The sequence below is a fragment of the Marmota monax genome, unplaced genomic scaffold (assembly GCF_021218885.2).
Source record: "Marmota monax isolate L192 unplaced genomic scaffold, Marmota_monax_Labrador192_F-V1.1 WCK01_AAM20220418_F8-fsc00397, whole genome shotgun sequence".
NCBI classification, from domain to species: domain Eukaryota; kingdom Metazoa; phylum Chordata; class Mammalia; order Rodentia; family Sciuridae; genus Marmota; species Marmota monax.
In genome coordinates, this window is record NW_026692162.1 from 98,075 (window position 1) to 159,022 (window position 60,948).

The 60,948-nt window shown below is 40.5% G+C and overlaps 1 protein-coding gene and 1 long non-coding RNA gene across 10 annotated transcripts; both read left to right on the forward strand.

Annotated features, from left to right (window-relative positions):
* The first annotated feature begins 10,321 nt into the window (after positions 1-10,321).
* Positions 10,322-52,144, forward strand: Prpsap2 (phosphoribosyl pyrophosphate synthetase associated protein 2). 9 transcript variants are annotated; one of them, XM_046420529.2, is made up of 13 exons: positions 10,464-10,609; positions 12,382-12,422; positions 15,328-15,423; positions 15,673-15,821; positions 16,723-16,775; positions 19,487-19,553; positions 28,363-28,535; positions 30,130-30,245; positions 37,804-37,859; positions 45,569-45,717; positions 47,785-47,855; positions 50,243-50,389; positions 51,456-52,144. In XM_046420529.2, the coding sequence occupies exons 4-13, from the start codon at positions 15,703-15,705 to the stop codon at positions 51,612-51,614; spliced, it is 1,110 nt and encodes a 369-aa protein (XP_046276485.1). In that variant the 5' UTR covers positions 10,464-10,609; positions 12,382-12,422; positions 15,328-15,423; positions 15,673-15,702; the 3' UTR covers positions 51,615-52,144. The 9 variants fall into 9 exon arrangements, with proteins under 9 accessions (XP_046276552.1, XP_046276485.1, XP_046276510.1 ...); XM_046420538.2 differs by having other exon boundaries at positions 10,498-10,642; XM_046420554.2 differs by lacking the exon at positions 15,328-15,423.
* On the forward strand, positions 37,866-39,226 carry LOC124076582 (uncharacterized). The gene is made up of 2 exons (XR_006846388.2): positions 37,866-38,465; positions 39,027-39,226. It is a non-coding gene; the product is annotated as an uncharacterized LOC124076582 (long non-coding RNA).
* Positions 52,145-60,948: the final 8,804 nt, after the last annotated feature.

A 60,948-nucleotide genomic window follows, 5' to 3' on the forward strand; every position in this document is an offset into this window, starting at 1 on the left:
GAGGAGTTGGTGCTCAGATTCCTTACAGTTCAGGACTTTGCCCCTCCACCTTCCAGCCCCACAAGGAAGGTGGTCAGGGTGGTATCTGGGCTAAGTGTCCCCCTCTGTTCTTCTCTAAGCCCTGGATGTGGAGTCCCCTCTGCTCCCACACTCACCCTGAGGCCAAGCTTGTTACCTCTGGTGCTCAGCCCTGGCTCTTCCACCACTGATTTGGCACAGAAGCCCCTGCTCCAGTTCTCCTCAATGAGAACCTGTGAAGAGCAAGTAAACAGAGCCTGGTGCTGGTAAGGAGCCCCAGGTCCTGTCTGGTCTCTATTCAGGCTGTTCCTGACCTGTGTCCTTCTTCTCCCCAAACCTCATAGAGGCCCTATGTCCCAGAGTTCTACCCTAGGAGGACAGGAGATGGCACTGGGAGCCCAGAATGAAGCCTGGACACTCTCAATCCCCACCTCCAGCCTTGTGCTGGGGATGACCATGACAGGACACCTGGCTCACAATCTCCCAATAGCTGCTCCTGCCTCAGCTCCCTGTTCCCCCAAACTCAGGAGGAAGGCATTGCAGAGGTACTCGGGGTGGTGGATGGTTTCTGGCTCAGTGGTCCTAGACTGTTGGGTGTAGGCCTGCGTTGTCTCTTGACACATGGGCAGAGGTTCTGGGATCGGTATCACAACCAGCACCCCCCATCTTACTAGTAGGTTCTGCCTGTGGGCATCCTGGGGCTGGGACCTAGGGAAGGGGCCTTACAGCCATGGTTGGCGGGGGTAGGGGGCAGGGGGTCTGCCCTGAGGCCTCCTAAAGCCTTGGCCTTCATAGGGAATGCAGAAAAATGTGCTTTTCCTTCAAATGTATCTCACCAAATGAGCTGGGGAGGAGGCTGTTGCTAGAATGTGGGTGCCTGGTTACTGGATTCCAAGTTCTCTTTGGATCTATCACCAAGGAAGGGAGGCCATGTCTTGGGGTTCCCTGACCTGACCCCTCCTCCAGATAAGCCCACAATGTCCCTTGGATTACTGTTGGCTCTCCTTCAGCCCTATGACATTTCCATATGCGTTCACAGCCATCCCCAACACTGTCCCCCACATCCCTTGACAGGCCTGGGTGCAGCCAGGGTCCCAGGTCTGTCTCCTCAGGAGACCTGGGACTAGACCTCACTCCTCCTTCTGTCCTCTCATGAGACCTTGGACAAGTCATCATGTCCCTCAAGTCTTTCCCAGTCTCCCACTGCACAGTGGGGTCATCCTAGCATCTGCTTCCTAGTGATGTCACCAGGCGAATGTGAGATAGCACTTAGAAAACCTGCTGCCTTGTGTGTGTAATGCACAGAAGTAGAGATCAAATATAGGAACAGGTGGGATGTCACATAGAATAGAGCTAACAACAGGCCTAGCCTCCTGCCCTGTGACTTTGTAAATGTCATTTTCCTTCCCGACCTTCTTTTCTCTCTGCATGGCGAGAGGATTGAAATGCAATTAGTGAGGATATCCTCATCTCCCTAGGCCTTCCAGTTGCTTCCCATGGTCTTTAGATTCAGACCCATGTGCTCCAGCCAGGCCTGTGTGCTGGGCCTCCTGCTGAGCAGCGCCCAGCTCCCCTCACCCTGGTATTCACATCTGAGCAGTCCTCTCCCCTGCAGTGTGACCTGGGTTTAGTGTATCCCTTGTGACCTCTGGAATATGACTGGTGTCACCTCTAAGATTGACTTATGAAGTGACTGTGGCTAACACCTCTCTCTCCTTTCTTGTTTCTTTCTTCTTTTTGTACTGTTTCCTTGTCCCTCTGTCTCTGGGATCTCTGGCTCTGGGGAAGCTGCTGCTCTCTTCTGTGGCTCCCTAAGGAGAGGCTCCCGAGTCTCAGGACAGAGAGGGCAACCAATGAGGAGAATGAGGCCTTGTCCTAGCTGAGTCCTGCCAGTAACCCTGTGACTCAGCTTGGAAGCAGACCTTGCCATAACTGAGCCTCAGCTGAGAATGTGGCCCAGGCCTCATGAGAAACATGGCAGAAGCCCTGGCTGAGGCCTCCTGCATTTCTGATCAAAAAAAAAAACCTGTGAGAACACAATGAGATGTTGTTTCATCTGCTCTATTTCTGTTAATTCTTCAAATAGTTTTGCTTCACTGTAGAGCCTGTCAGTCCCCAAATGTACCCCCAACAGGGTCCATCCTCCCCTTCTCTCCTCCTGGGCTCCCTCCAGCCACACTGGCTGCCCTCCTACCTCTTCTCTGGACAACTCGTTTCCACCTTTGAATCTATCAGTAGTTGATTCTCCTCCTTGTGCAGGGTTGGATCCCAATAGGTCCAAGCTCTAAGGATTGAGTCATCTCAGTGAGGCCCCTCAGAAGGCCTCATGCAGTGACTTCATCTCCTGTAGAGCCCAGGGTTTATTTACATGTAACACTTGGTCTTTTCTTTCAGTTGTATTACTTAGTCTCTCTATTCCTCCAGATTGTAGTTCTCCGAGGGCTGCAATCATATTGGTCTCTTCCTTTGCAAGTTCCCAGTCCTAACTCAGCACATGGAACAAGGTGGCTCTTCCTGGCTGCAGATGCTCCAGCAGAGCACGGTGGGCTGTCTCCCCCTGGTGGCCGTGGCTTATCCTGCACCTATGGAGGAAAAACCACTGCAGGAAACAGGGGCATTAGAGGGACCTGTCCTTTCCCATGCTGGCCACAATGGCAATGGCCCTGGAGTCCCTTGACCTCCCAAAGCCTTTTCACCACAGCCAGGGCAAGCACTCTGGTACCAGTTCCACATGAGACCCTGAGGCTCCAAAAAGGTGGTCATTCTCCCTTCTGAGCATGAGTGGTTCATAATCCTTTACCCTTCTGTCTTCCTGTATCCTTCATCTGTCTTCCTAACTTCTGTTTTCTCCGAGTCCTTCCAGTGGGCAGAAAATCCAAAATCCATAGCGCAGTGTCACACCAGGGACAACTGAGATTGCTGAGCCTGTAGGACCCTTGTGATGACCTACTCCAAGCTCCAAAATATGTAGGAAAGGAAAGTGAAGCCTTCTCTCTTGTAGCCCCTGCTTCCAGGGGGCTTATCCTTGACAAAGCTACCCAGGCTGGTGGATATAGGGCCCCAGCCCTGGTCTCTCCTTGCTGTCTTAGATGGTTTTCTGTTTGTGTTTTGGCTGTGCTGGGATCAAACCCAGGGCCTCACCCATGACAAGAAGCACTGTACCACTACATCTAGAGCCACCTCCTGTCTTTGGGATAGCCCAGAGTAAGCAGATCCCTGGACACCTTAGGGAAACCCCAAAACTGAAATCCTGGCATCTCTCCCCCTTCCACAGTTTACAGGCTGGGTGGGGTTTGGCAGGGTATACCCCTTTTATTATTTATTGATTGAGTTGATTCAGCAGTACTCAGGATTGAATCTAGGTGCCCTGAACCACTGAACTACATCAGCTCTTTTTTTTCCAGTTTTAAAAATTTGTTCTATTTAGTTATACATGACAGCAGAATGCATTTCAATGCATTGTACACAAATAGAGCACAACATTTCAATTTTCTAGTTGTATATGATGTAGAATCACATCATTCATGCACTCATATGAGTACCCAGGGTAATGATGTCCATCTCATTCCACCATCTTTTCTGCCCCATACCCCCTCCCCTTACCACCCTCCCCTTTGACCATTCCAAAGTTCCTCCATTCTTCCCATGCTTTCCCCCATTATGGATCAGCATCCACTAAACTAATCAGAGAAAACATTCAGGCTTTGGTTTTGGGGGATTGGCTTACTTCACTTAGCATGATATTCTCCACCTCCATCCATTTACATATATAGAGTATATCATCCGTCATCAAGTAAATATACCTTCTTCTCAACAGCACATGGTCCCTTCTCTAAAATAGACCATATGCAGCTCACAGCAACTGCAAAAAAAAAATGGAGATAATACCCTGTGTTCTACCAGATCATAATGGAATGTAATGAGAAATCAATGATAAAATTTAAAAAAAAATAGAAGCTACACCTGGAGACTAAAGAATATGATATTGTATGAACAATAGATAGCGGAATACATCAGGGAGGAGATAAAAAATTCCTAGAGGTAAATGAGAACACTGATAAAACATCAAAATCTCTGGGACTCTATGAAGGCAGTGCTAAGAGGAAAGTTCATTGCATTAAGCTCATTAAAACAAAAAATCAACTACCTAGCATTACATCTCAAAACCCTAGAAAAAGAACAAATCAACAACAAAAGTAATAGAAGAAACAATTAAAATCAGACCTGAAATCAATGAAATTGAAACAAAAGAAATAACTTAAAAACTGATAAAATGATAAGTTGGTTCTTTGAAAAAATAAAAATGAAATCGATAAACCTGATACCCATTAGCATTTACTACCTCTTCTCTCCTCCACCAGCTCCTGGCAACACAGGTCGGCTCTCTAAATGTATTTTCCTATTCTGGTCATTTCATATGTGAGCTGTCATGAATGATTTCTTTCATTTAGCATCATGTTGCTGAGGTTCTTTTATGTTGTAAAATAAATAAGTGTTTTATCCTTTTCATGGATGGATAATTTTCCATTGTACGGACAGACCACATTTTGTGTATTCATTCATTGGTTAATGGACACTAGGGTTATTTCAACCTTTAGGCCATTAGTGAATAATTCTGCTGGACATTAGGGTTATTTCAACCTTTGGGCCATTGGTGAATAATTCTGCTATCAATATTCATCTTGTTTTCAGTGCTTTGAGGCATGTAACTAGGAGTGGCATTGAAGAGTTATGTGCTAACTCTGTCTTAATTTTTCAAGGAACTGCCCAACTGTTATGCTTTTAATATTTGTCTATTGGAAGCTCATGTGTGAGATAATTCAAGAAAGTTTAGCAGTGAAATGATTGGGTTATGAGAGCCTTAAATCAATGCATTAATTCTCTGATACAGATTAACTGGGTGGTAACTGTAGACAGGCAGGGTGTGGCTGGAGGTGGTGAGTCCCTGGGGGCATGCTTTTGGGGTATATATTTTGTCCTTATTGAGTTCCATGATGTTCTGCCTCACCTCAAGCACTGAGGAATGGAGCTGGCTGTCTATGGCCTGAGACCTTTGCAACTGTGAGAAACCAAATAAGCTTTTCCTCCTCTATATTGTTCTTGTCAGGTCTTTTGGTTACAGCAATGAAAAAGATGACTAAAACACACTGTCTTTCACAGTGAATGCACTATATTTTCACCAGAAATGTTAAGTGTTCCAATTTCTCCACATCCTAAAAACACTTGTTATTTTCTTTTATTTTTATTAACATGAACAACTTAGTGTGAAGTAAACCCTACTGTTGATTCTTAAAAAGTTTTTCATATATTCTGGGTAGAGCTTGCTGAGAATAAAACCACTGAAGAAGAAAAATGCAGAGAAATCTTAAAGAGAAACACAAAACTCTGGGGATAGTTGAGTGCTGGATCTTTCATTTACTATGAAAATGAAACAAACTCCACCTGTCAACTCTTCATTTCCAGCCAGTTTGAATTGTGCTTCATTGCAAGATTCCTGATTAATACAAACACTTATGATAGAATGTGAACAGGGGAAAACATCTTCCTTTGCTATTATCTTAAGCAAATACAAAATATAAAGTGAGTAGTGAAAGCCCCTGAAGGAGGTATACCAGCCTTACTCCCTGGAGGCCCTAGGAAGCAAAGTCAAAGGCCCCATTGCTAGGCTTCTCTGGGAGTAACTTCCAATAAATGAGGAAGGAGAAATGGCCTGAAGGGTGGTAACAAAGGGCTCTCCAGAGAGGACAGTGGTAGACCAGATGGAGGAGGGGATCAGTAGGTCCAAGACTCCAGCTCAGGATGATGGATTTAGAGTAACCAAGCCAGAGAAATATGGTTTGGGAGGGAGGAGCGTTTGCTGTGATGCTGGACTCTGGCAGGGAGAGACCCCACAGAGTTGAATTGGGGTGCCGCTTGGGGAATCCTCACCCTTTGACTAGTTACTTTCCAGTTATGGAAACAAAGTCCTAGCAGGTGGGCTGCTGCTGTGGTTCTGCACAGTGTGGCCAACAGTGCAAGGAGAATAGCTGCAGTGAGAACAATTCCTGCAAAAGGCTCGAAGCCCAGATGTTCACTGAGTCTGTCAGTAGAAGGCTGCCACAGGGACCTGTGTGTGGCCCATCTCAACTTCACTGTGGTTTGGTTTGTTGCCAGGTACCATGGATACATGGCTCCACTCCATCCTCTCAATAGTGCCTGGAGGTACTATTCCTCATAGATGAGGAAACTGAGGGTCAGAGAGGAAAAGTAACTTCTAAGGTCTATTGCTTAAAAAAGGTAATGACAGTATGTAATATATATTATTATATGTGTAATGATGATGAATGCCACATGTGATGATAATAATACTATGTAATATATTTAGAAAATAAATAAAACTTACTTGAAAATACTGTAGTCATAGATTACTGGGTATTAAAGTAGAACCTTGCTGAACACTTGACATGAAATGGCCCTTCTACTGTGGCCACCTTATGAAGGAGATGTTTTGTCTGTTTCCTGCTGTAGCCCCAGGTCTTGGCATTGGGCCTGACATGTGTAGAGTGAATGAATAGAGATGGAGTTGAAGCAGCAGGATGGCCAGCACAGCTACAGGCAGCTTGATTTGGACAAGTGATTTTTAAAGTCCAGGAAACATTGACATCCACTCTACCAAGTTAAAACATGGATACTGCCTGGTGTTGGTGAGGGTGAGGGACACACATGCTTTTCTACCTTCCTGGTGAGAATGTAAATCAGTATATACTTTCTGGGAAACAAAATGTAGAAAGGGTGTCACCTTTCAAGTAAGCACACAGCTAGCCATTTGACATGAGGCAATAATTGGGCAATGGTACAGATACAGATTGTATACAATAGTAAAAAGTGCCCATAATTAGGGGTTGGTTTAACAGAACCATGATCCATTCATACCACAATAGCATCCATGTATAGCTAATAGAGAATGGTTGTCATCTGTGTGCTGGTTAATAACTCACCTGGTCACCACAACCCCCCATGAGGTAGAAGCTATTAGCATTCCCATTTTGTAGATGAGGAAATGGGTGCAGAGAGCTAAAGGGACTTGAGATCACACATCTGGGGAGACAGGAGAAAGAATCTGGACCCTGGCTGCTGGTTCCCAGCCTGGGCTATTCTGTTCATGGTTCACTTGATGATGAATGACATCCACCTAAATTCATCAACCTGGGATCTGGTGCACAATAAACTGTCAAATGAAAAATGGAGTCAAAAAAGTATCAAAGGTAATTACCTACATAGGGTAAATGCAGATTAATTAATTAATTAATTAATTAATTCTCCTTGTTTGATTTTTTGGTAACATGTAAATATTTTAATAAAAGAAAATGAAGGTCTTTTCATTTAGGGGCAAAAAGAAAAAGAAAAGTTGGAGGATAGAGGAAGGGATCCAATGACAGAAACTTCCAAGGATCCCTTGACTGGGGACCTGGTCTTGGCCTCTGCTGTCTCCCACAGCCAGACTAGCTGCAGTCCCACTCCACCTTAGAGGCCGCATGACCAGGGACTCAAGCGTGAAGAGGCAGCTGCAAAACAGCTTTCTCTGGTGACTCCTTGGACTCCATGTATATGTCATTGCTCACCCAACCCCTAAACAGCTGCTGACGTAATGGGGCCACTCCATGCCTTGAACACAACCCTTGCTGCTTTGCCATTGGTAGCTTATTTTAAAGCTGTTTTTTCCTTCCTCTTCTCCCTCTCCCCCTCTTTAATCATGAGGGAAGGAAGCAAGATTAACCTTCTTCCTGTCCTAGGCAGAGTTATTTGTTCTTCAGCCCAATGACCACAGGAATGAAGGCTCCAGACTTCGGGGCTGGTACAAGTGGGTCAGAGAAGTAGCTCTCTCTCGAAGCTACAAATAAGTAGTCCTGATAGGGCACGGCTGCATTTTAGCTTTTGTATCCCCTTTTTAAAAGCCAGTTGCTCCCCCTGGCAGTTAGAATCACAGCCTCTGGGATAGGAGTCTACTGTACTCTCCTTTGCTAACAAAGCAAAAAAACTTTTTTCTCAAAACCTCATTATTGGCTTTACTTCAGGCACTGGGACCAAACTTTCCATGTCACCAACATGAGTTACCATTTTTCAGGTGAGGAAACTGAAAGCTCGGAGAAACAATGGTATCTCTGGGAGGTCATTTCTGCAATGGGGAGGAGAGAGGATGTGGAACCTGGTCCTAGTGTTTGACATCCACGTCTGTTTCCTTCATTTCAATAATCATTTGAAAGAGAAGAATCATTCTGTCCCTCTACACCATGAACAACTTCTATTAAACTATAGCAAAGATTTTTTCCTTCCATTCCCCATCATCCCTGCCCAATACTTGAAATTGAACCCAGGGCTTCATGCTTACTAGGTAAATGCTGTACAACTGATCCATATTTTTAATTTTTGAGACAGGGTCTATCCCAAGAATAAAGAGGTGGGGAGATTTGACATCAGTATACAAAAGGTTTCCAGAGTGTTTGGAAAATGGAAAGCAAATAGAGAAGTTGTATCTGCTATAAGAGATCAAAGGAAACACAATCTTAGTGCCTGCAGGGAGGGGAACCAATGAGAGAAAAGCCACTTCACCATGGACCCTTGCGAGCAGTGATAAGCTGCAGCCAGCTCAGCATCATTCTTTGCTGCTGCTCGTCTTCTTTCCACCAAGCAAAGAGCACTCACTTAACAGACATTTCCTGAGTACCATAATTGTGCCAGGCACACTGCTGGATACCATCAAACAGCAAGAGAAACAAAAAGCCTGCCATTGTGGTGATTACAGTCTTTAAGGGTTGGGTTAGGGATATTTACCAAATCATCGCCCAAATATAGGTTAAACATTCCTAATTCAAAAATCTGAAACGCAAATTGCTCCAAAACCCAAAATGTTTTGCCAGTGACATAATGCCATGAGTGGAAAATTCCACACCTGTGTCTCATCCCCAGCCCAGTTGTGCAAGGGCAGTGGAGTAGGTTGCAGGAAAGACAAAGTGCCCAGAAATGGCATGGGAGACATGGTTTTCGGACAAAAGCCTGCAAGAGATCAATAACTGCTCCAAGGAGAGTTCAGGGATGACAGACCAACAGCACCTCCATCCCTCAAAGTGTTTTACCAAGTAGCGCCTCTTCTCCCTCACAGCATTTTGTCCAGTGGAAACTGGCTGGACGAGCGACACACTTTCCACAGTGACTTCAGTTCTGTACCAGTCCCCACTGAGAGGTTTTAAATGTTAGGCTGCAGAAGCAGTGACATCAGCATTAGCTTGCTTTGTTTACTTTTATGAGCAGCAGTCCAAGAAGCAACTGTGCTGGCATATACAAGAAATAGCTTTTGACAGATAACACCATTTTGCCCAGTTTTGAGTGTTCACAAGAGAAAGCCAATTTCCTTCAAGATAATGTGTATACTGCCCAGCTTGCTTTCATTGTGTCCTTAACTTGGCTAGGGTTTGGGGAACAGAAAAAGTACACTCAGGAACATGGTGTTTTACTGCCCTCCTTTGCTTTAGGAATGATACAAAGTGAAACTTGTTTTATGCACGAGGCCCTAAGCAACTTAGGAAGATCCTGTCTCAAAATAAAACACAAAAAGGGCTAGAAATGTAGCTCAATGGTTAAGAATCCCTAGCTTCAATCCCTGGTACAGAAAAAAAAAATTATTTAAAATGTTTTGTAAAATGATCTTCAGGCTATGTGTATAAGGTATATATGAAACAAATTTCATGTTTATAGTTGGTCCCATCGCCATATTTCATTGTGTATATGCAAATACTCCAAAATCCAGGGAAAAATCAGAAATCCAAAACACTTCTGGTCCCAATCATACATATGATAAAGAGTAAACATATTGAAGTTATAAAGAATTCAAGCAATGGATACCCAAAGCACCAATTCGTAAGAAAAGAGCAGCAAAACAAATAGAAACGATAACAACTAAGCACTTATGATATGCTAGGAATCTTGCTGAGAGCTCTGCAAGTATCTCATTTATTCCACTCAACAATCCCATAAAATGGGTTCTATGATCATCTGTTTTCCACACAAGGAAATTGAGAGATGAAGTGGCTTGCTCGAGGTCGCAGGCCAATAAAGACTTGAACCCAGACACCTACAATTCCAAGCCCCACTCTGACTTCACACGTAATCCTTGTGACCTACATGCTCCCAGGGACACTAAAAGGCATAGCCCCGTCTTCCGTCACGCCCCTCGTGTCGGCCGGACTCCGCCCTAGCCACGCCCACTGTATACTTCTACGTGAGGAGGGCCACGCCCACAAAACCAAACCAGGCATCTCTTTGGTCCCAGCTCCGGGTCCCAGCTCCTGGCCCCACCTTCTTCCGCACCCCCCCAGCATTCGCTCCATGTGGCCCCACCCCTGTCGCCTGGACCGGAAGATCCCGCTCCTCCCCTTCAGGTAGGCCACGCCCAAAGCCCAAGTCACTTGACTCGTCGAGCCCCACTCTGGCCCCTCCCCCACGTCGTCCCCAGGCCTCTCAGTAGCTGCGGATGCGGTTCTTTCGCATGGGGCCGCCATTTTTCTCCTAGGGACACCGCCTGGAGAACCGTGATTTCTTCCTTCGACTGCGGAGGGTGCGGCAGGGCCGGGGCTGGGGTCGGGGCCAGGTAGGCGGGCGGGAGCCTGCGGCGAGTAGCGGTGCGAATTGGCGGGCGTTACCGGCAGGTGAAAGGGGCGGGGAGCCCCGCGGCTCTGTGGGCTGGGTCCCGCGGGGGAGGCTGCGGGTACTGAGGGAGACTCCAGCCTCGCGCCCCTAGGGATCCCCTCACTCTCTCCCTCCTTCCTTCTCGAGTGGGCTGGCGGGGACAGGACCTACCGCATGGCCCCGGGGTCCCCCGCCCCCTCTAGGCGCCTTGGGGGAGACAATTCCTGATTGTGGGACCTGCGGCAGAGCCCTTCAGAAAGCAGGTCCCGAGCCAGCAGGGGATCTCATCTCCCATCCCTAATGTACGTGCAGACCTGAGTTTTAATTTGCTTGGTCTTGCTAGTCGTGGACGTTTACCTACAAAAGAGTGGTTTTATTCCACTCCATACTCAACCCCGCAGAGGTTGAGGGAGCGCCGAGATGTGTTTTGTAAGCTACTGTTCTGCTTTAAAATGTTTTACCCCAATATAGTATATTGATGACAAGGATTTTTTAGAAATTTATTTTAATGTTGGCTCAATTTGAGTGATTAGGTTGTATAAAGGATGAACATGTGGGATAGGGTTTGGGGGCAATAGGAAGTATGATTTCTAATGTTCTGGTTTCAAGAATTTAAATATACAAATAAAAATAATTTACCCATATTATTGAACTCCACTAAAGAATATCTTTCTTGTCCATATTTTTCCTTGTCCTGGTCTGTACCTTTGTTACCCAGTTCTGCTCCATTCATAAGCAACTTTGCTTAAATAGTGTTGAATAATTATTATATTGAGTGCATGGTATCAGTTGTACTTGATTACCCCACTGTGGAACCTTTGCATATATCCAGAATTTCTGCTCTTTAAAGAAAAAAAAAAAAATCTTGCAGTTACCATCTTGAGCGTAGAGTTTTGTCCTTCTTTCCTTGGGGTAAATTTAAAAAGTTGGAAATACTTAAACTTTTGTATTCTTTCTTTGGCACTTGATATAAACCGTTTTCTAAAGAAGGCACGTTTGCAATAGACATTTTTCAAAATCTGGATATTCGTCCTTTTCTGCTCACTGTATGTGGAATTCAGCAGGGTGGCAAGTCATATTCTGTGTACGTTGAGACAGTTTGTGCAGCTAGTGTTGTATACTACCAACTCCTAGAAATCAGGCCAAGATCAGGTTCTGTCTGCTGCTGAGAGGCCGTGCAGCCTTGAGTAAGGTTTTTCACCTCTAAACTTCCCCCATTTCTTTTTTTTCTTTTCTTCTTTTTTCTTTCTTTTTGTGCTGGGGATTGAACTCAAGGCCTTGGGCTTTCAAGACAAGCACTCTACCAACTGAGCTATACCCTCAGCACCATAAACTTCCTCATTTCCAAAATGGGTTTAATTCTCATACCTGTTTCATTGGGCTGTCATAAAAGTTCAGATCACTCAGAAAATGTTAAGCATTAGGGATAATAAAACTTTATGATGACAGATGAACAAAGTGCCTGGGGTCACAGAAGAATGGAAGAGTAATTAGATTTAAATTTTACCAGTAAATTCTCAATATTGATTTTTTTTCTTTTGGTCCTGGGGATTGAACCCCAGGCCTCTGCATGAAGCACCCACTCTCCCACTGAGCTGCACCCCCAGCCCTTGATTTTTAAAAAAGTAAATTTTCTTAGAATGAGGTGTATTACTAATAAAAGTAATAATCCTTTGTTTTTTGATGCCTTTTTGTTAACAGACTGCTTCAGTTCCATTTGTTAATCGCCGCAACTCAACAAGGTGAGGGTTTATTCAACATACTTTTGTTGAGCCTCTGTCAAATGCTAGGTGATCTTCTAGACATTGGATATTGGCAGAAAATAGTTTTTTTAAAAAAAAAAAGCTCTGCTGCCTGGACTTTAAATTCTGGTGGGGAAGGTTTTATACCAGGTTTCTATCCCTGTTTTCTGGAAGGTAAAGATTAAGGTCTAGGGATGTGCCCCAGAACTGGCAGCTAGTAACTGTGGAAGGCAATCCCAAGCCTTCACCCGCCTCCACTATCTGCAGATAGAGGAGTATTACACAGTGGGAAAATGATATACTTCTGTGCCATCCTTGCTCATTTCCAATATGAATCATCACGCAGGGTCACGAATTTAAAAAAAAAAGAATGGTTGATGTTGAAATGACTACTAGTCTGTCCACAGTAGGTGAACTCTTGCAGTGTGGTTTAATTCATGAAACAGCAGACTCAAAGCTCATTCAGAGAGGAGCGTGATTTCCATTTTAAAAGATGCAAAGATTCATTGGAAAGGATGGGTTTTCACATATGCTGTCTTACACATTCTAGAATAGATTTAGGATAAACATAAAAGCAGTTGTAGCTTATAGGGGGAAAGTGGGAATGCTCTTTTTATTCTCCATTTCACGATAAAACCTTGTGCTACTGAGCCTCCTACCAGCCTGTCCTATCATTGTGTTTTTGAGGCTAGCCTTTAAAACTAGCCTATAAAACTAGTTTTATATTTGAAGATTGGAACTTCAGATACCATAGTCAGGGTGATATAGGGCATTTGAGCCATGTGAGATAAGGAAATGCTTCAGGAAATATCAAGAGAAACTATCTTAAGATAAGGTGGGGGCTGTCCTGTGAACAAGGAATCTGATGTTTCCTATAAATCTTCAAAGGACAAGAAGCAGTGGATAGAGGGTGCAGGGAAAGGAGTCTCAGCATGTTCTGAGGAAGAATTTGAAATGATGAGCCCTTGGTGTGGTTCCTTGGCAAGAAACTACAGATGGGCTACTAACAGCAGATTGAATAGAAATGGTCTAAATTATTTATATAATATTTTTTGTATCTCTAAAATATTTTCATTCTGTTCCAAGTACTCTCAAGAACACTTTTGTACTTCTAGGAGCTTATTTGAAGGTTAGAAAGAAATATGGCCACCCCATACCTATTATTATATTTAATAGATATCCAAAGTGTTGAAAGTTATTTGCTGCGTATACATGTGTCCAATGTCCATGTGTTAAATCCTTGGCAGAAAATTTACAGTAACCCTGTGGGACCAGTTTTCTAATTTGCATGGATAAGGGAACTGAAGCTAAGAGGTCTTAAGTAACTTAGCAAGGCCTCGCTGTCAATTAAGGGGAAGTGGAAGCTAAGATGCAAACATGAATTTTGACTCAGAAGCCTAAATTTGTGACTTCTGAAGAAACAGTTTTGTTTGTTTCCTTCTAAACTTCTACCCTTTTTGTAAACAGACGTCTCTGTTAGAGGACATCTAAGATCCCTTCCCACCCAGTGTTGGTGATGATGCAGTATTTCTTTCATTTATATTAACCTTTCTGATGGATTCTCATCCTTTGCAGATGCTGTGCTCTCTTGTAAAGCAGTGGTCAGCCACCCCACCCTTTTCTGTAAAAGACCAGATAATATTTAGGCTTTGTAGTTATGCCCAGCCTGCAGTTGCATCCCGGAGCAACTTTCAAACAAAGGAGCATGGCTTTGGAGGGACTTGATTTGGCTCCTGGCTGTATTTGCTGATCCCTGCTTGAAAGCCTTGGTGTAGACATCAGTGTTCCTCCTTGATCTCTTCAGGACTTTGATCATCCTGCATACATTTTTCTTTATAATTCATAGGCTTAAGATGAATTGCAATGTAGTCCCATATATATTCTGATTTAGAATCCTAGGCTGTCCTGATTGAAATGCCCCCTGAGGGCTCTTGGCTGGAGGTGTACTTTCCTAGCCCTCTAGTGGGACTATGCACTGAGCTACCTGTGACCGGATGGTTCCATGGCATATGTGCACTATGAGAACTCTTCAGGATGGTGACCTGGCTAAAAGTGGCGTGTTCACACCATGCAAGACTAGGCAGAGTTAGGAAGAACAGAATAGGTCTGTGTTTTCTAACCCAGCTTGTCAAAATATACTGTTTGGTAAAAAAGTATAGATTTGTGCAATGATATACCTTTTTGTGCTGGAACCATTGAATGTATGTTTTATCTATATATTTTATAAGGGTCAGGCCTGTGAGTGCATGGAAAAGGCCTGAGGTATCCAGGAGCCCTCACTTCTGGGGGACAAGCCTAGTGTTGGGGCTGGTGATTTTTGCCTTAACTATGGTGTTGAAGATCTTGACAAGGAGGATGTGTTTGCATGTTACTTGCTTAATTAAAATTTAAGAATAACAAAAAGGATCAGCTGAGTTTCAGCCTGTTTATAATCACCAGCTGCCCCAAGTAAACATTCAATGGAAGAAGTGCACTATGCTTTCTGGGAAAAGGGTCCTCTCATGGCCTGCTGATTATTGATACTCCATGCAGTGCAGCATCTTCATTACATAATAGGGACATGCAGCCCAGAATAAATGAGATGAGAAGCTCAGCTATAATGACCTCTAGGCCAGGGGCCTTTTTACTTTTGTCCTGCTGCCTGTCAATTGGGAGGTCACTTAACTTTCCTTAGGGTTATTTTCTAGTCAGCCTCATGTTCCAGTTGAGGAAAAGAAAGATGACAAGATCAGTTTTATGCATGACTCGGGCATCTGGGAGGCATCTAAAAGATCACAGGGAGATTTATGGGAAACAGGTTTTACAAGAAAAGCTGGGTGTAGATAGGTCATATATTTTTTGTTTAAGGATCGATCAGTGCACATCCTTGCTAATGGCTCTGCCATTTTTCTGTGTGTTAATCCAGGAGGAATTTTGTTGTCAGAGAATAAAAGGAGGTTGTCCATAATTGACTTTAAGCAGCAAACAGTAAAACACTGAGCTCTTCAGCTCCACCTTTCTTGTAAGTTCATCATTTATTCCCAGTGGTTGTGAAAATGAGTTTAAGTCTTTTGACTTATTTCCATCAATTTGGAACCCTAAAATTCAAATGAACTTTCTGTTTATCCATATATGTATATATCTCCCCTATAAAAGGCACCATTATGGTGAAAAATATTTTTTTTCAGCAGAAGTTATTTGCTATTTTTAAGAAATCTTTTCAGGTATATTTTATATCATATGGCAATTTTGACATTTTATATCCTTCTAGGCTCAGAATTGGAAAACCAAGAAGGTTTTGATGTTTTGTGTGACGCCACCTGAATTAGAAACCAAGATGAACATAACCAAAGGAGGTCTGGTGCTGTTTTCAGCAAATTCTAATTCATCATGTATGGAGCTTTCAAAGAAGATTGCCGAGTGAGTTATAATTTTACCATTAAAATCTGTATTGATTGTGTGATATAAATTTGATAATCAGATTAGCAGTGATTGTCAAGCTTGAAAGCAGTTAGGTTGCAGTTAATCTATATATTATCCATATAAACTAAAGCTAACCTTTATTTAAATTATCCCAATTCCCTACATATTTACTCCATTAAGTGCCTCATAAGTGCCAGGGATTGCATTGGGTGCTGTGTGCTCATAGGATTATTTTCATATAATGAAAAGTGAAATGTATAGTGAATAAGAATAGTTCACAGCTTATACTTCAGTGTAATTTTAGATATTTATTAAATGAACATTAAACCCCTGCTCTGTACAAGACTTTGACCTAGCCATTGGGGGTTAGCAGGGAGCAGACCCGTCAACTTTCTTCTTTCTTACAAAGTTTACATTTAAGTGTGAGAGCCAAAGAAGGCAGCAAGAAAGTTGGAATGCGGCAGGTTGTACAACTTTAGCTTGGATGTACAAGTGTCTTAAACTGAGGGGATGATAAGTAAATTGAGAAACCTGTAGGAGCCAACACATGGAGGTCTAAGGTTAGAGGCCTCCACGCAGAGGGAACAGCAGGTTCCAAGGCCCTTTGGTGTGCAGGAGCAGGCATTGGTGTGTGTCAGGAACCTGGGCTGGAGGTCAGAGGGCAGCAGGAGTATAGGAGGCAAGACAGGCAGAGTGGACTGTATAGGCCTTGGCTAGACCTGGGAGGGGGTAAGAGGGCAGGAGGTGAACTCATAACAATTTAATATTGACTTCAAATTTTGTAATAAGAATAACTATTTTATTTTACTTTTATCAATTTATGATCATCCTTAAATAATAGAGATATTGAGTCTGTTCTATGACCTTCTCAGCTTTTCCCCCACTTTCTCTTCTCTAGGCGGCTGGGGGTGGAAATGGGCAAAGTGCAGGTTTACCAGGAACCTAACCGAGGTGAGCTATCTTGGTCGTGTGTACCATTGATCTTTTGGGGGAATATGGCATGTTGGCTTAGTCCTTCATCCTCTACTGTTGAGACAATTTGACTCAGTTGTCCGATTCTGTTAGCAAAAAGTCACTCAAGGTGAAAGAGAGTGATGTTTTAGTTCTCATTCGTACCAACTAGAGTCACATGTGGGTCTCAAATGCCAGTTTTAGAGTTTATTTAATAATAATTGCATAAATATATGAACCAGACAGTCAGATGAATGAAAACATTAGCTTTGCTGTTGGTTGAATTGACATCACTTTAGGCAGGATAAGCAAATCCTGTGTGGCTGCAATTTCAGTTGGGTTTTTTGGTTTTTGTTCTTGTTCTTTTCCCCCAAAGACAGGGTCTTACTGGGCACAATGGCACATGCCATGTAATCCCAACTGCTTGGAAGACTGAGCAAGAGTATCACAAGTTTGATGCCAGCCTGGACAACTTAGTGAGGCCCTGTCTCAAAAAATAAAAGGGCATGGGATGTAGCTCAGTGGTAGGTGCCCAGTATGGGGGTGATGGGGGCAGGGGGAGGGGAGGTGGGGAGTTGGAGTGTTTTTGCTGGCCTCAGACTCCTGGGCCCAAGCAGTCTCCTGCTTCAGCCTCCTGAGTAGCAGGGACTATAGACATATATCACCATGCCATTTTTTCCCCCTGGTGCTGGGGATGTAACCCAGAGCTTCCCATGTGCTAAGCATGCATCCTACCTCTGATACCCTTAGTTCCAAGTTAGTTATTCTTTATTTCCACTTAAGCTGCCATAGTTTAAACATCATAGGAAATACTTCTGCTAATTGATTTCTGCCACCAATAACCATCCCAATTTACAAAGAATGTGTTATTAGATGTTGGTAGTATATTTTTAAATGTTGGATATTTAAAATTATTCTAGCAAGAGTGATGTACAGCTTGCATGGGCTTGAGAGTCAGCACCTTATTCTTGGAAAGTTATTTAACCTTTCTAAATTGTAAACAATTATGGCTGTTTCAAGGATTAAATGGATAATCTGTGTATAACACAGATCTTGGCACATAGTAAGTACTCTGTAAATACTCATTCCGTTTCCTTTTCTACTACAGGATTTTGTCAAATATTTAAGTATTACAAAGCTTTCAAGAGGCTTTGATAGAAAGGTACCCTTCTCCTCTTCCCTTATTGATCTCTCCAGTACTGCCTCCTTTTTCCTGTCTCCTGAGATACCCCAAATGGCTTCAGTAGAGAAAAGTGCAGTTGAAGAAACAGTTTGAAGAGACATTCTAGGGGAGATTCTCCTTTAATGGGGACTGGATGAGGGAGGGCCAGAGGAAAGCCTCGCCGCAGTGAAGACTCAAGGAGGCTGGTTCACTCTTCAAGCTTATGAGTGAAGGGAGGAAAGGTACTTAGTGTCTGTTGGGAAGGAAGGAAGGAAGTAACAATTATGCTTTTGTATTGTCATCAGAACTTGAAAACAGTTTAGGTGAGATATTCTGTACGAGGTCCCCAAAGTAGGAGAGTCAGGATTCAAACCCAGATTTCCGCGATTCTAATGTTCATTTTCTCAGCATCACACCACATTCTCTTGTAAATCTGCATTCTGTTTTTTCCAACTTTTTTATTTCTTTGATGCAGTGCTGGGGATGGACCCCAGGACCTCACACGTGCTAGGCAAGTACTGTACCACTGAGCTACCCTCCAGCCCTTTCCAATATTTTTAATAAAAATTTTCAAACATATGTGAAAGTTAAAATCTGACCCCATAAGCGCCCACCCACCCATATGTATATCTACAACATAGAGTCAATAGTTAACATTTTGCCATCTGAATATGTATGTGTGGAATCATTTGAAAGTAAATTATAGACGTTGAGACACTTGGTGCTAGATACCTGACCACATATCTCCTGAGAATAAATTCTTTCTCCTGTGTAAAAAATATTACCACGGTCATATTTAAGAAATTAATAGTTCTTTATTCATGTAATATCACTCTATATTCAGATTTCCATAGTTTTCCTAAAGAACCTAGTGCTGAGGATGGAGCTCAGGGTCTCATATCTGCTAGCATGTGCTCTACCACTTGAGCTATACCACCATCCCAACAGCTGTCATACCCCCACAGACCAGGACTCTTAATTCAAGTGATGTGTGTTTTACATATCTTCAGTCTCTTCTAATCTCAAATGGTTTCCTTGTGTTTTTTTTTTTCCTTCCTGTGACATTGACTGATGAAGAATTTGTCTTGTAGAGATTTATCCAATTGTTCCCTTGTAGTTAATTACAAATGTTTTGAAAGTAGGAATATCAGATCTCATTTCTCTTTGCTGTCATAGCATACAATATCTTGTGCTTGCGTTCTCAGCTGATCCAGGTCAAAAGACTGAATGTGTCAATTCCTGTACACGTCCTAAGCTCAGCCTAGCCCAGCTCCTACTGCTCACGTGTAAAGGCTGAGAAGCCTAGATGTACTTGTTTCAGGTCAGAAAGGTAATTCCCATTTAATGCTGTCATGTAGCCGAGCCTGTTAAAAAGCACAATTGATAGCATTCTGTTTATTATCTCTAGGAGCATCTAATACCTAGTGAGTCTTTGTAAATAGTTCCAATTTTGATAGATAACAACACTGGGGTATGCAGCAGACACTTTGTATATTTTTGAAAATATAAACTCTATGCCTTCTCTTCCTCTTTTTCCTCTTCCTGCCAGAAACCAGAGTACAGATTCAAGAGTCTGTGAGGGGGAAAGACGTTTTCATCATCCAGACTGTCTCAAAGTAAGTAGTTCTCCAGCAGTGGTGCTGGTGCCTTCTAGTTTCTGTTTGGGCACGAGTGTTTAAAACAGTAAGAGTTGACAGGAAAGGATGAGTTCAGATAGTCTTAAAATTGGTGTGTGTTACTTTGCTAATTTTTCTATCATAATTGCTGACTTTTATGTGTTTGTGTGTGTGTGTGTGTGTATGCATGTATGCACATGTGTGCTTTTTAAGAGACAGGGCTTTGCCATGTGGATAAAAGTGACCTCAAACTCCTGTGCTCAAGTGGTCCTTCTGCCTTAGCCTCCTGAATAGCTGAGACTGTAGGAGCATACCATTGTATGCCGCCTTTTCTCCGTTTTTGATGGGAGGAAATAAGCAAGTATTAGAGTGGAGGTTCGTAATGATAACAGAATGCATGAGGTTATTCTAGTCAATAGTTGAGATTATGTAAGGCTTGCAGGGAAGCATTTCTACTCCCACTTCTCCAAAAACGCAAAACAGGTTAGGGAAGGGGGATTTTCTTATGTGGGATTCGTAAAGATTTTATTGTAGATAATTTAAATGTGGCCTCTTGGCCCACATTGGACGCCAATACATGTGTTCTAGAAATTGTGGAGTTACAGATGTATAAGCTGAGTGTAGAGAATTCAGTGAGGTTTTCTGTGCCACTTTGAATGAAGAGCCACAGGGTGATCACATGGAGCCCTGTGCTTGTGCTTGCATTCTCAGCTGATCCAGGTCAAATGTGCATTTGTCTACTGTGCATTTGTCCCCAGAGGTTCCCAGACACCTCCATGAATGGAAATTTTCCACTCAGAATGATTGCTTTTTGCTTTTTAAAAAAATGGCCTGGCCATTCCTCTAATCCCCAGGTTATTCGTTCCAAACTCTGATAAGGAGCAGGGGCCCCAAGTGTCCCAGCTTTGGCCAGGCAGAGGGGCTACAGGTGGCCAGAAAGTGGCAGGTTCATCCACCCAGATCATGCCATCTTCATCCTACCCTGTCCTCTTTCTATAAGGGACACAAGGTATCCCACAATGACATAGGGATTATTTTGATCTGAGGACATCTGAGAAACAATAGATGAAGGATGAGGGCCTTCTCTGAACTCTCTTTATCTGCATAACAGCAAAACTTCACAAAAGATTTCAGGTGTGATAATTCTTCCTAGAGTTGAATTTTCCCACCAGGGAGATTGACTTCTGTCCTAAGACTAGACAAGAAATCTTACCAATGTAAGAAGCCACCTAATTATCACAAAACTGTACCCTTTCTCCTATCTGTTCTCCAGAGGGCCTGTTTGGTCTTTTCCTTTAAGAGCCTTTGTCTTCTTCCCTTTCCCTGCTCATATGGTATGGAAGCCCTAACTTCTAACCACTTCTTTTCTATGAATTCCTGCTTTTTTAATGCAAGAACCAAGGCCTCAGAACATTCTTAACATCTAGAAATCAGTTTGGAGACTGCATCATTTTTTAGCTCAGAGTCTGAAAATTGCTGCCTACCAAATTTAGTAATAGATATAGATATATACATACATACATACACACACACACACATAAAATATGATAAACAGCAAAGAAAAGGAAGAAAAGCCAAATTTCCCAGGAATTTAGTTTTGGAACACACATAACTTTCACCTAAACTTTTACTGTCTTTGTCTTGATTTTGCTTCCTCAGGATGGTGTCACAAAACTCTTATCTGTCCCAGAAAGAGGAATGGCAAGGAAATGTCATTGCATCCCAACCCAGGGAGAGTGTATGTGCTATAAGAAAGTGAGAGAGTGGCTGTGGCTGGCCTTAATCAGGTGCCCTTGCTTCCTCTTCTGCTTAGACCTTCATGGTCCCCAGCAGAGCTGGGCTTGAAGGCACGGTATCCTATGCCACTCTCCTCTTTCCAGGCCTGTCCTGTGCCAGAGTGCTAGTGGAGGACCCGCCTGTCCTGTACCCCGCTGCAGCATCAGGGAGGGAAGGTGCAGGCATAGACGGCTCAGGCTGCTCTGGCTCCTGAGTGTCTGCAGCCCTCTGTCTCCTAAGAGACAATTTAGGTCAGTTGGATAAATACTGGAGGCTGTGTGAATTGTCCAGGAAAGACGTGGGAGCTGAAGTTCCAGTTGAATTAGAATTCAGGAAGGGTGACTGTTAATCCTTCCCATTTTCAAATACTTCCATTTTTCTTCCTTAGCATATTTTTGTTTATTTCAACACTGTCGTCATCTGTCCTTGTCTTTTGTCAGCTTCTTTTTCCCCTAGTCAAGACCACTGAGTATCCCCCAAATCTTCTTTCTATCTCTGCTTTACATTGTCCCCTGAGTGCCACAGTTTGTGTTAAGTCAGGTCCTCAGTCTCATCCAGGTTATGACAAGCCTGGATGCCGTCGTCTTCTTTCTGAAATCACATGGAGATTTGCTGGTGGCAGATATAGCCTCCACCTCATTTATCTATTGATTGATTTTTTAGAGTCTTGGGGTGAGCCCAGAGCCTCATGTATTGTAGGAGAGCACTGTACCCCTGAGCTGCAGCCCCAGCCCCTTCCTTCATTTTAGTACAGACTCCAGTGGCAGTTACCAGAAGTGTGAGACAGGTTTTAGATGAAGAAAAGTCCATTAACTGAAGTTTTCCTGTGATTCAAGCAAGTTTCATCATTTGAGTTGAGTGGTGGAAGCCCTGTTCCTTGTTGCTCATGGTTCTGGATCATAGAGTGACTTTGTACTCGCTGTCAGTTCCTCTACTCATCTTCCCACATAGAATGCTTCTGTGAAAATATGTTTTAATTCACCAGTTGTCAGACTTGTTATTCAATGATAACAGAAACCTACTTATCCAAATGTTCTGTGTTTCCATTCACTCATTAACCAGTATTTGTTAAATGTCTGTGATGTGTGAGTTCCCGTTACTGGTGTGTGAGGTGCCTTAATGATTGATTCAGGTAAAGATCCTTGTCTTGTGGGGTTAATATTCTAGTGGAAGAGACATACAGAGAACTTGATAAATAAGTTATCCAGTATACTGAAAGTGATAAGCACTATGGAAAAAACAACCTGGTATAGGGCTGGGGTTGTGGCTCAGCGGTAGAGCACTTGCCTAGCACATGTGAGGCCCTGGGTTTGATCCTCAGTACCACATAAAAACAAATAAACAAAATAAAGGTATTGTGTACAACTAAAAAAAAAAACCCAAAAAACTGGTATAGCAAGGAATCAGGAGGGATGGTAGTGAGAGGGTAGAAGGGTAGACAGGGTAAGTCTGGTCATGAAGGTAATGTTGGAGCAAAAACTGCATGAGGGATGGGAGTGAGTCTGATAGAACCATCTAGAACCAGGTGTTTTGTGGCAATGAGCAGCAGGAGGACTGACCAGAATAGAGTGTGACTGGGCTGAGAAGGGGGCATGGAGCCAAGGGAAGGACAGGGGCTGATCATAATAAAGGAGTGTGGGAGCCACTGTGAGACCGTGGGCTTTGGCCATGGGCAGAAGAGGAGGCTATCTCATGGTCTTGAGCAGAGGCCTATGCCATCTAACTTCTCTTTAAGGACAAGTTTCTCTGCATGGAGCATGGACTTCAGGGATATTCCAGGAGGGGCAGGCCATGGTCACTTCATGGGGTAGACAGCTCTCCTAAGATGTACTGCAAAGTGGAGCAAAGAGTTGGGGCTTCAGAGAAGGTGGTTATGAATTGTAGTTTTTAATGGAAGAAGGACCTGAATATTTACAAGCTGATGAGTATGAGCCAGGGGAGTGTGACAGATGATGGTGTAAGCAGGGAGGTACCACAGTCTGGCTGGGCACAATTCAGGAGCCACTTGTCAAAAGAAACGAACTTTAATTTTAGAACCACACACGCCAAACAAAACAGCTCCTCAGGAAAAACCTTCAGAGCCCAACTGCCACCACCGGCTTCCCACAAGCCTCTCAACCTCCCCCACTCCTCCTGCTCTTGAGGCCTATTGGCTGGGTCACGTGAGCGGAGCAAAAGAAAGTCCCCCAATGAGCAGCTCTGTAGTCTGAAAGGGTGGGGAAACAGCCCAATGAGCATCACCGCAGAGGAGCCAATCAGCTAGAAGTTGCTGGGGCCGCTGTGAGCCAATCATCAGCTGGCAGTCTGAAAGGGCGGGGAAACAGCCCAATGAGCATCACCGCAGAGGAGCCAATCAGCTAGAAGTTGCTGGGGCCACTGTGAGCCAATCATCAGCTGACAGTCTGAAAGTTTGCTGGGGCCCCTTCGGCTGTGGCTCTCAACATATCCCCCTCTCTGTTTAAACAACAAGCATGTGGCTTAGGGACCGTGCCTGCCTTAGGTTGTCCAGTAGTACATATGGTGCTTACCCGTTATCGGATGAGCTGACCTCAAGGCATCAGCCTCCTGTCTTAGGTTGGTACCATTGCAATTGGATCTTACCCGTAACTGCCTACCGGTCCAGTATACAGCCACACCTGTGGATAGGTCTTTGTACCAGCGGGGGGGTGAGGTTCTTTGCCTCACCTCTGTTGGCCCCCAAATTTTAGCTGAACGATCATGACAAGCAGATTTAAATCACGTGAATAAAAAAAAAATATTTGGATCCATGTTTTCATGAGCACTCATCATATATGATATATGGACATACGTACATACAACATAAAACACAAGTGCGCACACAACATATAACATAATAGTAAAGGCCTTATAACTTTTTACAGGTGAAATCTCCATTGCAATGTTTAAAAACTCTATAGTCAAAAAATAGAACTGATCAGCAAAACATTAACCTAGGTCTGTATGAGCTCAAAAAACAAAATAGAACTTCATGATGTGGGAAAGGGCAATAATAAAATAGATATTGAAAAAAGCATCCTGGTTCTGTCGCAGATGTAAGGGTAGCCAAACTGGAGTTCTGGATATCAGCTGTTATGGATTTGAGCCAAATCATCTTTTTGATCTGTAGAAATCGCTTTAGTTAATCTTTCTGGAATCCAAATCGGCTGCTGTTCTCCCTGTGGAAACACATAAACAGACCCCCGACTCCAGACAATCACTGGGTCAGGACCTTGGTTAATCTCTCTGGAATCCAAATCGGCTGCTGTTCTCCCTGTGGAAACACACAAACAGACCCCCGACTCCAGACAATTACTGGGTCAGGACCTTTCCATTGTCCTGTTAGAATATCCTTCCAAAGTACCTTGGGCTTATGTTCATTTTTTGGACACATATGCCTTTCCGCAGCACTAAGCCCTGATGAATCCAAATTTAAAAAGTTTAGAGTAAAAAGGGTTATTTTAAGTTTATCTTTGGGGAATATATACCCCTTCCCAATTCCTTCTTTTTGCTTTAATAAGTACATTTTAATAGTTTGATGAGCTCTTTCAACTATGCCTTGTCCCTGTGGATTGTATGGGATTCCTGTTATATGAGTAATGCCAAATGTTGAGCAAAATTGTTTAAAAGAGGTAGAAGTATAACCAGGGGCATTATTTGTTTTTAACTGTTTTGGAACGCCCACAGTGGCAAAATTTTGTAAGCAATGAGCTATAACATCTTTAGTTTTTTCTCCGGCATGAAGGGAGCCCATCAAAAATCCAGAAGAAGTATCAACTGTAACATGCAAATATTTTAATTTTCCAAATTCTGGCAAGTGTGTGACGTCCATCTGCCAAATATGGTTAGGTATCAATCCTCTAGGATAGACTCCAAGATTAACTTGTGGTAAAAAGGTCACACAATTTTGACATTGTTTTATTATTTGTCTAGCTTGTTCCTTAGTTATTTTAAAACACTTTTGTAAAGTATTAGCATTGACATGGAACTTTTTATGAAAATTTGTAGCTTCTTCTAGTGTAGAGTAAATATGTATGTCATGTGTAGTTTTATCTGCTAAATCATTGCCCAAACTAAGGGCTCCAGGCAATCCTGTATGTGCCCTGATATGTCCTATAAAGAACGGATCTTTTCTGTCCCAGATTAGACTTTGTATAGTGGAAAGTAAAGAAAAAACAGTAGAGGAAGGGGAAATCCTACCAGCATCTTCAAGGGATACTATAGCATTAACTATATACTGACTATCGGAAAATAAATTAAATACAGAATCTTTAAACATCACAAAAGCTTGTAATACTGCATTAAGCTCTACCTTTTGAGCTGATTGTTTGGGTACTAAAAATGTAAAAGTTTGATCAGGTGTAACTATTGCTGCTGTACCATTATTTGACCCATCAGTGAATATATTTGGAGCATTCATGATAAGTGTTTTTCTTGTCATTTCTGGAAAAATTACAGGATGCGGTGACCAAAAAGACAATAAAGGATTAGATGGTAAGTGGTTATCAAATGAAACATTAGATTTGCACATGATTATTGCCCAAGTATTTAACTCATTAGCTAACTCATCAATTTGATCCATAGTATATGGAGTAATCATTTTATTGGGAGAAATTCCAAACACTCCCTTTGCTGCTTTTATTCCTTTGAGTATTAATTGTCCTACAGCCTCAGGATATCTAGTAAGAATAGTGTTAGGAGAATAAGATAAATGTATCCATAATAATGGACCTTCTTGCCAAAATACTCCTGTAGGAATATTTTTTGTTGGTAGTACAATAAATAATAAAGGCAAACTTATATCAATTCTATCCAAATGCATATTTTCCATATATGTTTCAATGATTTTTAATGCCTTTCTTGCTTCAGGCGTTAACATTCGGGGTGAATTTGGATCTGATGGACCTTTTAGGATATCAAATAAAGGTCCCAACTCTCCTGTTGGTACACCTAGATAAGGCCTTATCCAATTTATGTCTCCTAATAACTTTTGAAAGTCATTAAGTGATTTGAGTTGATCTACTTGTATTTGAATTTTTGGTGGACGGACCATGGTTGAGGATAATAGAACTCCTAAATAATTAATTGGAAAATTTAATTGTACTTTATCTATTGCTATCTCTAGATTATAATTTTTTAATAAGTTTGTAAGTGTGGCATAACATTCTAGCAATGTGTTTTTATCTTTGTGTGCTAATAATACATCATCCATTTAGTGAAATATTTGTAGTTCAGGATTTTGATTTCTAAGTGGCTGGATTACTTTGTTAACATAAATTTGACACATAGTTGGGCTGTTAGCCATCCCTTGAGGGAGTACTTTCCATTCATATCTCTGATCAGGACCTTCATGATTTAGTGCAGGGATAGTAAATGCAAAACGTGGACTATCTATCCTCAGGATGAATTGGAATTGAAAAAAAAACAATCTTTAATATCTATAACTAAAACATACCAGGTTTTTGGCAAAGCAGACAATTGAGGAATCCCCGATTGAGCAGATCCCATAATAACCATCTCATTATTAATGGCTCTTAAATCTTGCAATAATCTCCATTTACCAGATTTCTTTTTGATGACAAAAATGGGAGTATTATGGGGAGATACAGAAGGTTGTATATGTCCTTCCGCTAATTGTTGTTTGACCAGGTCATGGGCTGCTTGTATCTTTTCTTTAGTCAGGGGCCACTGAGGAACCCATACTGGTCTTTCTGATTTCCAAGTAATTTTTATTGTCTCAGTGGCCCTTTCTGAAAATCCAACCCATGTCTGTCCGCCTTGATCTATTTGTATTGGTACTGCTATACCTTATTCTTGTTTTTCTAATCTTTTTCCTTTCCTAAAACCTTGTGTAGCCATAATAGTGGGTGCATTTTGATTGATGTTATTTGTTAATGTCAAACCTAATTGATCTAGGACATCTCGTCCCCATAAATTTACGGGAAGATGATCCAATACATATGGCTGTATAGTTCCTTCACATCCTTCAGGATCCTTCCAATCTAATACCATTGCACTTCTATGGGGATTAGTCGCCACTCCTAGGCCTCGAAGCGTTTGAGTGGCTTGTTGTAATGGCCAATGTTTTGACCATTCTTGATGAGAGATGATGCTAAGGTCTGCACCTGTATCCAGTAGCCCATTAAATTCATGTCCTTGAATATTTAGTTTTAGCATGGGGCGAGAATCTAAATTTAAAGGAAGCATAGCCCAATCTACACCTGTGGAGCCTAATCCCTTGGAACCTCTTTCTGCAGTACGACTGGAAAATTTATCATGTAGGCTGGGTATTATTAGTAACTGTGCTATTCTATCTCCTGGTGAAATTACTGATATACCCTTTGGAGAACTGGCTATAATTTTTATTTCACATTCATAATCGGGATCAATTACCCCAGGACTTATCATAAGTCCTTTTAGAGTAGAAGAGCTGCGTCCCAATAATAAGCCTACTGTTCCTTTGGGAAGAGGTCCTTTTACCCCTGTGGGAATGATTTGAACTCCCATCTCTGGGGAGGGAGGATTCTGGAGCAAGATCTTCCAGGAACCAGGAGTGGGTGGGGAGTAGTGTGTAATTTTGGAGTTATCTCTGAGACCAGTACTCTGTCAGAAGACAGCTTCCATGGTAGCCTACCACCAGGTGCATCTGCACCATGCAAGTTGACCTGTGTTGTGCCATTAATCAGAGAGGAATTTTGCACACCAGAAATACTCCAAAGTTAACTCTAATCCCTATTGCCTCTTGCCTGCTGAACAATGCTGGTCTTGGGGGGGAAAAGAAACTAAAGTCATCTGTTGAGAGGAAATGTGTGGAGAGCTCATGGAGATATGAGAAGAGAAGACATCACTGGTTTCTGTGTTTTATACCTCAAGTCTTAGAACAGGGAGATAATAATGTTATTATTTTGGTGTTGGGGATGGAACCCAGGGCCTCAAGCATGTTAAGCATACTCTACTAGTGAGCTACATCCCCAGATCAGAAGGGAAATCTTAAGTCTCACACCCCTCAATGGGATTTTCTGTGCCTGGGTTACAGGGATGTGAACACCACCATCATGGAGCTCCTGATTATGGTGTACGCATGTAAGACCTCTTGTGCCAAGAGCATCATCGGCGTGATCCCCTACTTTCCTTACAGCAAACAGTGCAAGATGAGGAAAAGAGGCTCCATTGTCTCTAAATTATTGGCCTCCATGATGTGCAAAGCTGGTAAGAAAGGCAGATCCTTGACAACTGACTGGGAGCTTGGGAGTTTATTTTTACAGAAATCATTTCAAAGCATTCTCTTAAGCAAATGAGAATGCTGAACCGAGGAAAAACAGTGATGCTGCTTTTAAACACCACTAGTTTGTGCAGTCCATCCTTCTCCACAAGAGAGATATGCCATGACCCCCAGTACCTGAAACAGTGAGTGCTAGTAAACTCTGTAGGCGCACTGCAGTATTGGGGCAGCAGATCTCTCAACTGAGATGGCTACTAAGTGACTTCAGATGGATAACATTTGTAGCATAGATACACTGGATAATGGGATGATGTACCTCCTAAATAGGACAAAGCAGGATATCATGAGATTTCATAGTGTTATTCAGGACAATGTGCAATTTAAAATTTATGAATTGCTTACCTGTGGAATTTTCCATATAATCTTTTTGGACCATGGGTAACTAAAATCACTATAAGGAGACTAATAATGAGAAATTCTGCAGAGAATTCTGTTTCCGACTCCCTAAAACATGGAGGTAATGAGAAAAACTTTTGTTTTCATTTTTTCCTAAAAACTTTGTTCAAATTTATATTGAAATGACATTAAACTTGTTTTGAAGGATGACAGTCGTTCTGAACCCTGATGTTTCTCTTAACACAGCAACTATTTGTATTTTAGCCTTTTCCCTTTCCAGGACAGGCATATTTTGCAAACAGTGTGTATTTTTTTTGTGTTATGCATTCTTAGGTAGCATCCTAAATATGTCCACTTGTTTCGAAATATTCTACATAGTTTCCATTGTATGTGTTTGTACATGTGCAAACACTCTCCTATATGTCCATGTGTGCTTGTGAGTATATGATTATAAGGTACATATCACAGAGCACAAAGAGAAAGGAATTTAAAAATCCCCCATATCGCTGCATTTTAACACAGATGCTTACCATAGAATATATTTTTTAGTGTACCATTCCAAAGAAGGCAAAAATGAAACTAACCCCAGGGACCTCGGCAGCATCTCCCCTTGAAAACACTGTAAGAGGCACTGAAAAGAGGAGCCGGGGCTCCTCACTTAGTCTTTTGGGTCCACCCTTTCCTTCCAACCTTCCACCTGGAGGAACCATCAGGCTCTTTTTTTTTTTTTTTTTTTCCCTCTTCTGGGCAAGTACTGCTTTTTAAATTTTTTCATATTGAATTTTCCCTATACGTTGCTGATCATCATTTCAGATATTCTTTAAAGACATAGTGAGGGTTTTTCATTTGCTCCATTTCCTGCTTGGTATAGTTTCTCTGTAGGCTTTGTTATGCTTATTAAGGAAAATTCAAGGAGATAGATAGAACCACTCTCATAGAATTTTTAGATTCATTTCTCTATTACTATTATCTTTACTGTTTTGTACTTTAAATTTATTTAAAAATCATGCATCTCATAGTATCAAAAAATCTGAACCATAATGATGCTGGGGGTTTTTTGATAGAAGAGTAATTTTTTCATGGTAACTTACTATATATAATATTTTATTTTACATGATACTAATTTCCTGTGGTGTAGCTAGTTTTACAACTATTTATGTGCTTGTATCTGCTTTATTTTTGAAGGTCTAACCCACCTCATTACTATGGATTTACACCAGAAGGAAATTCAGGGTTTCTTTAATATTCCTGTGGATAATTTAAGAGCATCTCCCTTCCTATTACAATATATTCAAGAAGAGGTGAGCCAACTTGAACTTTTTATTTTAATATTCTGGTAAAGGTATAGTTCTATTTCTTTGAGGTGTCCCTAAAGAATTAAAATTTGTTGTATCCTGTTTAGCGATCTACTGTGGTTTACAAATGCATTTCTGTATTTTAAATGTTTTAATAAGTAATTTATCTCTTTTACTCATCTCTTAAAATTGCCTTTTCTTTTGGACCTCAAGTACCTAGAATTGGACTAGTCATTTATCATAAAAGATAAGTTAGTCTCATCATTTGTCCAAGTGTGGTCTTGGCTCATATGAATATCTCCATCTCTCCATTCTGTCTCTGTTCAGAGACAGAGTAGTTGACACCCATGATCCTAATTCCATCACCCAACAAGAAAACAAAAATTAGCTTGGTGCAGTGGCACACATCTGTAATCCCAGCAAGTTCTAGGCCTTGGCAACTCATCCAGACCCTGTCTCAAAATTTTATAAAAGGGGATGTAGCTTGGTGGTAAATCACCCATGGGTTAAATCCTCAGTACAAAAGAGAGAGAGAGAGAGGAGATAACCATCCCAGTAGTTCACATCTGCTGATGTGATCCTTCTCTGCCCCATCTCACTGCCTCCTCCCACCCAGGGCCCCGAATCTCCTGTCATTTTTCCTTGAATTTTCTTTTTAGATAGTTTTAGTTCATATATCTAATGCTAAATTATATATGTAGGTTTACATTTTTAACTTTTTTTTTAAAGAGAGAGAGAGAATTTTAATATTTATTTTTTAGTTATCAGCAGACACAACATCTTTGTTTTGTATGTGGTGCTGAGGATCGAACCCGGGCTGCATGCATACCAGGCGAGCGCGCTACCGCTTGAGCCACATCCCTAGCCCCACATTTTTAACTTTTGACAAGAAGAAACTGTAATCTTTTGAGTATTTCACTTGGTGTTATGTCGTAAGAAGTATGTACACAACTGGAACTCATCCCTGTTGTTGTACTTGCAGTTATCCATTTGACTACTGAGAAGTGCTCTTTGTGCAGCTGAATCTCAGCCTACTTAATCTTTTCCATGAGTTGTTTGTAGGCTTTCCCTATCATAATAGCTCTCCTGTGAACATGCTCAACGTCTCCAGTGGTACACAAGCCACCTTGTATCTTAGTGAAATTTCAAAATTGCATGTTGTGTGAATGTTTGATTTTTCCAGAGCAGTTGTGCCAACTTGTGTTCCCACTAGCAATGAAGTCAAAATCCTGTGGATCCATCTTTGCTTCAGTGCTTACGCTACCAAATTTTAAACTCTTGTTAGTTGAATACCTGTGATATGGTATCCTGTCACTTTGATGGATAGATCTGATGACTATTGAGGTTGAACAAATATATCTTCAGATATTTTTCCTCCTCACTGAAAATGTGTTACATTCCTTCTTCTATTTAATAGTGGTTTCATTTGTGTGCTTCTTACTGAGTTGTAGGCATTCTTTGTTTCATTCTTGATTTGTTGGTATTTATTTCCCTTAGATTTCTCAGTTTATAACTTATCCATCTTTTAGTTGTGTTTGGGGAATGTTGGAAGCAAACATATTAAGTATTTGTCTCACAAAGTGAATTTCACACAACATAAAATTAACCATTTAAACATAAAAATAAGTAGCATTTAGTTCATTCACAATGTTGAGCAGCCACTATTTCTATCTAGTCCCAGTTCTTCATCACCCCAGAACACCCTGAACCCATTAAGTAACCCCATTCCACCTACCCACCCCTTTGCCCCCGTTGCCTGGCAACCACTAATCTGCTTCCTGTCTCCAGGGATTTGCTTGTTCTAGAGATTTCATATAAATGGAATTATAGAGTTTATCCTCTTGTCTGGCTTCTTTCACTTAACCAGGAATATATGGTGGTTCTTACCATTTATTTCTGATTATTTTTTGGCTATAGCCATCTTGGTGGGTGTGAAGTGATAATTGTGATTTTTATTTGCATCCCCTAAAAAGTAATGCCACTGAACTTGGTGAATACCAGACTCTATATTGGGTAGAAGATTTTCAAGTATTTCCCCCCATTCTGCAGATTGCCTCACTTTCTTGATAGTGTCCCTTGATGCACAAAAGTTTATAATTTTGATAAAGTTTGTTTAACTATTTTTTATTGATCTATATTTTTTCCCTCCAATACTAGGATCAAATTTATGGCCTTTGTTTGTTTGTTTTTTGAGACAAAGTCTCACTATGTTGCCCAGGCTGGTAGTCTCGAACTCCTAGACCCAAGCAATCTATCCTCTTGCCTTGGCCTCCCCAGTACTGGGACTGTAGTCGTGTGGACTGTAGGCATGTGTCCAGGTTTTATTATTAGTTATGTTTTTGTTGTCTTATCTTTAAAAAATATATACTGTCAATCCAAGGTTATCAAGATATGCCGCAGTCTGGCTGGGTACAAAATCACGAGCCACTCATAGCTTTGTAGATTCAAACAGCAATTCTTTATTCCCGAACTCACACCGGCACTCTACACACGTTCTGGGCCCAAATCACGTTCTGGGCAAAATCCCAAATACTCTCTCAATCCTGCGAGAACTCAACGGGAACTGAAGGAGCAGGCGCGCCTGAGGCAGCAGGATACGCCCTATTCCCAGCAGGGTACACCTTAAACCTGGAACCGCCCTAAACCCGGATTGTCCTAAACCAGGAACGCCCTAAACCCCCGATCCACCCTAAACCCGGATCCGCCCTGGTCCTTGAGCAAGGTCACCTTACATGCAATGTCACTGCAAATGACCTGGGTCATGCCATGCGTCATTCTTACTTAGCAATGGCCCTCAGCAAAGATATGTCCCTGTTTTCTAAACATCTCACAGTTCTAGCTCTTCGGCGTAAGTCTTAATCCATTTTGAGTTATTCTTCATATATGTTGTAAGGTGGGCGTTCACACTCATTCTTTTGTATGTGGATATCCAATTGTCCATCACCATTTATTAAAAATTATTCTTCTGCCCACTGAATGGCTTTAGTACCTTATTGTCAAAAATCAATTGACCATAGATGTTTGGTTTATCTGTGAACTCTGAAGTTGGTCTTTATGTTTCTCTTTTGCCAATACCATGCTCAGTTTTAATTCAAATTGGGAATTATGAGTTCTCCAATTTTGTTCTTTTTTAAGATTGTTTTGTCTCTTTGAAGCTTGTGACTCCATATAAATTTGAGAACAACTTTTCTGTTTATGCAAATAAGCTTTTCTGTTTATCTCAATTTTTTTTTAATGTTGAATTCATTTATTTATTCCAGGCAATATTAACAGGCCATTATTTCCCTGGAAAATTCTAACTGATCCAGTTGAATGACTCAAGGATTGAAAATAAACTACTAATTCTTGTTCCATACCAATCTGTTTCAGAAACATGTTGAGTTTTATTCAAGTATTCATCCGCAAAAATCAGGTTTGATTACCTGAATATTAGAATCACTGTCAATGAAATGTTCTTTGTTTCCAAAATATTTTATAAAAGAGCTTTAAATTCTTCATTTGGGTTACTAAAAGTAGGAAAACCAGAGGTGAAGCTCATGGAAACAGCACCAGAATACCTGCAACGAACTATGGTTTTCTTTTGTCTTAACCCTGTCAACCCACCTCTCTCCCAGCCCAGATTAAAACAAAGCAGAAGCAGTTATATTTTGAACAGGTTATGACCAGAAAAATTCTATATAGAATAATTTTTCTAAAATCAACTTTACCTTTACTTCAAAGGGGAATGAAGGGAAGGGAGGGAGGGTGGGAATGGGAAAGACAGTAGAATGAATCAGACATAACTTTCCTATGTGCATACATGAATATATGACCAGTGTAATGCCATATCACGTACAATCACAAGAATAGGAAGTTATACTCCATGTATGTATGATACGTCAAAATACACTCTACTGTCATGTATATCTAAAAATCACAAATAAAATAAATAAATAAATACGTAAATAAAATACATTGCCTTCACTTTGTAATTCACAATAGAGCTTCAAAACTTTCCCTACCCACCTTTCTCCACTGGATTCTTCCTATCTAAATGTATTTTAACACCATTAGTTCTAGACTGTAATACAGAATCCATGCATGACCTCACCTCCAGTATTACATCTGTTATTGAATTAAATTGGAGAGGAGATGTGAAGAATCTCCAAGAAGACAAAGTCATTTAGGCCTCATGGTGACTTAACCTTGCTTGATTTGCAATCATAAGCCATATCTCAAATTTTGATGGGGATTGTATTAAATCTGTGAATCATTTTGGACAGTATTGCCATCTTAATATTTAATCTTCTACCTATGAATACAACATTTCCTTCCATGTATTTAGATATCAGTTTCTTCAGTGTACAAGTCTTTCACTTTCTAGCCTAAGTTAAATTTATTCCCAAGTTTGTTTGTTTTTGGATGTTACTGCAAGTAGAATTTTGTTTGTTTGTTGGAGTGTCCATTGGTGGAATTTAGGAACACTACTGATACTTGCATGTTGCTCTTGTACCCTGCAATTCTGCAACATTCATTTTTTAGCTATAGTAGTTTGTTGTGGGTTTTCAGGGGGTCGAGGTTATATTCTTTATTGTTCCTGCGTATGAGAACAGGTCACTTACAAATGGAATTAGTTTGACCTCTTCCTTTCCAATTTGAGTTTTTTTCATTTCCTTTTCAAGCCTGATATTTCCGGGTAGAATTTTCAGTGCATTTTAAACACAAGTAGGGAAAGTGTTATTCTTGTTTCAATCATGAACTTAAGGGTAAACGCTTTCACTCACCATTAAGTCTGATGTTGGCTATGGGTTTTTCATAAATACTCCTTATCATATCAGGTAAATTCCCTGCAATTCCTGGTTTTTCTGAGTCTTCTATCATGTAAACGTATTGGATTTGTCAAATGCTTTTTCTGTATTGAAATAATTGTACATTTTCCTCCTTTATTAATTCTGTTTGTGTGTGTGTGTGCACGCGCACCAAGAATTCCTTTATTTTATTAATGTAGTGTATTAAATTTATTTTTCTCAAGTTGAACCACCCTTTCATTATTGGGTAAATCAGATTTGTGCAATTTTATTAGTCATATTTGTTATTCTTTGACATAAGAGCACTTTGTGACTTTTTACATAAAGAAGCCTTTTAAATTTTGGTTTGTATTGTACTTAGATTTTTATTTTAGGAACTCTTTGTCTCACATGAATTATTTCTTTCTTCAGTAACTTTTCCAAATAACTTCCTTTTACAATACTATACTTAAAAGACAGCAGTTTATTGACCTCAAAAAAAAAACTTTTTCTGGTAAGATTTGAGGCCTTCCCTACATTCCAACTATCAGTTTAGGCCCTCATAGTGAAAATGACTCAAAAATTTTGGAAAGAGAAAAATCTGTAATAATTACTTATTTTATTTCATGTTATATAACCCCAAAAAATTAAAGTGCTAATTCAGAAGATAATATAGACTATAATTTCTTCTCTTCCCCCATTTGTTTGTTGGTTTATTTTTGAGATGGGGTCTTGCTGTGTTTCCCAGGCTGGTCCCAAACTCCTAGGCTCAAATAACTGATCTTCCTGCCTCATCCTCCTGGATAGCTGGAACCACAGGTGTGCATCACTATCCCTGCTATGACTTGTTTTTTGTTTTGTGTTTGCATACTTATATGTAACATACTGGGAAAAGGCCTTGGCTCAGTCATCTCAGGTTGTTTTTCTTAAGCTGGCTTATTTCTACCATTCAACCAGCTCCTGAACTTCTCATTTACACCATAATGACTTCCTCCTAGATTTCTTGTTCTTTCTCATTACAACTGTTCCTCCTTCAAATGTATGATTTCCTGTGTAACCTTGGAAGAGACAATAGGCATGTTTTGATTAGAGTCCTTTTATTTGTTTTACTAATGGTTTCCTTGGTTGTTATATCTTCTCTAGGGTGGGTTTTTGCTAGTTGATGATGTTTGATGAGACAAGGAAATACATGAGATCATTTCAAATGAATTCCAAAAAAATAAAGAAGTGCCCAAGTGAAAATATGTTTTTCTGCCTTCCTCCCTGAGAACACAGGAAGAGCTAGGCTTTCCTGTGGATGCACTGATCCATGTGCTCATGACAAATGCACCTGTGTATCCTTAAGTGAATCAATTTTTTGTTCATTTACAAAGTTTCTCATATGGTAGGCATCATACAGTGTGTTAGGTGTTATTACTGCTGATATTAAAACTGACTGGTAAATTGTGAGAACAAGAAAACACTGGAAGCCAGGCACAGTGGTGCACGCTATAATCCTAGCAACAAAGGGGACAAAGATAGGAGGATCACAAATTCTTGACAAGCTTGGGAAACTTAGACCCTGTCTTAAAAATGAAAAGATCTGGAAGTAACTCAATGGTAAAGCTCCTCTGGGTTCAATCTCCAGTACTACCAAAAAAAAAAAAGAAAAGAAAGGAAAGGAAAGAAAAACAATGGGGAGAACATAATTTGAAAATACTGCTAAATTGAAGTTAGAAACAAACTGCAACTTATTTTCAAAACAGTTTATAAACTGGGCGTGCACACGTGTAATCCCAGCTGCTTGAGAGGCTGAGACAGGAGGATCTCAAGTTCAAAGCCAACCTTAGTAACAGTGAGGCGCTAAACTATTAAGACCCTGTCTCTAAATAAAATACAAAATAGGATTGGGGATGTGGCTCAGTGGTGGAGAGCCCCTGAGTTCAATCCCTGGTACAAAAAAAAAAAAAAATTATCTTCTATGCACTTAGACCTTGAAAATGGGTACATCTTTGACTTTAATCATCACTACATCACTAGCACATATTACATCAGTTTTCAACATTAAAAAGATTTCAGGTAGGGACCATAGCACATGCCTGTAATTCCAGCAGTTTGGGAGACTGAGGCAGGAAGATTGCATCATGATGATGTTTGATGAGACAAGGTCAACCTTGACAACAAGTCTCACACTTGCTTCAGAATAAAAAATAGAAAAAAGGGCTGGGGACATAGCTCAGTGGTGAAGTTCCCATGAGTTTAGTCCCTCAGGAACCCCACCATAAGTGGGGTTGATACTTTAATTGGTTTTGTTAGTTTGCTTTTGGTTTTAGGCTCTTTTTAAAATAGTACAGGGCTGATTTTCCTTTCCAAAATTGGTTCATTCGGCATGTAGTGACTACAATATGTTGAATAGTCATCTCTGGACCACAGTAATTTGAAATTTGACAGTTAACTTGGATTTGAATTGAGTGACTATCCTACTTGTACTGTGAAACTGCATGTAATTGGGAATCATGAGAGGATTTTCTGTTGACTTTATAGAATCCTCTTTATATCAGTTATTTGTCGGTGTAAATATGTGAGCTAATCACTGATTATCCTATTTTTCTCTTAAAAGGAATCTCTGAGTCTCACACCTTAGTAGGTCGGCATTCCTTCAGTTTCCAAAAAAAGACTTTGTTTTGAACTATCTCTTTTTGCAAAACTTCCAAGGAATCATAGGACAGTTTGAGTCTTTAGGAACCTTCTTTTTCACTGACTGTCAGCATGACCTCTTAGAGACATGGTGGTAATCCCCAAACTCTTGTCTATCACAGATCCCAGATTACAGGAATGCAGTCATCGTGGCCAAGTCTCCAGCCTCGGCCAAGAGGTAGGTGGGACCTCATACCTGTCCTTGGTTCAGCTTCTGAGGATGGTTCTGATCAACTCCCAGGAGTTCCCAACCAGATGTCAGTAGTACCCCTAGAAACCCTTCTTTCTCTTCCATGTACTGATTTTAAAGATTATCCTGCCAACTCAGTTTCTCCACCCCACCCCACCCATCCCAGCCTGTGACTGCCAGTCATATTTCTTGAGCAAAGCCATCCAGGTTCTGGGGAATACTAATTAGCACCTCCTTCCCTTCCAGATGGGCAAGCACTTATGGGTCTTTAAGTCCGCCACTTAAAATACTGGTGAATATACCTTGTGGTTGTTTGCTGCCTCTTATTCAAAGAACTAAGTGATTTATTAACAGAAATGTATCCAGTTGAGAGGCCACTTATTTGCACATGTTAAAAGGTAACATTTTAAGAAACAAACACCCTGAGCTATACAGAGTGGGCAGCCCCGAGTCTGTACTGAGTTATGTTTAGCCTGCAGTAAGTGCCGAGTCAGGGATACAGTACTTAAAATTGGATTTTGGATGACAGAATTTCATGTGGCATTATTTTCTAGAGAAGCCAGTCCATTGGAGAGGGAAAGAACAAAAGCACAGGTAGGAATAAAGGCTTTTTTCCTTTAAAAAAAAAAAAAAAGGTCTTCTAAAATGATTTTCCAATTGAATATCTTATCTCTGATATATCTTATCTATTGAGTCCTGTGGCGTGATAGAAGACATAAAGTACCTCCACACTGGGCCCAGGTGCTGTTAATATTAAAGAATGAGTGTGGTTCTTAGTAAGCCATGATTTCGTAAATCTTACAGATAAGTTGTTTGATATTATCAATTAAGCCTGACAGTGTATACACTTAGTATATTTTTTAAAAAAAATAAATTGGTGTTGGGCCAAAACGATTATGAGACCCCGTTCTATGGCCTACCTCCTAACCATATCCAGGCCTGTGTCACCGCCCCACATACCTTCTGTAAGCTTTATCATTGGGTCTTTTCTTGTCCATTTGATTAAGTTGTAGGAAATCTTGATGCATTTCACAATATAAACATTTCAAACAGCTTTTCTAAACATTTGTTTAAAGGCTGATTTTTATTTATTTTTCTTTGATTTTCATGCTTCTGAGAAACATATGATATATAATTGTCCCTTGGTATCTGCAGGCGATTAGTTCCAGGACACCCCTTTGATACGAAAATCCACAGATGCTCAAGTTCCTTATGTGAAATGGCATAGTATTTGAATACGACCTATGCTACATCCTCCTGTATTCTTTAAATTATGTCTGAATTTCATATGGTTAAAACTTAATACAATGTAAATGCTATGTAAATAGTTAAAATAAATGACAAGAAAAAGTCTACATGTTCAGTACAGATGCATTTTTTTTTTCCTCAAATGTTTTCAGTCCTTGATTGAGTCCATGGATGTGGATGTAGAACCTGTGGATAAAGAGGGCGTACAGTAACCATTTTGAAGGTTACAGTTTGCTGGCATTTGATGCATTTACATGTTGTGCAACCACCACCTGCCTCCAATTATAAAACTTTTTCATCATCCCACAAAAACACTTTGTGCCCATTACACAATTATTCCCTGCCCATACTTCCCTCCATCTCTGCCTGTTTCGATTTGCCTGTTCTGAATATTTCATAAATGGAATCTCAGTGTGTGGCCCTCTGTGACTGGCTTGTTTGACTCAGCATCTGTCCTCAAGGCTTATCCACGTGGCCTGTGTCAGTGTTGCAGGCCTGATTTCCTTCATGGTATTCACAAGTCTGGGAGAGTTCCTGCTAAATGCTTTTCTGCCAAGCATCTGGTGGCTGCTGGGGACAGCAGCTATCAGTTCAGTTGAGGTCAAAACAGCTTTTTAATTTAATGGTTGTTTTTTGTTTGTTTTTTGGTGCTGGGGATAGAACCCAGGGCTTCCAGCATGCTAAGCACACACTCTACCACTAACCTACCACTAACTCCCAGTCACAGGTTATTTTTTTAAACTCCTAAAATTATTTTTTTATATATTTTCCAGTTCTTTGCTGACACCTATTACTTTGCATAGGCTTTCTGATTTTTCCATTGCTTTTAAGCGTGTCATAATTATTCTTTGTCATGTTTGTGTGTTTGTATGTGTGTGTATATGTGGTGCTGGGGATTGAACCCAGGGCCTTGTGCATGGGAGGCAAGAATTCTACCAACTGAGCTATACCCCAGCCCCTGTCATATTCTTTTGATGGAAGCTTTAAATTGTCATCATATAATTATAGCCTGTCTGTCCTCTTGGTGTTAGCATGTGTTAGTTAATTGGCTGATTTCACTCATGTTGAGATTTTCCTGACTTCTGGTGTGAGTGATTTAAAACCTGGATATTTGCATCTGTCTTTATGTCTGGATCTTTTGTAAAACCTGATTTTTGCTGATCTCTAATTGACTCTGGTAGAGAAAATGGTGGGGGAGGTTATGGGGCTTGTTACTGGGTTGAGGAGAGAAATTGAGGTTTCCCACCTGACCAGACAGATTGGGAGGGCCATTCTCCGCTGCTGAATGGGGGTGGAAGTTCAGGTTTTGCCATCCACAGACACTGGCAGGCTGGGCACTCATTACCCTGAGGGGGATGCCAGTCTCCATGAACTTCTCCTAAGCCAGAGCACTGAGACACAGGCTGCAGATTATTCTGTGGTGTTTGGCTAGAACGAGGACCTTCCACAGGTAGTCTCACTCACCAGGCTGCCCTTTTCTTAGTCCTCTGGCTGGAGAGTGGACTTTGGTTGGGGCTTCTGTGGTCTTTTGTTTGAAGAGCCACTTTTAAATGAAGGAAGAGCTAATCTGTGTGGTACCAAACTTTCCTGCAGAGGCTGCCATTGTATTTGACTGAAGTTTTTTTCTCTAAGAATTTCTTTTAAAACTGGCTTGAATTTTTTTGCAGGAAGGGATTTAAAGTTAGATGAATACTAAATATATTTGTTCTTTTTTTTTTTTTTTTTTTTAACATTGCTGGGGATTTAACCCAGAGCCTTGCATATATTAAGCAAGTGCTCCACCAGTTAGCCACATCCCCAGCCCCTGAACACTAAACCTTAAATTTTGGGATATTTAAAAATTTTTGGTAAATTTCTTCATTTGACTCACTTTTCCTAAATACAATTATTCTACACACACACACACACACACACACACACACACACTTTTATATTGATTATGTGGTACAGACCTGCTTCCATGAAGTCTTTAACATCCTTTTCTTAGAAATATAAATCAGATTCCTCATGGGTAGGACCAGACCAATCGATATTTACTTATATGCAGTTGAGATTTTTTTAATACCACGGAAAGGTTAAACTACATGTGCTATGGTAAAAATGTTATGCTTTCTACTGAAAGAAGCAAAATTTAACTTTATCTTGAAGTAGAATGATTTAAGCCTGAAGTTAATTCCTTGACTTAACATTGTAACCAAGCTTTCTTTAGTGCACATAGGAAACCTGACAGAGGTGAGATTTCTGTCCCTCTAGAGAACAGGTTTTGCATTTTCCAGGGCTTTGCTCTTCATGTGTCATGGAAATGCCTCGGATGTGTCTTGTGTTGATAATACTGATGAGAATTTGGTATAATCTACATTTTTTCTTTTTTGTTTTTAGCTATTCTTGTAAACTGTTAGATAAGAGCATGTTTTGAATTTTTGGTGTTGAAAAACCAAAACTGGGAGAACTCATTGTGTCCTTAAGACGTGAATATTTGTTGTGTACTAGGTTGTTGGGGTTGGAAGACAAAATGAAACCCAGTATTATGCTCAGGAATCTGGCCAGTTGGGGAGGTGGACATGCTGTAGCTGGGGACCTAATGAAGCAGGGCACAAGGTAGTGAGGAGGAGGACATAGGTTAAGAGAAAAAATATAGAACATTATATGTCATGGTAAGACTAATTTTTTTAAGGAAAAATGGGGTTGGCTACATTGATATCAAACCAACTAGAGCAAAGAATATAGCTGGGGACAAAGAACATCTTTTCATAATGAAAAAGGGCTTATTTGTTCAAGAATTTGTGATAATCCTAAACATTATGAACTGGGAACATAGCCTCAAATGTATGAAGCCGACCTCAATAACTGCAAGGAGAAATTTATTTGTCCAAGATGATCATTAGCGATTCTATTATTCCTCTGACAATAGTAAATAAAACAAGTAGACAATCAGTGAGGCTGCAGAGGACTTGAAAGATCCTGTCAACCAGGGGGGCTCTACTCCACAGTTTAGAACACTCCATCCAGGGACGCAGAAGATCCATTCTTTTTGAGCACACATATATTACTAAGGCCAATATTCTGGGACATGAAAAACAGCTTCAAATTAGTAATGATTTAAGACATACAAAATAAGTTCTGTGGCCACACTGGAATTAAGAATAATTCTAATAATAGAAGTCTTGAGTATGTGGTAACTAACTCACACACTTCTAGATAACACATGGGTTGAAGAAGAAATCAAGAAGGAAATCAGAAAGTATTTAGATCTGAATGAAAATGAAAACACAGCACATCAAAATTTGTGATAAAAACTCTACTTAGGGAGAAAATTGTAGGACTAAACACTTGTAATAGAAAAGAAGATCTCAAATCAGTGATCTCAGCTTGTACCTTAAGAGACTTTCTAGAAAAAGAAAAGCAAATAAAAAACAAAATAAGAGGGGCTTGGGATCTAGTTCAGTGGTAGCATGCAAGACCCTGGTTTCCATCCTCAGCACCCAAGAAGAAGTAGTAGAGGGAAAAAAAAACAAAGCATAAGAAAGAAAATAGAGAGAGGAGGGGAGGGGAGGGGAGAGGTGGGGAGGGGGGATGGTGGAGGATGGGAAAGGCAGCGGAGCACAACAGACACTAGTATGGCAATATGTAAATCAATGGATGTGTAACTGATGTGATTCTGCAATCTGTGTATGGGGTGAAGGTGGGAGTTCATAACCCACTTGAATCAAAGTGTGGAATATGATATGTCAAGAAATTTGTAATGTTTTGAATAACCAACAATAAAAAATTTCCTTAAAAAAAAGAAAGAAAGAAAATAATAAAATTAAAGCACAAATCAGTAAAATAGAAAATAAACAGCAGAGAAAAGCAATGAAACCTGAAAGCCAGTTATTTGAGAGTAAAATTGATGAGACCTTTTCCAGTCAGTCAGGAGAAAGAATAAAGATTACCAGTACTGGGAATGAGAGATACCACAAACTACAGGTATTAAAAGGATAATAAGAGAATACTATATTAAATTTATTCCAGTAAATCTGCAACTTAGGTGAAATGGACGAATTGCTTGAAAACTACCAAAACCTTCTCAAGAAGAACCAGGTAACGTGAATAGCCTATACTTACTGAGGAAAGTGAAGTGAAAACCTTTACAAAGAAAATTCCTTTTTTGCCTTTTTGGAGATGCAACCCAGTACACAATTGCTCTGCCACTGAGCTACACCCCCAGATCCCCAAAAGAGAAAATTCTGAGGCCCAGATTTCAGTGGTGAATTCTACCAATCACTTAAGAAAGAAAGAATACTAATTCTACGTGAACTGTTACAGAAGATGAAAGATTCCAGCTCATTCTTTGAGGCCATCATTACCCTGATAGGAAAACTAGACACAGACATACAAGAAAAGAAAACTACAGATTGATATCCTTATGACCATAGTTGTAAAAATCCTAAGCAACGTTTTAGCAAACTGAATCCAACAATATATAAAAGGTCAGTGCATCCTAACCATTTGAAGTTCATCCCAGGAACATAAGGTTAGATTAACATTTTTAAAAATTCAATAAATGTAGTTCACCATGTTAACAAACTAAAAAAGATAAACTGCATCATTATCTTAGTAGACTCAAAAAGCTTTTGGCATAATTCAACTCTATTTGAATGGGATAATTAAGTTCTATTCCTGATGAAAACTTTTAAGAGAATCTGAAAAACTGACGGCCAGCATCACACTTACTACTGAAAGATTGATCAATTTTCCCCTAAGATCAAGAATGAGGCAAGATGTCTATGATTTGCGGTTTGCTATTACTCTTTTTTCTTTTATTTTCTTTTTGGTGGGGGGGGGGCAGTGGGCTAGGTAACAGGGATTGAATCCAAGGACCTCATGTACACTAGGCAAGTGCTGTACTACTAAGCTACATCTCCACTTCCTAGGCAATTATATTTTTGGATATGACACCAAAAACTCAGTTCGTGAGAGAAAAAAGTTGGTCATATCTTAGAGTATCCTAGTATATCCTAGAGTGTATGTTAACATAAGCAAAAAGTTTTCATTTTAAAAAGCTATTCACCATAGTTTATATTTCACGCAAAATAGGTGGTTTAGCGGAGGACAGAGCATGGTAAATTATGTTGGGTCAGTAGAGCTAATTATACCAACTGAAATCATCAAGACTGTCTGGAAACAAGGAAATCTATGGAATATCAGATTCCAGTAGACATTAAGAAAATGAAAGGAGAACACAGATTGGAAGAAATTATTTATAGAGCATGTATCTGATAAAGAATTGCACTCAGAATATATCAAAGAATTCTCAAAACTTCACAAGGGAACAAACAACCTGTTTAAAAAAACTGGCAAGGGATAAACAAATTTTTTAGCAAAAAATATATATGGATGGCAGGTAAGAACATGACAAGATGCTGAATGCCATTAGGAAAATCCAAATTAAACCAGCATGATGTACCACCACACACTTTTGGAATGGATTATATTAAATGACTGGCCATATCAAGTGTTACTGAGGATGTGGAGGAACTGGAACTCTCAATACTGCTCATGGGAATGTAATATGGTATAACTACTTTGGAAAACAGGTTGGCCGTCTTTCGAAGAGTTAAATATATTGTTACTATGTGTTCCAGCCATTCCTTTCTTAGGTATTTACCCAAGAGAAATGAAAGCATATGCCTATACAGAGGTCAACCCATGAATGTTCTTAGCAGCTTCATTTGCTAAAACAGCTGGAAGCAACCCAAAATCTATCACAAAGTAAATGGTTAAGCTGCAATATATTCATACAGTGGAGTATTACTCGGCTTTGAAAAGAAGGAGTGAACTCTTGATAAAGACAGTATAACATGAATCTCCAAAGCATTATGTTAAGTGAAAGAAGTCAGACAACAGAATACATACTGCGGAATTACAAAGAAACACAAGAATATGCTCTACAGTGATGTAGAGTTCATTGTCTTCAGTGTGCTAATGCTTCTGTGGGCGTACATATATCAACACTTATGAGATTGTGCACTTTAAAAGTGCAGTTTCTCATATCTCCATCATACTTCATAAATCTATTTAAATATTAATGCATAATACTTTGACAAATATTTGATGTGCTATGTCTCATGTGGTTCTGAAAGGAAGGTAAGTAGCATGAGTAGTGACAGGAGAGGAACTGAGGCTGAGAGGCAATTACCTAACATAATCAGGCTGTCTTAGTGATTGATTGCAGGTAAGACCAGGCTGCCACCCACCATTTGTGCCTACAGCCAGAGGGGCACATCTATTATGGTCTCTCCATACTTAATCCTGCATTCAGATATTCTGGAGGTTATTTTATTCTCTTTTTATCATTATTCCTTTGAAAACTGCATCTAACTTGTGTCCTCAGGATGCCCCCCCCCCATACATGGGCAAAGAACAGGTGCTACATGAGTTTTGATTTTGCATCTAATGCTTTTCCTCAGGGCACAGTCTTTTGCTGAGCGCCTCCGCCTGGGAATCGCTGTGATTCATGGAGAAGCACAGGATGCTGAGTCAGACTTGGTTGATGGACGGCACTCCCCACCCATGGTCAGGAGTGTGGCTGCCATCCACCCCAGCTTAGAGATCCCCAGTAAGTGCTGCAGCATCTCTTTGTCACTTTCCCCTGATTGTATAGCTAACTGAAGTGTGCTATTTGTTTGTTTGTTGTTTTTTAATGTGAACTTTTCTTTTTGTTTTTTGGATTGGCATAAAAGCTGATTCATGCCTTTCCTGGCTGCACTATAATGATGCACTTTTGCAGGCCTGAGTAGTAGAGCCCTCTAAAAGCAGTTCATCCTGTCATTGCAAGGCCTAGGAAGATGTTCAAACTCTTTAAACTCCATGTGGTACTTTAGGAAATTTCATTCATTCATTCAGCAGTATACCTTAGAGTGTACTTTAATGAAAGTGAAAAGCTTATTATTACATAAAAGTTATTCACCACAGTATTATATTTTATGCAAAATTTTTGACATGTTTAATTGATCTAGCAGAGAATAGGGCTTAATAAATTATGTTGTGTCGGTGTGGCTAATTATGCAGCCTGTGAAATAATCAATTCCACCTGGAAACAAGGAAATCTGAGCAATGTAAGTGAATAAGGCAGCATACAAGATTGTATATCGACCCATCTTAGCTCAGGCTGCTGTAACAAAATGAATCAGGAGGGATGCAGCCATGAGAGCACACCATTTCACCTTCAACCCCCACCCCACCCCTGAAATTTACAGCCACCTCATTGCAAAATACAATGCATCCCATCCATGGTGCCCAGTGTCGACTCCAGTTAAATCTTAGCTTAGTTTTGGCATTAAGTCCCAAGTCTCACGCAAAATCACTTACTCAAATATGAATGGGAGTCATCTGAAGCAAATTTCACTCCAGATGTGAACCTGCAAAGTTAAGCAGGTCATAGGTTTCCAAGCGTAGTGGTGGGACAGACTTAAGCTGCACATTTCCCTTCCAAAAAGAAGAAACAGACGAGAGAAGGAACAGGTCCCGACCAAGCCCAAAACCCAACAGGGTAAGCATCATTAAATCTTAAGTCTCCAGAACAATCTTTTCTGACTCCATGTGCCATCTTCCTGACACACTGGGTCTGGACTGGGCCTGCAAGGCCCTGGGAGGCCCCACTCCCACATCCTTGCTGGGTGGCCCCCCATGGAGTGTTTCTCCCATGTCGCCCGCTTCTCAGGCTCAAGCTGCATGCTGGTGGCTCTAGCAGTCTGGGGTCTCAGGGGCAGCCCTGCCCCCATGACTCCACTGGGCATTGCCCTAGTATTGGCTCTCCATGGCAGCACCACCCCTGTACCTCTTTTCTGTCTGGGCCCCAAGGCTCTCCGGGGCATCCTTGTTATCTAGGTGGAGGCATCCACGCCTCGCAGCACATACCCTCTACAGCCATGGAGACGTACTGCACAGAGATGCCCCCGTGGTTTACTGCCCATGCCATCCAGAGGAGCGTCCTGAGCCACTGACAGGGCAGTCCAGCAGCACTGCTCCAGGATGTGGGCAACAGAGCCTATAAATCATCCTGCCCCAAGGTGCTTGAGTTCCATTGTGTCATTGTGTCACACTGTTCATTCATCATTTCATAGAGACTTGAGTTGTTTCCACCTTTGGGAGGAAAGGCTGCCTTGTGCATTCATGTACAAGCTCCTGTAGGCACATAGCTTCCCTTGCTCTTGGTTTATGCTGAGGAATGGGACTGGTAATTAGTAATTCTGTGTTGAACTTTTGGGGGAACTCCCAGGGTACCATTAAAATGGTTAGGATTAGGTTAGCAATGCACAAGGGTTTCAATATCTCTAATGCTTAGTGCTTATTTTCTGATTTTTTAAATTATTATTATCACTGTCGTAGTCAGTGTGAAATAGCATCTTATTGTGATTTTGGTTTGCTTTTCCCTCATGACTAATGATGTTACATATCTTCATGTTTTCAAGTATTTGTATCCTTTGTCCAATTTTTAATTGGGTTGTTACTCTTTTTTTTTTAAATTCTTTATTTATTTATCCCAGTTGTTCTTTATGAAATTAGGGAAGTTCCCTTTTCTTCCTAGTGTGTGGGGAGTTTTTAATTATGAGACATTAACTTCTTGAAGACTTACTTTTTAATAATAAATACAACTTTGCTGTATGTATTTTATTCTGACCAGTGCTGATTCCTAAAGAAAAGCCCCCGATCACAGTTGTTGGTGACGTTGGAGGAAGGATTGCCATCATTGTGGTACGGAGACCTCTTTTATTATTATTATTAATTGGAGTATGTACCATTGTTATGCTGTTGACTTATTAACTGTGCACATATATGTATGATGGTGCAGCCAAGTAAGTAAAGTACAAAACAAAGTTGATTATAACTGTTTTAAAACACACACTAGGAGCTGGGGATGTAGCTCAATGATAGAACACCTATTTAGCATGCAGGAAGCCCTGAGTTCCACTCACAGCGTCACACACAAACACATAAACAAAACCATATCATTTTATATGTTATAAAACCAATGTACACAAAGGGTGTACTTACTGCCTGTGTGGATAGTTTTAAAAAGACTAGAACGAACACCTGGTTCTCACTGCTCCACTTGAGAGAGCCATGTAGCAAGGTGCCCTGGAATCCTTGCCTGGCCTTTCTCTAGCCTCTTTCTTCTCCCATTCTCAGGTTGTCACTAGCCTGAGAATCATCAGTCCTTGTCCTTGCTTATCTTTACAGTCTGCATAACAACGTGTATCCCTAAATGCCATATTATTTTGCTCTGCTTGTTGACATGACTTGATGTCTCTGTATACTCTTTTGTCCAGCACTGTTTTTTGAGCTTCACCTGCCTACTGACGTGGAGTTGCACATTCTTCTTTTTCACTGCTGGATGGTGTTACAGCACTGAGCATACAGTTTTTTTTCTATTTCCAAATAATATTTGAACATTCTTGTACCTGTTTCTGAGTGCATCCATGTGTCAATTTCTAGGAGCCTGGGGTTGAATTGATGAGCCTGCTGCATGCACACTTGGAACTTTACTAGTGCTGCCCAGTATTTCCAAAGTGGTCGCAACAATTTTCCCAGCTCCTCAAGGGGTACCCCGTGTCTTCCCCAGTTCTTGGTGATTTTGTTTGTTCCTTTTTCAAATTAAAAATTTATCTCCAGTACAGGGTAATAGCTCTCTGTTAATTTATTATTTAATTGGCAAGAGCTATAATAAATCACTCTGAAGTAATTATAGAGTCATAGGAAGTAGGGGAAAAAAAAGTGCAGGGAGGTTCTTTGTGCTCCTGAACCAGCTTCCTCTGTCTTGCTGAATTATGATACAGTAACACAACCTGAAATTAACAGTACTATGAGGCACGCAGCTCATTTTATTTATTTTTGTGGTGCTGTGGGTCAAACACAGCACCATTAGATAGCACCACTTTCATGTCCTGTGTGTACGCACGTGTGTGTGTGTGTGTGTGTGTGTGTGTAACCACCACTGCAGTCAAGGTACAGAGCTATTCCATCGTCACAAAGTTCCTTGATGCCACCCCATCATGGTTGCACCTTCATCTTCTCCCATCTGATCCCTGACTCCTAGCTATCACTGATCTGTCCCCGTCTCTATAATTCTTATATTAAGAATGTCATATGCATGAAATGTATAGTTTATAAACTTTTGAGATTGATTTTATTTTTATTAACATGATTCCTTTGGGATCGCTCCAAGTCATTTTGTATTTTAATAATTTTTTCCTTTTTATTGCTAGGCAGTATTTCGTGATATGTAGGTATCATTGTTCAACTGCTTATTGAAGGACATTTGAGCTGATTTCAGTTTTCAGGCATTATAAATAAAACTGCTATGCACGTTCCTGTATGGGCTTCTCTGGGTTAATGCCCACAGTTGCATTTGCTGGTTTGCATGGTGGTTGCCAGTTTAGTCTCACAAGATACTGTTTTACCAAGAGAACTTTTAAGTGATATCTGTATTTTTTGATCATATTATTATCAGTCTACATCTGAAAAGAGTAATACATGTAAAATAAATACGTGAATATTTATTCAACTCTAGACAATGCTTGATACCATAAAAGAACTCCAGGAACCTGTGGTCTATACATTAGAAAGCATTTGATAGGATGTCTTATTATTAAAAACTGCAATCATCATTTGTTTTTCCCATTGTAAAAGCATATAAAAAAGCATATTTCTCATACGCTCAGAAAATTTGGAAAGCAAGGAAAAAACTGAGGGATAGAGGCACAGTTCCATTACCTTGAGTAAAAAGCATCTTCAAACAGTTTCCCTCTGCGTTTAAAAAATCATCCAAGACACACTTCAAGCACCTGCATTGAAGAAAGGGTATGGCTCTGGCCAGTCACATACAGGGATGGAAACAGCCCTTTCCCCAATGAGCCTAGGTTGTCGAGACTGCAGCCCTGGAAATAATGAGTGCTGTTCAGGAGGCAGCTTGTGGTAGAGGCCTGGAGAGACATTGTGGGGCCTGGTGACATGACACCTGCATGTGTTAAAACTGAACGCGGAAGATCTGTCACATACACTTAGGCAGCCCCTTTCCTTTGGTTGTCTAGCCCACCCTTGCAAGTGTTCATATGCCCTTTGCTCCACCTGTGATTTGACAGGATGACATCATCGATGATGTCGACAGCTTTCTTGCTGCAGCAGAGACCCTGAAGGAAAGAGGTGCATATAAGATCTTCGTGATGGCGACTCATGGCTTGCTGTCTTCAGACGCACCCCGGCTGATTGAAGAGTCTGCCATTGATGAGGTAATGGGCCCTGGTTAATGTGGGTGCACTTGCCCGGGCATTGGCATCTCCAAAATCTGAGGCACAGAGAGTTGGTACAAGAGGATGCTCATTTGTGCTAAAAATGAATTTAAACATGGGTTAAAGTTGCATTTCATTGACTATAAGCAGCTTGAATACCACTTTTTTTAAAAAAATCACAGCTTTGTGACATAAAATTTGCATATCATAGAATTCATTCACTTAAAGTATACAATCTGATGGTTTTTAGAGAATACAAAATTGTGTAATGATTACCACAGGAGTGAGATCATACAGTATGTCATCACTTGAGATTAGCTTCTTTACTTAGCATAATATTTTCAAGGTTCATTCATTTTGTAGCATGGATCAATACTTGGTTCCTTTTTATGACTGAATAATATTCTGTGGTATGTGCTACATTTTGTTTCTCCATCAATTGCTGGAAACTTGAGTTCAGTTTGTACTTTTTTACTATTATGAACGATACTGCTATGAACCCTGATATATAAGTTTTTGTGTGGATGTGTTTTCAGCTCTCCTGGGTACATATTCCTAGGAGAGAGATTGCTAGTTTATATGGTAACTTAATATGTAAACTTTTAAGGTGCTACTAGACAGGTTTCTAAAGCAGCTTAAGCAACTCACAGTCCTAACAGCAGTGAGGGGGCTCCAGTTTCTCCACATCCTCCCCAGCACTTGTTATCATCTGTGTTTTTAGCCATAACTATCCTAGTAGGTGTGAAGTTATCAAATCTTAACCCAAGAGACACGGATAGCTTCACGTTGATTGGAAAGCTTATTGAAAGGAGGGGAGACCACTCTACCCTCGTCCTGTTAAGTAGGACCTCACATATTTGAAAATGCATCACATTTTCAGATCAAGCCATGAAGCTGCTTAGCTTTTAGTTTTCGATTGTTTAGTGTTCTTTTCCTTTTCTGCAGTGCTGGGCATGGAACATAAGGCTCATACATGTCAAGCCTGCTCTCTTATCACTGAGCTACACCCCCAGCCCCAGAAGCTACTTGACTTTCTGATGCTCTTGGTTTTCCTCTTGATTCTTAGGTGGTGGTTACCAATACAATTCCACATGAAATTCAGAAGCTTCAGTGTCCCAAGATCAAAACTGTGGATATCAGTATGATCCTCTCAGAAGCCATCCGTCGCATTCACAATGGAGAGTCTATGTCCTACCTTTTCAGAAACATAGGCTTAGATGACTAAAAGGCTGTCCTTTTTAAAACTCCCAAGGGCCAAACTGGAAGCACAGGCATGAATGCTGTGAGGACACTTCTGGCTAGGGCTGGATGTACTTGACGGAACCCTGTGCTGCTGTTCCTCACCCCTCCCCCCACCCCTCCCCATGGATTCCTGGGAAGACAGACAAAACTTTTTATGTTGGGTTGGGTATTTGAGTTTTGGGAGCAATTTTTATAAAAGAAAAACTATTCTCCTCTTAAATAAGTTAAAATGTGGTTGTTTTTAGTGTAACTATTAAAAAAAAAACTTTGGAATAAGATTTTTAAGCCTACAAACAGCCTTTTTCCAAAGTTGTTTGAGCCAAGTGTCCAAAAATGTTCAAATAATTTACTCTGATACCTGCAATTGAAAAGCCAAAAAGATTATACTGTTGACTCAAGTAAATGATGTTTTTAGAAATGCTTTTATAGACAAGCATATGGAATATGTGGTTGTATTTATTTTCTGCAACAAAAGAAGGAATAAAAATATGTGTTTGTGTGTGTTTTTTAAAATTGTGTCTGGGCAGTTGTTCTATAACTAAAATAAAATGTAAGCAGAATATTATGTGCTATGGATGCTGAAATGTTCATCAGCTTGTTAAGTTTTCTGCATAAACTTGCAGAAGGTGCAGTAGCCTCCTTGGAGGTAGGTAGCCTCTTACTTAGCAGGGCAGTGCTCCCTATTCTGATGATTGATTGGAGACCCTGCAAGTTATGATGTGAAATCACTTGACTGAGGCAGGAGAAGTTTGAATCTTAGGACGAAATGTGGTGGAGGGGGCATGAGCAGCCCTCTGCATCTGGCTTTCCTCCTTTACTAGAACATAACCATTCTTGCATCAGTATATGCCACTGCAGGCCCTGGGGGGGTGACATGCTCTGAGATAGGGGAGCATAACAAATGGTAAATAATGGGAACTTTGTCCATGTCAAGGGTCTACAGATTGTCTAATTTTAAAGTTTCAAGTTTAGAACTCCGACCTTCTCCCTTAGAGTATAGCAGACAGGCTTCTAAGGAATGCTGGGACCCCAGAGGTAGGCCAGTGGATGAGGATTTCCCTTAGGCTGCTCACTCAGTGGCACTCCCAGCCAATCCTGGGAGGAAGCATAGACTTTCTTACAAGAAAGAGAAACCTTTTTTTCTGCCTGTCTTACAATCTGGACTAAAATAGCAGTTGATTTAGCACAAAATTAAGATGAGTCACTGTTTTCCATAGTGGGGTTTCTCAGTGACCCTCAGAAAGCAGTAACTCAGGTTTGCCAGAGCAAGCCTGGAATCCCATGTGTGCAGAAGCACTGAAGACTTAGAAGCTGGCCTGAGCATGTGATGGTCACTCACCTCCTCCAACACCAAGTGGTGCCCACCTTGCCATTTTAGTAAAAAAATAAAAAGCGGTGGCACATGCCGCGTAGTCCCAGCAGCTCAGGAAGTTGAGGCAGGAGGATTGTGAGTTCAAAGCCAGTCTTAGCAATTTTTGTGAGACTGTCTCAAAAATAAAAAGGGCTGATGATGTGGCTCAGTAGTTAAGCGCCTCTGGGTTCTATCCCTGGTACCAACAACAACAAAAAAAGAGCTTGGAAAATGGTGTTTCAACCCCCCTAAGTTTTCAAATTCAGTTAATGATAGAGCCATTAACTTTGAAGAAGTGCCCTTGCCTTTATGAATATGTCCCTAGAAATTGAAAACCATGATCTTCACAAATAAATGGGATTTAAGAATACTACATTGGGATAATAGGAACATATCTCAATATTGTAAAAAGCTACCTATGCTAAGCTCAAGGCCAACATCATTCTAAATAGAGAAAGTTGAAAGCATTCCCTCTAAAACCTAGAACAAGACAGGGATGCCCTCTTTCACCACTTCTATTTAACATAGTCCTTGAAACTCTAGCCAGAGCAAATTTAAAGGGTAAAGATAGGAAAGAAGAACTCAAACTTTTTATCACTATTTGCTGATAACATGATTCTATACTTAGAGAATCCAAAAAATTCCACCAGAAAACTTCTAGAACTAATAAGTGAATTCAGCCAAGTTTCAGGATATAAAATCAATACCCATAAATCAAATGCAATTCTATATATCAACAATGAATCTTCTGAAGGAAAGACTAGGAAAACTACCCCATTATAATAGCCTCAAAAAAAAAAAAAAGCCTCTTCAACAAATGGTGCTGGGAAAACTGGAAATCCATATGTTGCAAAATGAAATCAACAAAATGTAATCAACAAAAGTGGTGAAAGACCTCTACAATGAAAACTATAGAACACTAAAGAAATTAAAGAAGACCTTAGAACATAGATCTATCTCCCTTGTTCTTGGATAGGCTGAATTAATATTGTCAAAATGACCATACTACCAAAAGCACTATACAGATTTAATGCGATTCCAATCAAAATCCCAATGACGGGCTGGGGATGTGGCTCAAGTGGTAACCCGCTCGCCTGGCATGCGCAGGGCGCTGGGTTCAATCTTCGGCACCACATAAAAAAATAAAGATGTTGTGTCCACCGAAAAACTGAAAGAAAAATATTAAAAATTTTTCTCTCTATCTCTCCTCTCTCTCTCTCTCTCTCTCTCTCTCTCTCTCTCTCTCTCTCTCTCTCTCTCTCTTTAAAAAAAAAATCCCAATGTGACATTCCTCATAGAAACAGAAAAAGCAATCATGAAATACATCTGGAAAAATAAGACTCAGAATAGCCAAAGCAATCCTTAGCAAGAAGAGTGAAGCAGGTTCCTTCACAATACCAGACCTTAAACTATGTATACTACATAGCAATAGTAACAATAATGGCATGGTATTGGCACCAAAATAGACTATTATAGACAATGATACAGAGTAGAGGACACAGAGACAAACCCACATAAATACAGTTATCTCATACTAGACAAAGGTGCCAAAAACATGCATTGGAGAAAAGATAGCCTCTTCAACAAATGGTGCTGGGAAAACTGGAAATCCATATGTAGCAAAATGAAATTAAACCCCACTCTCTCACCATGCACAAAACTTCACTCAAAGTGGATCAGAGGCCTAGGAATTAGACCAGAGACCCTGTGCCTAATAGAAGAAAAAGTAGGCCCAAATCTTCATCATGTTAGATTAGGCCCCTACTTCCTCATCAAGACTCCTAAAGGGCAAGAAATAAAATCAAGAATCAATAAATAGGATGAATTCAGACTGAAAAGCTGCTTCTCAGCAATAAGAAACAACCAGTAAGGTGAGGAGAGAGCCTACAGTATGGGAGCAAATTTTTACCACACACATATCAGATAGAGCACTAATCTCCAGGATATAGAAAGAACTCAAAAAATTTAACACTAAAAAAAAAACAAAAAACAAAACAAAACCTGATCAATAAATGAGCCAAGGAACTGAACAGACACTTCTCAGAAGAAGATATACAATCAATCAACAAATATATGAAAATATGTTCAACATCTCTAGCAATTAGAGAAATGCAAATCAAAACTATTTCATCTCACTCCAGTCAGAATGGCAGCTATTAAGAATACAAGCAAGAATAAATGTTGGTGAGGCTGTGGGGAAAAAGGCACACTCATACATTGCTGGTGGGACTGCAAATTTGTGCAACCAATCTGGAAAGCAATATAGAGATTACTTAGAAAACTTGGAATCGAAACTATTTGACCCAGCTATCCCACTCCTCGGTTTATACCCAAAGGAATTAAAGATTGCATACTACAGTGACTCAGCCATATCATTGCTTATAGCAGCACAATTCACAATAGCTAAACTGTGAAACCAACCTAGATGCCCTTCAGTAGATGAATGGATAAAGAAAATGTGATATATACACAATGGATTTTACTCAGCATTAAAAGAGAATAAATCATGGCATTTGCAGGTAAATGAATGGAGTTGGAGAATATCATACTAAGTGAACCAAAAACCAACGGCCGAATGTTTTCACTGATAAGTGGATGCTGATCCATAATGGGGGTGGCGGGGTAGCATGGGAGGAATGGAGGAATTTTGGATAGGGAAAAGGAGAGGGAGGAGTACGGAGGGGGAATGGGGGTAGGAAAGATGGTGGAATGAGATGGACATCATTACCCTAAGTACATGTATGAAGACACAAATGGTGTGACTGTACTTTGTGTACAACCAGAGAAATGAAAAACTGTGCCCCATTTGTGTACTGTAAATTGAAATGCATTCTGCTGTCATGTATAACAAATTAGATCAAGTAAATTAATTGATTAATTTAGAAAAAAAAAAGAACAATACATTGACAGCCACTTTGACCTCTGTGGCTCTAGTCATTAGTTTGTCATTCTCTCAATTAGTTAATTACATATGGAAACAGAGCTTTGGAAACTGGTGTCACAACCAGTGAGAGGAGCCAGCCAGTCTCACCAGGGTAACTAAAATGGGCCCGAAAAACGTCAGCAGTGAATGTCCCCTCTCCAGGTACTACCATGTTGGCTTTTCTCCACTTCTGCCCTGTGGATTCTGTCTCTTCACTTTCTGTTACATATGAATGAGAAGGAAGTCACCATGTAGTCTAGCTTTGAAACTAGTGACAACACTTTACAATTGGCCTTAGGAACTTCCATGTGGGAATTAAGCCCAGTGGCCCGGGCCCATTCACATTGTCTAGCAAAAGGCAAGCATGGGCCGTGCTCTAGATGCCGTATGAGAGGAAGCGTGCTTTCAAACTCTTTCCAATGGGTTTCCTCTGCAGCTGTGTTCAATGGGGTGTTCTTCCATGTGTCCATGAAGAAAAGTCAGAATTTGCAGAATAGGGGCCGGGTTTTGTGATGCATGCCTGTAATTCCAGCAAGTCTGGGGGCAGAGGCAGGAGGATTGCAAGTTCAAGGCCAGCCTGGGCAACTTGGAGAGATTCTAACTAAAAAAAAAAAAAAAAAAAAAAAGTGAAGCTATGGATGTCTCTCACTGCTCGAGCACCCCTGGGTTCAAGCCCCAGTACCTCAAAAAAAAATTTGCAGAAGGGAAGTGAATGGAAAAAAATATGTGTAATGAGAAAATTTGTCTCTGGATAATGAACTTGTGGGGTAAACTGGGATTTAGAAAGATGTGAAGATGAATACCCAAAGGAACTCATACCACATATGGGTCACCAAGGGTCGTGGATGGATAAACACCAATTCAGCCATTACTATGTGCCAGGAGCATTCATCATTGGCTCTCACAATTTATTTCATTACCTCTGAGGCCCCACCACTGTGACCAATCGAGCTAGGACGGAGAATGAATTCCTGCTTCCCAGGCCGGTGCTTTCCCTTCATCTCAATCACATTGCCTAAATAGGCCTGCCAATTTGTGATTCCAAAGCTAATATCTTTCCTTTGAATCCAATTGGCAGTCCTTGACACAGGAGAGCTGGAGAGTGTTGAGAGCCATCCGTGGGCTGTGCTGCACATTGTAGCCTAGTGAGGGGACAGGTCTGGCACTGGGAACTTCCCGGGGCACCTCCACAGGGTTAGACCACCTGAAGCAGGTGAACTTCCCCCTCCCCTCTGCCAAAGATCCCACATGGCACCTGAGATGGGTGTGACCTGCCACGATGCCAATCAACCTGCTGACTGCAAAACATCTACCCTTGAAACCTTATCCCTGCCTCTGATGCACCCCCTTAAATAACCACCAGAGCCGTCTTTCCTTTGTCTAGTTCTAGCTCTTCCCTGGACTGGATGTATCAGGGGCTCCGCTTTTGTAAATATATTTCTGGCTCTTTGTGTTTTGTTCTTCACTAATTATTTTAGACTTTAAGTTTTCAGGTGGCTTACACCCTCCTCAGCAGGAAGAAGAACACCCCAATGAGAAAATGGCTGTTGCCCCCATTAGGAGAGCACCCTGGCAGTCATCTGAACCTGATGCTCAGTGACCCAACTATGCCCGGTTTGGGGTAGTTTCAGGATTGGCTGACTACCCTGATAACTAATAACAGAAGGGACCATTTATTAAGCACCATCATCCCTCAGGACATTACTCACTATCCCTCACTGTCACAGCATCTGAAGTGGACGTACAAGGAAACTGGAGAGGCAAAGGACTTTTCCCACCAGTCAGGGTCAGGATTTGAACGTAGGCCTGTGATTCCAAAGCTAATATCTTTCCTTTGAATCCAAGGCCTCAACCAAACACCCCATGATGGTTGTGGCTCTGCACATATATGAAATTACTACTCCTTATGTTACTTACATAAAGTAATACACATCGATGTCAAGGCCCATCAAAGTTGAAATTTGCATTGTTAACATGGGACCTTCACTGTTGCTACTTCAGAACTGTGCAGCCTTGGAGGCTTATAAATGCTCCCTTCTGTACCTCATGGATGAGCAAAGTTTTGTATGCAAATTGACAAGTGGGTAATTAGTTAAAACTATTGATATAAATTGAGGTGTATTCGGGTTCTCCAGGGAAACAATTAATAGGAGATTTTATGTATACAGAGAAAAACAGACAAAAACCGATTAGCAGAGAGAGCACTACCCATGTATTTTAAGGAAGATGTCTCAAGATGGAGCTGACAAGTCCAAAACTTGCAGGTGCAAGTTCAAAACTCCAAGTGCAGCCTGGAGTCCAGGGGAAGAGCTGCTGTTGTAGTCTCAGGTCCAAAGGCAGAATTTATTCTTCCTGTGAAAGTCTTCAACTAATTGGGTATGACCTGCTCATGTTTTGAGGGGTAACCCACTTATTCAAAACCTACTGATTTAAATACTAATTACATTTAAGAAATACCTTCAGAGGCTGGGGATACATAGTCAGTGGCAGAGTGCTTGCCTAGCATGTGCACGGCCCTGGACTCAATCCCCAGTATCAAAAAAAAAAAAAAAAAAAAGAAAAAGAAAGAAAGAAAAAGAAAAAGAAATACCTCAGAACATCTAGACTGGTTTGACCAAAACCTAGATATAGCCTTGCCAAATTTGGACATGAAATTGACCATCCCATTAATTATAATCCTCAGGGCAACCACTAAGAAAATAAATTTAAAACACAATAAGAGAAAGGAAGGAATCAAATGGCAGACCAGAAAATGTCAATAACACAAGGAAGTTGTGAAAGAATTAGGAACATAAAAAATATAAGACATGGAAAACAGTAAAATGACAGAGGTAAGTGCTTCCTTATCAGTAATTATGCTAATATAATAGATTGGACTTTCCAATTAAAAGACAGCATTTGGTGGAATGAATTTTTAAAAAGTGATATTTTATATTTTACAAGAGTCTTGCTTGGTTTAGCTCCCAAGACATAAGTAGGTTGAAAGTGAAAGGATAGAAAAAGATACTGATGCAAAGAGTAACTATAGTTAACGTGGTTGCATAGACAAAATGACCCTTAAGACAAATGTTGCTGCAAGAGATAATGGCATTACCTAATAATAAAGAGGGACAATCCATCAAGAAGATAGAACAATTATGTATGCATCTAAAAATAGAACCCCAAAATATATGAAGAAAAAAACTGACAGAATTGAAGGAATACATAATTCAACACTAAGACTTAGAGAATTCAACATCCACTTTTTTGAGGGGAGGGGGTACCAGGGATTGAACTCAGGAGCTCTCAACCACTGAGCTATATCCCCAGCCCTATTTTGTATTTATTTAGAGACAGGGTCTCACTGAGTTGCTTAGCACCTTGCTTTTGCTGAGGCTATCTTTGAACTTGCAATCCTCCTGTCTCAGCCTCCCGAGCAGCTGGGATTACAGGTGTCAACATCCACTTTTAATAGAACACCTAGACAAAAAATATAAGAGTAGTTGAACACCATAAACCAATTAGGCCTAATGGACATATTGTAAAATAATCCACCCAACAATAACAGAATACATATTCATCTCAGGTGCCCATAGAACATTCTCTAGTACAGACAATATATTGGAAAAAAATAATAGATCTCAGTAAATTTTAAAAGATTGAAATATACAATATATCTTTCCTGATCATAATGGAATAAAATAGAAATTAGGAACAGAAGAAAATATGGAAGATTCACCAAAACACTGAAATTTTAAAAAAATACCCTGGCCAGGCATGGTGGTACACACCTGTAATCCAGCTACTTAGGAGCCTGAGGTAGGAGGATCACAGGTTCAAGGGCTGCCCAGGCAACTTAGTGAAACCCTGACTCCAAGTAAAATAAAGGGATGGGGATGTAGCTAGGTGGTAGAGGCCCTGGGTGCAATTCCCAGTACCACAAAAAAGGAAAAAAAAAATAAAACTCTTAAAAAAATCAATGGATCAAAGAAGAAACTAGAAAATAGGTTAAAAGTACTTTGAGATAAATAAAAATGAAACAAAAAAGGTTTGTGACATAGCAAAAAAACACCATTCAGAAGGAAATTTGTAGCTGAAAATGGCTACATTAAATAAGAAAAGTATGTCGAATCAATAACCAAATTGTACACCTTAAAGAAATAAAGAACAGACTAAATCCAAAGCTAGCAGAAGGAAGAGAATATTAAAGATTAGGGCAGAGGTAAGCAAAAGAGACGATTAAAAAAAAATAGGGACAATCAATACCTCCTTAGCTTTGGTCTAGGATAATGCTGCCCTCAGAATAAGTTCTCAATTCTTGGAGAAATTAGTGAAGAATTGGTGTTAATTCTTGAAATAGATCTTTAAAATCACCAATGAAACCACCTGGTTCTGGGATTTTCTTTATCAGAGTTTTTGGTTAGTGAGTCAATCTCCTTACTTGTATGTGTTGATTCAAACTTTATTTCTTCCTGAGTTAGTCTTGGTAGTTTGTGGGTACCTGGGGATCCGTACATTTTTTCCGAGTTATCCAATTTAAATGGCATAAATTGTTCATCAAGTTCTCCATAATCCTTTCTCTTTCCATAAAATCAATTGTAATGTCTCCGCTTTCCCTTCTAATTTTAGTACTTTGAGCCTTCTCTTTTTTTTCCTTTGGTTGTGCAATATAATGAAGCAGTGCAGGATGGGAGATTTTAAATTTTAAATACCTGTGTTAGTCTGCGTTCCACTGTGTATCAAAACACCTGAAATGACCAATTTAGAGAGGAAAGGTTGGTTTGGGCCTAGGTTTTAGAGGTTTCAATCCATGGTCGGGAGGCCTGTTGCTTTTGGCCTGGGGTGAGGCAGAGAATCATCCTGGGGAGCACATGTTGGAGCAAGCTGCTCACTTCATGACAGCTGGACAGCAAAAAGAAAAAAAAAAGAAAAAGGAAGAGACTGTCATCCCACAAGACTCTTCAAAGACATTCTCTCAATGACCTAAAACCTCCCACTAGATCCTATCTCTTAAAGGTTTTCAACACAACCAAGAATTTAACATATAGGCCCTTGGGGGATGGA

Excerpts from the sequence above, each read along its gene's own strand:
- Prpsap2 (XM_046420596.2), top strand. The coding sequence starts at position 15,703 with ATGTTTTGTGTGACGCCACCTGAATTAGAAACCAAGATGAACATAACC. Across the intron at positions 15,822-16,722 it reads CTTTCAAAGAAGATTGCCGA|GCGGCTGGGGGTGGAAATGG; the intron begins GTGAGTTATAAT and ends TCTCTTCTCTAG. Across the intron at positions 30,246-37,803 it reads TACAATATATTCAAGAAGAG|ATCCCAGATTACAGGAATGC; the intron begins GTGAGCCAACTT and ends TGTCTATCACAG.